This window comes from Poeciliopsis prolifica, unplaced genomic scaffold (genome assembly GCF_027474105.1).
Source record: "Poeciliopsis prolifica strain line A6 unplaced genomic scaffold, Auburn_PproV2 SCAFFOLD036, whole genome shotgun sequence".
NCBI classification, from domain to species: domain Eukaryota; kingdom Metazoa; phylum Chordata; class Actinopteri; order Cyprinodontiformes; family Poeciliidae; genus Poeciliopsis; species Poeciliopsis prolifica.
The window spans coordinates 4,433,071-4,500,238 of NW_026562411.1; the positions used below are offsets into that span (position 1 = coordinate 4,433,071).

General features: G+C 34.9%; 2 protein-coding genes and 3 pseudogenes across 2 annotated transcripts; 2 read left to right on the plus strand and 3 right to left on the minus strand.

The window, feature by feature from the left end:
• Window positions 1-4,761: 4,761 nt before the first annotated feature.
• Window positions 4,762-12,149, minus strand: LOC129374468 (probable DNA double-strand break repair Rad50 ATPase). The gene is made up of 20 exons (XM_055052915.1): window positions 12,109-12,149; window positions 11,973-12,008; window positions 11,392-11,436; window positions 11,115-11,159; window positions 10,979-11,014; window positions 10,843-10,890; window positions 10,234-10,269; window positions 9,881-9,928; window positions 9,079-9,117; window positions 8,745-8,789; window positions 8,610-8,645; window positions 8,479-8,526; window positions 7,732-7,779; window positions 7,180-7,227; window positions 6,639-6,674; window positions 6,319-6,366; window positions 6,015-6,192; window positions 5,795-5,893; window positions 5,649-5,726; window positions 4,762-5,565 (listed from the first exon to the last, which is right to left on the minus strand). Exons 3-20 carry the CDS (start codon window positions 11,394-11,396, stop codon window positions 5,371-5,373), a joined length of 1,116 nt encoding a protein of 371 aa, XP_054908890.1. The 5' UTR covers window positions 11,397-11,436; window positions 11,973-12,008; window positions 12,109-12,149; the 3' UTR covers window positions 4,762-5,370.
• Window positions 12,150-12,555: 406 nt separating this feature from the next.
• LOC129374467 (trichohyalin-like) lies at window positions 12,556-26,624 on the minus strand. The gene is made up of 25 exons (XM_055052914.1): window positions 26,573-26,624; window positions 26,395-26,440; window positions 26,220-26,267; window positions 25,901-25,948; window positions 24,884-24,931; window positions 21,297-21,344; window positions 21,075-21,122; window positions 20,894-20,941; window positions 20,735-20,773; window positions 19,967-20,071; window positions 19,454-19,498; window positions 19,206-19,253; window positions 18,409-18,456; window positions 18,199-18,240; window positions 17,034-17,075; window positions 16,852-16,893; window positions 16,711-16,752; window positions 16,117-16,164; window positions 15,297-15,344; window positions 14,652-14,693; window positions 14,071-14,118; window positions 13,944-13,979; window positions 13,827-13,874; window positions 12,727-12,762; window positions 12,556-12,642 (listed from the first exon to the last, which is right to left on the minus strand). Exons 2-25 carry the CDS (start codon window positions 26,430-26,432, stop codon window positions 12,588-12,590), a joined length of 1,140 nt encoding a protein of 379 aa, XP_054908889.1. The 5' UTR covers window positions 26,433-26,440; window positions 26,573-26,624; the 3' UTR covers window positions 12,556-12,587.
• A 174-nt stretch (window positions 26,625-26,798) lies between these two features.
• On the plus strand, window positions 26,799-39,284 carry LOC129374466 (heat shock 70 kDa protein 12A-like; annotated as a pseudogene).
• A 400-nt stretch (window positions 39,285-39,684) lies between these two features.
• Window positions 39,685-45,507, plus strand: LOC129374422 (heat shock 70 kDa protein 12A-like; annotated as a pseudogene).
• Window positions 45,508-48,660: 3,153 nt separating this feature from the next.
• On the minus strand, window positions 48,661-59,414 carry LOC129374463 (heat shock 70 kDa protein 12A-like; annotated as a pseudogene).
• Between the last annotated feature and the right edge of the window lie 7,754 nt (window positions 59,415-67,168).

A 67,168-nucleotide genomic window follows, 5' to 3' on the forward strand; every position in this document is an offset into this window, starting at 1 on the left:
CTGACATTTTGATGTGTAGTAATGTCACTTAGGAGAATTTAATGTTTCAATTGTTGATTTTTTGCTATTTTTATGAAATAGCAAATAAACTTAATTGATAGATTTAATTGAACTGCAGAAATAAAATGATCCCTGTCTCCCTGTTCAAACTGTATAACTGCAATTATCACAAGGTTAACTAAAAGGAAGCCATGAAAATTTTTTAAACTGAAACTAAATCATTTCTAAGAAATCCTCTTGTTTGTCATTAAACATTCTTGTCATGCCTTTAATGTTAGAATGCTGTATGGAAGTACATTCTCAGAATTACTTTTAATAAAGGATTCAGGGGTCACCAACCCGGTCGCCCTTCAGGGACCTTTTCAGCCGCGGAGCCACTTCTAAAAATAGCCATTATCATTAGGGAGCACTAACAAAAAATTATTTAATTAAATGTTTCTATATTGAAGCAATGACGTTTGTTTATATTTAGAGTTCAAAAGAGGGAAATGATAAAAACGTTTAAAATAAATTGCTTTACGTATAAAACTCTTTCCGGCTGTTAAAGTTCAGAAACTATCGGAGCGCAGCAGCGCCTGCAGCTGCCCTCTTCATACCTTGACATTTTCCTTTAAGTAAAGGAAGAAAAGAATAACTTCTGGATTTTTTATTATTTAACCCTATTTACTATTAACAAAATTGTGAAGAAAAAATAAATAAATTGTGCCAAAACATCTTATTCGTAGCGCAAATCTGGGAATCAACACCGTCCTCTTTCCTTGAACCACATGAGGAGGCTTCGCTTCCATGTCTTTATTATTTAGCATCGTCTGGAAAAAAAGTCCACTGCTCTTGGTTTAGGTTTGTGCTTGTGCTCTTGCAGGTCAGGTGCAGTAATAGTTTTGTGTCGGACCTTTATTTTTACGACATCTGCTGGTGTCAGCCAGCGGGTGACCCGTCAGCTAATAAACCGGCGACCCGCCAGAACCGCGCAGACTGTCAGAAGCTCAGGCTGATCTTACAACAACGGGAGGTTCAAACCCAACTCGTTCATTTTTAGCTTATAGAAAAACGCAAAGCCGTGAAATAAACAAAAGTAAACTGATCAATAAGACTGAGGCTTTGGCGTGCCCCACCTCAACCCTCACACTGACAGCTGTGTGTGTATAATATGTTTTTACACAAAAGATATTTTATTTTCCACAATTTTGCTAATAGAACAGATGGTTAGATAATAAAACAATAACTTTTCTTTTTCATTTAAAGGAAAATTTTAAGGTCTCAATTCAATTAACTGCATTTATAAAGTTGGATACTATCAGGCCATTTTGTCATGTTTTTTCTTCTTCTTTTGATTCAGTTGCTAGAAAAGCTGCAATTGGGTTCTGAAAATTCTTATTTATGTGTTCTGATTTCATATGTTTATTTAGAGTTAGTAAAAGTAATAATGTCTAAGTCTTTTGTTTATTGCTTTTGCTTATTTAAGTCACTTGTGGCCAGTTTAGAATCACAGAGAAAAACTCCAAAAGGGAATCAAACTTAAAACTCTGTGAGCTAAAAACTTCTGATCACATAATAGCAATTAACCATAGCTGCCATGGTAAATTATTACTGATAACTATTGTGAGTGGTCCTGATTTAATATGATCAGGCAGTATTATCATATATATAAAGACTGTATCAAACAAGTAGCCCTTCGTGTTGCTCTGTACCCGTGAAGTAGCTCCCAGTCTCAAAAAGGTTGGTGACCCCTGGATTAGAGGGTGTGACTCTCTAGATAATTAACCCTAACCCAATGAACATGTCAAAAAGTATTTGACATGTTTTTGGCTACATGTCAAATAGTAAAAAGTTCTGTATATTTAAAGTGTTTTTTTTCTGGAATATATCTGGATCTGTATTTCTTTCCATTGAGATTTATTTGAAATTGACCAGATCTTTTATCTAATGGTGTTTCAGTCCAGAGGAAGAGGAATGTATTTTTCTGTGACTTCAATATGAAAAGATTTGAGTTTCAGGTAAGATAATTTAGGTAGATTATTACTGATAACTATTGTTTTGATGTTGCGAATCAAGCTAGTCAGGATTAGCAAATCAAAGTGGCTCAAAATATTAATATGGATGTTTTTATTAATGTCATTGTGTGCTTTGAAATAAAGATCTCTCTTGGTATAACTCCGGTGACACACAATGAAAAAAAAAATACTGTAGTTACAGAACATAACTTTACTAAGTGAATGAATGAAACTGCAAGTTTGAGCCATGAACCCATAAAAGCTACAAAAGATGTGGAGATTTTTCTGTAAATAAATAAATGTTATGGCAAACTGGACAAATGAATTAACATTCAGCATTATAATGAATACTGACATTATTACCATGTGCAACACTGAAAAATCAATAAAATATAGCCAGAATGCATCACTCATGAAAACATTTGGCTTGGCAGCGTGAAATGAATTTAGATACATAATAAACACTCCATCTGGTGGCACATTAAAAGGTTGTTTTTATCTTTTTAGGAGTATTTGATCAATGAGATAAAATTTATTTATTTGAGTGAATAATAATAAATTAAGAATGAATTAAATTGATGTAATAGTATCAGAAAATAAAATTTAAAAAATAAGGTGACATATGTGTCATATTTACTGATGGTCTGTAAACATCCCAAATGTAGAAATGACCATATTTCACGTAAAAAATCAAATAAATAATAATAATAAAAAATCTTATCACTAATCTTTGCATTTTCTTTTCAGTAATCATTTACAATTTCTAGTAAGTAATTAACTGACTGAATCACTTTCTCTGTGATGCCTGACCTCAGTCAGTTTCCTGTAGAAACTGAAATTCAATTAACTGCATTATAAAGTTGGATACTATCAGGCTATTTTGTCATGTTTTTTCTTCTTCTTTTGATTCAGTTGCTAGAAAAGCTGCAATTGGGTTCTGAAAATTCTTATTTATGTGTTCTGATTTTATATGTTTACTTAGAGTTAGTAAAAGTAATAATGTCTAAGTCTACTAAAGTTAAAAATATATCAAGCTATGTTTACTGTTTGGTCAAATTGTTTTATGTTAATAGACAATCTTCAGAAACATGCCAAAAAAGAATAATAGATTAGTTTTCTCTGCTTTTTGTTATTAAAGATGGCGTAGCTGTGATTAACATAACTGCTCTATGGTGAGTAGAATTGGAGTCAATCCACAAAGTCTTTAAAGGTTCCACCTGCTGCTGCTTTAGCACCATCTGCACGTTTAGTAAACACTAGCAAGTGTCTAATAGTCGCCATCTAGCGTCCAAATGTATAACACATAAACACCTCTGGTGTCGTTTATCAAACCAAAAGTATTTTATTCCTGAAAGTTCGCAACAAATTCAGACAAAGATGAAATACACATAGACAAAAAATAATTTAAAAAATAATATCTATTATAGACCCGCCCCCCTTTAAATTCCTGAAAGATGATCCTTACTTGAAGCTTCTGGGGTGAAGAAGTTGGCCTGGAAACCCCGAAGACTCCGAGCTGCATCCTTTTTGATAAACAAGAGTTTGTGAGCTTTGGTTACGTAGCAAAGAAAGATTACCTTTCAAAAAAGGGCCAAGAAGCGAGACACATGTTGTTCTTTGACTGCTTCAAGATGGCGCTCTATGGCAATGTGAGTAAAATTCTACTAATCATTAGAGGTAAATGAGTTCAAATAAAATTATTCAGGGAATATTGTCATTTATTTCCTGAATATATGACTATAGGCAGAATTTGTGGTTGATTTACATTTTATTTTTATAACCTTGACAAGTATATATATATATATATATATATATATATATATATATATATATATATATATATATTCTCTTGAAGAAGAATCACTCAATTCCTGTCATCTTTCCTTGGAGTGTTGTCAACCTTCAGATCCCAGCAGGCAGGCCAAGCCCAGCCCTTTAACAGGTTCTTTTGGCTTGCCATTCCATAACTGCCGGAATCCTTTCGGTGTATTGACCTCTGACTCGAAGGACCAAAAATATGTCAGATTTATCACCTACTAAACACAGATTAAACAAACACAGGGAAGACAAGAGGGTTAGATTCTTTCTTACGTGCGAGGAGAACAGACAGTGATGTGCTTTCAGTTACAATCTCCTTCCGCTCTAAAACCACATTTGCCTGCTCCTCTCTTTTTATTGTTTTTAGGATCCCTAATCACAAAGAACGTTGAAACTCTAAAGGGAAGGGAAAACACTTCATCACATAGCTATAGCGCCAGTGACAATCAGTACGACACAGGGTTAAACAGAGCAAGTTGTACATCTTCACTGTCATAGTTTTATAGCAATCCAGCCGGTCATAGAGGCCTTGCTTCCTGCTGAGAGATAAACCTGCAGAAACCTGCTGTCACTGCTTTCCTTCAGTGAGGCCTTCTGAGAAAGGAATCAGACTAATTCAACCATACAGAAACATTCTTAATTCTAAGATGAAATTAAACAATAAAAGCATATAAGAAAAGATGCATTACAAAGATGAATGAGAATAACAAATATTTAATTAATAATATCACAATTTATCCAACAGCAACCATTCTGAGGGAACTAAATAATACAATATAATCACATAAAATCGTAGAAACATGAGAAAGAACTGTAATACATTTTCTTTAAATTATTTGCTCTTTATTTGAAATCTAGTTACTGCTGGTTATAATTAGATAGATAGATAGATAGATAGAAAAACACTGGTGAAATTTGTAGATAAACACAATAAATAGCAAAAATGAAACCCATTGAAATAAGTTTTTATTTTCATCAAAAGTCAAATCAAACTTTTGTTTCGCCTTTGTTGTTCAGAATTCAACATTTTGCAAACATAGAAAGTATCTAATCATGTTTAATTTCTAGAATTTACACCGTTCTATAGACAATAAACCAGATTAATAGAAGCTAACTAGATGTTTTCAAAATACCCCTAAAAATAAACCTGTTAACTACTGGCCTGTTTATAATTCAGCAGTAGCACAGATTTATATAAAACAGTCATTCAATTAAATTAAAGTCAAACTGCAGTACAAGATGCTGCACAATGGAGGCAAACCAAGAGTAACAGAGAAAAACATGTTCAGGTTCACAGGAAACTCAGATGAATACATAAAATAAATATAATAGCCAAACTGTTTTAAATTTATGATGTTTAAAAAAGGTTTGAAAATAAAAAATTGCAACTAAGCAAACTTATTAGGCTTTATTGAGCTTTTAAAAACAATAATCACAAACATCTATTTTCAACTAAATTAAAAGCTGCAGCTTTACGATCTATTAAAGCTGTCACACTTTCATTTTTTCACAGATTCAAAGATGTAGAAAGCGATATTGTTTCTTGATTCATTTAATTTCACTCATAGTCAGAAGCAGTTCTGATATTTCGAGGGAAAACGTCCCATCTATCCATCGATGGAGGATGATTCTCCCAGTCAGGCTGAAGAGGCGGGTTGTTTAACGCCATCAGGCAACCAAGCCAGTAACATTCAGAACCCAAATACTTCAACACATCCTGAGGATTTGCTGCTTCATTTTCAAGAAAGGGTTTCTGTTGACAGTAAATAAATAAAAGTGTTAGTTTGCTGTGTTAATTTTATGTATGGTAAGTATTTTTGGATAAGTCAAACCCACCTGTGAACCAGCATCTTGTTTCTGGCTGTAGAGAGTCATCTGCAGGTTCTGAACTGTTAGCTGTCGGTACTGATCAACCTGAAGGAACAAACCTGAGTTCAGACACACAACTGGACCACAAGACATGACTTTAAAGAACATATTACCTTTTGTGGCATTCCTCCATCATTCTTCCCTTTTTCAAACACTTTATCTATCATCTTTCTTCTGTTTCTCATGTCAATCTTTGCGTCCTGAAACTCTTTCTGGCATTATAGGTAAAAAATAGAGACAAACAGGAACAGTGAGGGGAGAAAAAGTAATATTAGTTTGTTTCAGATGTTCAAGAAGGAAGTCCAAAGTTGAATTTTGTGTCAACATAACTACCAGAATCAGTTCTTTCACAGAATCTGGATGTTTCTTGTTTGACTTTAAGTTTTTTTTTATTTTTGGCCAGTCACACCTCAGGTCTTCATACATTTCCTTCAGTCTGTTCTTATTAACAGGATATTTGAGGCTCATTGTTTTTCCTGTTTTGATTGACACAGCAACTTCTCCTGCCACTCTGTAAAAACCACACATATTCATTACAGAAAACTATTTTTCTACATTTATTCTTTGCAGTATTGGTGAAAAAAACATTTTAACTGACAGTCCCACTGTGAAAAACAAAATAAAACCCATCCAGTACCTGTCTTTGAAAGATTTCAGTTGTTCATCTTTTTCTTGTAGAGCAGATCTGTGCAATATAAAAATCCACTTTTAAAACATTCCAAGTCTCATTTATTGTTTCAAGAACCAAATCAAATACATAAAAACTTTCTGACAGAATTATATATAAATGTTTTTAACTGTTGATGTTATTTGGACTAGAAATGAAAACAAGAAAAGATGTCCAGGTGTTTTTTAACTACTGCTGTGTTATTTCTAGTGGTTATTGATTAGTTTCAATGATCAATAGATAACTTAATCAACCACCTGACATGTGACAACTCCATTGTGCATTGTTACCTTGATTGTTGAAGTTGTGCTTCCATCTCTTTTACTCTGTAAAATCAGTGAACATGTTTATCAGAATGGATTCAATAAGTTCACACAATATTCTAAGAAAACAGGAAGAAAGGAAAAATAGTAAGTTCTTAAAATGTCTAGTTTTAAAATTCTTTGCCAGACAATTTTAAAGACATGTTCATTATTTACTCAACATTAATAACAATGACTCGTTGAGTAAAGCTCAACAGAATCAATTAATGTTAGCACGTTGTTGTGGCAACATGATTTCCTTTCCACTTTAATCCTATCTGTCATTTTTCTACTTTTTCTGTGTGATACATCGTGTTTGCTTCCATTGTGAAATACTAATGCATTTCTTTACTGTCACATTGGAATAAATGTGAATTGTTTAATTGGTACAGAAGTCTTCATTTAATGCTACATATTTTAAAAATATTAAAGATAATGTTTTATATTTAGCTGTTTGAATCAGCTGAAAGTTTCACAATAATATTTAGAAAGATTTCATTTCATGTGAAAATCTGGAAAATCGAATGACCTTTGCAGCAAGGTTTCAGTTTCCTTTTGCTTTTCTTTACATGTAGATCTGTGAAGTAAAATACAGAATAAAACCAGCCCACAGTGGATGAATGAATGAATGAATTCACTTCATCAATTGAAGCTGTTATTTATCTTAAGGTGTTTCATCAGCTCACAGTCATTGAAAATGAAAAGAATATTTTCTGTTTTAAATCAATGGATGTAACATTCGTTTGAAAGCTTCAATAACACCAGAATGCTTTTTTGCAGGCTTCAGTTCTGCATTCAATAATGACATCCACTTTCAGTTAATCACCACACTTATAAAGCCTCAATCAGTAGTTTTATGACTTTTTGACCAGCAGGTTTCATCATATTTAGTTCGACCATCATAGCTTCTTCAATTATTAATACTGGTGTACCACAAGGCTGTGTAACGAGTCACTGTAAATGTGATTTATTGCTGTGAATCAACACAATTTGTAGCTCGACTGAGGTAAACAAATTGAGCTGACAAAAAAAATTGAACGTAGATGTATTTTTAAGTTTCAGATGTTTTTTTTAACTCTACCTTTGATTCAGTTTCTCATGTTCATCTTCCTTTTTTATCAGAGCAGATCTGTCGATGAACAAAGACAGCAGAAGAAGTTTGCACTCTTTAAAAAATCACAAGTTGAGCAAGACACTGGATCTTCTGGATTAATATTGTAGAATATTTTACAGATAATTTACATTGCATATTATTGATATACTACTACTACAATATATGGAAACACCATGTTATTAAACTTCTGGACTCTTCAGGGTTTTCCAGCTACATAGACCATGTTGAACCAACAAGTAACTCCGATGCCCTGAACAAGCTGTTTACTTATGTTTACTCAGTGTGAAGGTCACTTTGTCAACCACCTGAAGCTCCATTTGGGCTTTATTACCTTGACTGCTGAAGTGATCAATAAGTTCACACAATGATTAAAGAAAATAGGAAGAATAGATGAATGGCAAACTCTAGAAAAGTTCTTTTTTACAATTCTTTTTTAAGGTAGAGACCATTCAATTTTAACGACAAATTGTTCAGTTAACATTCATAACAACTCATGTTTTCAGCATGCAAGACAGTAGAGCTCAACAGAATTGTATTTTCTTGTGTTTTGTTGTTTTTTTCACTCCCTGTTCTTTTAGACAGTAGAACAGAGACATACATAAATCATCATCAACTCTGTGTGATGGTCATTTATTTACCATCACATTGATGGTAAATAAGACTTTCCTACTGGTGTTAGGAAGATCTCATAGTAACAAAGTTTCAAAAAACTACCTTTGCAGCAAAGCTTCAGTCTCCATTTGCTTTTCTTTAGATGCAGATCTGTGAAATAAAATACAAAGAATGAAACCAGCACACAGAGAATGAATGAATAAATGAATGAATAAAAGAATTAATGTATTTACTTCATCAACTGAAGCTGTTCATCCTTCTCATTTATTCTGTTTAAAAGCAACAGAGTTATTTATCTTAAGGTGTTTCATCAGCTCATAGTCATTGAAAATAACACTTCATGTTTTAAATCACTGGATGTAACATACATTCTTTTGAGAGCTTCAGTTTCCTTTTCTTTGTCTTTCAGAAATCTGTGGAGCAACATAAGCAGCTTATTCAGATTTATTGAAACACTTATAGACTAAAATTGTCTGTTATCTCTTAGATAACAGACAATTTCATTGATTAGTTTATAATGTATTATTAGTCCATTCCCTTAATCATAATTTTATCACTTAAAGCACTTTGAACTGCCATTTTGCTAAAAGGTGCTACAAATAAACATGACTTGACTTAAAGTGCATCAGACTGGAAACGGATCATTGATAGATTCAGATATTGCAGTGGGAAATTGAAAAATGTAGACACATAATTGCTCACCTTGCATTATGATTCTGTTGTTGGTGAAAGGCTTGAAAACTGTAGAAGTTAAAATGTTTGTATAAATCACATCACATTAATAATTTGTCATAAGAAACATAAAATGTTCTCAATTAAACAAACAAAACACTGCAGAACATTATGACATTCCTGGACAAGTTTCTACTGGATAGTTAGTGGAGATCCTGACAGACTGTCATCCTGACAGACTGTCATCCTGACCCCGCAATGTTGTTATGATGGACTGCTTCAAACCACCTCATTGTACAGGTATCAAACACTCATCACTGTGACCAATTAGTGGTCACACTAATTGCCTGGTTCTGGTACATCTTATCCTCTGTTTAACCCCAATCCTGAACGTCCATCAAGTTGCCCACTACAAAATGGAGGATCTGAACATCCAGCATCTATAATGCAGTGTGTTTGCTCACATCTGGACAATAACACTAGAATGCTGTTTGTAGGCTTCAGTTCTATTTTTAATAATTAATCTCTTTAAACTAATTGCTAAATTGATGGAGCTCCAATCTGTAGCTGACTATTGGACTTTCTGACCAGCAGGTTCCATCATATTTCATTAAACATCACAGCTTCTTAACCACAATTATAATTACTGGTGTACCACAAGGCTGTGTAACAAGTCACTGTTGCTGTGAATGTGATTTATTTATTTATTTTTTTACCTTTGGTGGATCAAGAAAATTTGTAGTTAGACTGAGGTGAACAAATTGAGCTGAACAGAAGAAAAAAAATAATGTAGACATATTTTAAAAAGTTTCAGATGATTTTTTAACTCTACCTTTGATTCAGTTTCTCATGTTCATCTTCCTTTTTTATCAGAGCAGATCTGTCAGTGAACAAAGACAGGAGAAAAAGTTTGCACTGTTTAAAATAGTTGAGCAAGACACTGAGTCTTCTAATCTTATAAAATATATTACAGATCACTTGCATTGCATATTATTGATATACTACTACTACAATATATGGAAACACCATGTTATTAAACTTCTGGACTCTTCAGGGTTTCCCAGCTACATAGACCATGTTGAACCAACAAGTAACTCAGATGCCCTGAACAAGCTGTTTACTTATGTTTACTCAGTGTCAAGGTCACTTTATCAACCACCTGAAGCTCCATTTGGGCTTTATTACCTTGATTGTTGAAGTTGTGCTTCCATCTGATAAACTCTGTAAAAGCAGTGGACATTTTCATCAGAACGTGATCAATAAGTTCACACAATGATTAAAGAAAATAGGAAGAATAGACTAATGGAAAACTCTTGAAAAGTCCTGTTTTACAATTCTTTTTTATCGTAGAGGCCATTCAATTTTAACGACAAATTATTTAGTTAGAAATCATAACTCATTTTTTTAGCGTGCAAGACAGTAGAGCTCAACAGAATTTTAGTTTTCCTGCATTTTCTTGTTTTTGTCACTGCTCTGTTATTAGGCTTCTGGACTCATCAGGGGCGTCCAGCTTTCTAGACCATCTTGAAACAAGTAACTCAAATAACCTGATTATGTTTGATTTGATTATGTTATTGATTAGTTTCAATGACCACTAGATAACTTAATCAACCAACTGACATGTGAGAACTCCATATGTACATTGTTACTTCTTTTAGACAGTAGAACAGAGACGTAAATAAATGATCATCAACTCCATGTGATGGTCATTTATTTACCATCACATTGATGGTAAATAAGACTTTCCTACTGGTGTTAGGAAGATCTCATAGTAACAAAGTTTCAAAAATCTACCTTTGCAGCAAAGCTTCAGTCTCCATTTGCTTTTCTATAAATGCAGATCTGTGAAGTAAAATACAAAGAATGTAAACCAGCTCACAGTGGATGAATGAATTAATGAATGAATTCATGAATGAATTAATGTATTTACTTCATCAATTGAAGCTGTTCGTCCTTCTCATTTATTCTGTTTAAAAGCAACAGAGTTATTTATCTTAAGGTTTTTCATAAATTCAGAAAAAAAAGAAAAATAAATTTCATATTTTAAACCACTGGATGTAACATACGTTCGTCTGAGAGCTTCAGTTTCCTTTTCTTTGTCTTTCAGAAATCTGTGGAGCAACATGAACAGTTCACCCTGAATCAATGCAAAACCATCAACTGAACAAACACTGGCTGCAGTCTGATGAGATAATCAATCTCATTGATTATTTCTGCTGAATTAATCAGATAGCAGCCACATTGTTTGGCTGCTATCTGATATCTGAGCCGTTTGGCCTTCATTTATAGTTGATAGTAACTATAAAATACATTGTTTTAACATTTAAAAAAGCAAATACTTACTTCATATTATGTTGCTTTTGTTGAGCAGCTTCCTTCTCTTGGATCCTGACAAAAATTATAAATTTTTTTTAGTTTTTACAAACCAAAACATTTTTTACTCTGGCTGGTTGTTCTGTCAAAATTTAGAGTTAATTAAAGTGTGAATCTGTTTTTTCATCAGTAATGCCATTTACTAATGAAAAAACAATAGATTCATTGGATGAGGCATTTAGTAAATACCACATCTTTACAAAAAATATAATAAATAAGATGTTGCATGTAGAAAAGAAATATGATTAGTGATTCTGCCATTGCAATAAAATCAATGGGTTATCAATAGTTATTGAAACTATTCTGGCAATGTTAGAGAAGCCTCCTTTGAAAATTTTAAACATTTCATTTAGCATTTTTAATTACTTGACCTATCAGACTCCCATAGTTTAGAAACTGTTTACTTATTGTTAAAAACTTGGAACAAGAAGTACTTATGTACTTAGACCTCAGTTTTCCTTTTGCTTTTCTTTAAGCACAGATATGTTGAGTGAAACACCCAGAATGAAAACCAGCTCACAGTGAATGAATGAATGTTGAAAAATATTTACCTTATCAGTTCAAGTTGTTCATCCTTCTCCTTTATTCTGTTTAAAACCAACACATATTTATCTTGATGTCCCATATCAGCTCACAGTCATTGACAAAAAACAAATTCCATGTTTTAAATAATTTACTGTGACATACATTCGTTTGAGATCTTCATTTTTCTTATGAGATGATCTGTAGAGCAACTTACTAAATTAATCCAAACATACTGGCTAAACAAATCTTGGCCTCAGTTAGATAAATCAATAAACTTTTTAAGTGTTTTTTCTACTGAATTTAATGTAAGTCAAATATTTAAATCCAGTGATGTTGCTTCTGTTCGTTATTTTTCATGTCTTCAAACCTTTTAACAAATAAATGATTTCATGAATGTTTGTTCACACAAATCTCTTTTTTAAACTAATAATTCTTTACAATAAATCCCCATAAATAATTAGCAACTTAGCAAATCAGATAAGAAACTGAGTTATTGTGTTTTCACAGTTAAGACTGTAAAGTGAATATCTTTTGATTAGAGCCGAAATCAAGATTCGGTGAACAAAATATTGTCTGTTTTTTAAGTCACTAAACTTTTCTTATTGTCCCCCCCAAAATACAGTGTTTCACATTAAAACATTTTAATACCTTTCTTTCAAGTCTTGAATTTCCACATCCTTTTCTTTTAGAGCTGATCTAAGAAATCAAACAAACAGATTAAAAACCAGCTCAAGAGAGACAAGAATAAAGAAATAGACATTAAAATGAAAAGATATTTACCTTGTGTTTTGATGTTGCATTTCTTCATAATTTAATCTGTGTAAAAACAACAGTCATGATTATCTTCATGTTTCCTGTCAGGTTTTACAGCCATCATATGAAAACAGGGAGAATAAAAAATTTAGCACATTTGAAAAGTCAGATTATGAAATCCACTACAAAATATCTGACCACTCTGTTTTAAGATATATTATTTATTTTACTGTAATGGTAACTTTTAATAAATAATAATCTGTAAGGATGTGAAGGAGAAGAGCTCCAGTTAGTTTTTGCTGTCTTCACTTTGAGACAGCAGCTTTGTTACCAGAGAAAGAAACAATCTATAGGATGAACAGACATGAATAAATTAATGATGCAGGAATCAAACTAGATGACCAGAGGAGGGATAAAATAACGCTCACACATTGTTTATATTTTGTTTTGTGTCAATATTGTGGGGAAATATTTTTGTTGATGGTGAAGTTTGAATCATGAAGTGAGTGATGATGATGTTCCAGGTCACTTTTACCTGAAAAGGATGTTTTTATTTTTCATGGCAGGTCATTCTGATAAGGAAGGTAAAGAGGGAGTTCAAGCTTGGAAAGACAAATAACTCTAAAAAGAGTTTTAAGCTGTCATGTTTTTGGTTTTAATATATCTCAGTGGTGGAGAATATCAGGAAAAACTCCTAGAGCTCCAGGATGAAACGAGACAAGAGAAGCTGCCTTTTCTAATGATGTGCATTTGATTGGTTACAACAATCAAATCCACAACAATAGTTATGAAATCATATCAAAGGTCTTATAACCATTAAGAAGTCAGAGGTTTTCTGGAATTTTTAATCTGTATTCAGATGTGCTGAATAAATCTCCTGGTTGGTCTGATTGGAGCAAAGAGGTTTGAATCCTGTGTGATGATTTTTCTTAACTTTGCCCTCAAAAATCTCAGCTTCTTCTATTATAAAAATAGATGGGAAAATCACTTTCTTTAACTTATTTTTGATCATCATGTATGATTCAGAGAAGTAAACATTTTGTATCCAAATCATTGAGTCAAACTGGACGTGCTGACAGAGTTTAGAAATTGTTAATTCATTGTCAACGTCTGGCAACATGAAGTACCTTCGCTGCAAGTCTTCAATTTCACGTTGCTGTTCTTTAAGTTTAGATCTGTGGAGTGAAATAAACAGAATAAATACCAGCTCACTGTGAATGAATGAATGTTGCTAAAATATTTACCTTATCTCTTTAAGTTCTTCATTTTTCTCCTTTTGTCTGTTGAAAAGACAAATTTATCTTTTCAATTGCAGCTCATGCAGTAATTAAAAAAGAAAGAAAATCTAATTCCATCTTTCAAACCATTTACATTTGTTTGAAAACTTCAGCTTCCCTTTCCTTTTTCTTACAAGAAGATCTGTGGAGTACAATGAGGGTCTCATTCATTTAATGGAAAATGTATCAGCTAAAAAACCTGTTTCCAGGGAAACAGAAAGAAAAGATCTGAGCAGTCATACAAAATAAGAAGAGAAGGAACAAATTGATGGAGGAGTCAAACTCTTGCTGGTCACAGGAGTGAAATCAAATAATAAAAAATACGATCTAACAGCAGCCATCTTGTTTAGCTCAGCACTTCTCGCTTCACAAAAGAGGGATGTGTTTTTTTACAGTGCATGCAATGTGCAGAACCTCATCAACAAATATAACGACTGGACAAAAGTTGGAATCTCAACAGAGTTCACGCCTCTAGGAATCAATAGTTTCTCAAGAGGTGAAAGGTCAGATGTTCTGTATGAAGCAAAGTGTAGAAAAATAATATGGTTTTAAGCATGTTACATGAATTATTCAAAAACAATGAAAGATTTGCAGCATTGAAAAAAATGCATTACCTTTTTTGAGCTCAACGTTATATTCTCATTTTATATTAATAAATTAGTTAATTCTACATACCTTTGCAGGAGTGAGTCTGTTTCCTTTACTTCTGCAGATGCTCTGTGGAGTAAAACATCCAGCATGAAAAACGACTCATTCAGAAGTTTTCTAAGACTTGTTGAGAAACAAACACTAAACTTGGGATGAATCTCCAAAAATAATCCTGCTGCATTTTCTACTGAATATTTACTTTGCACTGGTTTGAGAACATGGAAACTGGAATGTATGTATGTATATACATCTGTTGATTCTGGTAAACAATTTATTGGTTTTGCATTTCCATTCCAATTACTTTTTAATCAAAGCTGTAATGGCCAACATGAAATGATTAATATATTTAAACAAATATATTACTCATATATGAGTGATATATGGGTAATATTATAACTAAGGTATTGTGTATAGATCAACATGGGGAAAATTAATGATTTAGTACTTAAACTGAAGCTTAAGTACTAAAATATTCTAATTCAATTAGGAATACAAAATACAGACAATGAGAGTCTGTAATTCAGACTTCCACTGAGTTTCAATTCTTTCTGCCTGCAATTTTAATTTTCCCATTTGGCTGGTTGATGTTGGTTTTTCAGAATCTGTTCAAAGTCTCTAAACTGCAGAACACAACTGTGGTTTGTTATTCTCAAATTAAAGTCAGATATTTACCTTCTCTCAGAATGTGTCTGCTGCTGAACTTCATCAACATGCTGGAAGCTTAATCAAAACATCCACAAAAAATATTACAATAATTAGGTTAGCACCACCTGTTGTTCAAATGCAAATATTTATTAATTATTGCTTTTTTACTTTATATGCAACATTCCTTTGATTCAGTCATAATGTATCCCAGAATTGATATGATTTCCCATCATAATGCCCACATTGAGCAGGTACAGAATCTGATAATCATTAATAAAGAAAATAAACCTATTAGGAAGCATTTTGTCACAATGTGTTTCATCACCTCCTACCTCTGTTTCATTGTCTTTATTTCCTCATAGAGAAACTGGTTGCCTCCATCTGCCAGGGCAGATTTACTCAGCAAAAATTACATCTGAAGATGATTTTCTAATTGCATGATTGAGTTAAATAAATGAAAACTGCATCAAGAGTCAAAGTTAGTAATTTTTGTCAACTTTAAATGTTCCAAATTTCTAAACACTTTATGAATCTTTCTGAGCATAATCATAAAGATAAACCAAAACATGATTAAAATTTTATAGTATTGTGCTCAATCCATAACCCTACTGAAGGAAATGTTTTAGGTTTTATCACATGAAACCAAATTTCATTCACACAGAGATGCATAAACCTACACAGTTTTTCATAATTTTTGTTTTTAATACCATTATTTATCACTAAATCATTAAATACAATTCTTGAAAACACCCATCCTAGCTCTGTTGTGGAAAAAAAAATGATCCAGTTGTTTTATGGGAAAGAGGTTAAAGTTAATCAAAAAAATGAAAAATCAGAGAACTCTTACCTGACCTCTTCATGTTGCCGTTGGAAGAAGTTTTTAATCTGGTCAAGCCTTCAGAAAGTAATTTATACAGATGTTAGTTCATATGAATCACACAAGATCACTTGTTTATTATGATGCTAGTTGATACATAGAAGATCACATGATGGTGAACCAAGACATTCTGCTGAGAAGTGAACATATAAATCAAACTATTATGAAGAAAGGGAACTTCCAGAGAGTTTTAAATCCAGCAGCCAAACTAAAGACTTTCCTGATGACAGACATAAGAAGCTTTGAAATTCAGACTTTTGAATCTGACAGAAAAACTAGATTGTACTAAATGCATGCAGAGTAAAATATGCATTATGTGCATTAATGGGGACTTTTTGTATTTACATTTATGTCACTGCTGTCCTCTTCTAGTGACAACAGATGCACAGAGACTAAAGGTGCAGAAGAAAAATTATTATTCCTGACCAGATAAATAAGTGATGTGTCACCTCACAGTTCTGGTCGAGGTCTACAAGATGAACTGGAACTGACCAGTTGAATGGGAGAATTTTTTATGTTCACATACTAAACCTTTTTTATTGTATGCGATTTAAAATTAATTACCTTTTTAGCAGAAGTTTCATTTTTTCTTCTTTTTCTGAAAATCTGCAAATTAACATGCACAACATAACAACAGGCTCACACTGAATTGTATTGGATTTAAAATCTATAATACATTCTTAGTAAATGCTAGAAGATATTTACCTTATGTTAAGACCTGTTTGAAAATCTTCCAATATTTGGATTCTTAAAAATTATCACAGAATATTAGTTTTGACAAAAAATAAATAATAAATGAATTAAAAAATAAATATATATGCATATATACTTGTTTTATTAATTGTTCTTTCTTCAATGAAAATTGAACAAACATTGGTTGACAGTACCTTTCCTGAAGGGAAAGCATGTTTGCTGTTTTGATATCTTCTCTGTAAAAATAAAAAAAAAAAAAAACAAATTATGTTACCAACAAATTCTTAAATTTGTTGGCAACAAAAATGATTACAACTGTAACTCATATTATTTTAAAGTGTCTTCCTAAAGAGTAAAGAAGAGCAGGACTCATTCTAAAGCCGTCCAAACTGAGCGACTGGGGAAGAATATAATAATAATTCCTTAGTGAGGGAGATGACAGAATCTGATGGTTACTCTGTTAGAGCTCTGAGAAGATGTGAAAACCATCCAGAAGGACAAACTATTTCTGCATTAATCCACCAACCTGATCACTGTGGTAGAGTGACCAGACACAAGCTAATCCCTTATAAAAGACACATTGGCAGCCCAGCTGGAGTTTACCAAAAGTCACCTGAGGGACTGTCTGATCTGACGAGACAAAGGTTGAACTCTTTGGTGTGAATGTCAGGCATCATGTTTGGAGGAAAATCTAAAGCCCATGCAGTGAAGCATGGTGGTGGCAGCATCATTCTGTGGTGGTGTTTTGCAGCAGCAAGATCTGGGAGACTAGTAGGGAAAACCTGCTGCATGATGCCAGATTGCTGTCCCCCCAATGGTTCTTTAGAACATCGACCCAAAGCACATGGCCAAGATCTGAAAGGTTTCTCCATAGAAATGTGAAAGTGGCTGCACATGTCCACCAGCCAACCTGATGAACCTGGAGAAGATCAGTGGGCTAAACTGACTAAAGGTTGGTGACATAAGATGGTGCCTTTATATTTAAAAAGTCTTGAGGCTGTAATTGCTGCCAAAGGTGGATCAACAATGAAGCAAAGATCGTGATCACTTGCATAAATCTTGTTTTCATTTTTAAGAAATTAGCAAAAAAAATAAACACTCAAAATCTTTTATTCCCCATATTTTCATAATGAAGTATTTGTGCATAAGATATTAGGAAACATATTACAACTTCAAATAAGACTGTGACCTAACAAAATATTGAGAAACTGAAGACAAGGGAAATCACTAATGTGGATGAGCAATTACAGGATTTAGCATTTTAAGGTAAAACGTTGGTTTCTAAAAGCTCTGATCACTTACTGACAGCATTAAAAGTAAGTAGTAATTTTATTATTATGCTCATTGCACCATCAGTACCTTTGTAACTGAGATTCCTTCTCATCTAGTTGAAGAGCAGATCTGTGGAGTGAAAAATCATAAAAATGCTATAAACTAATCAAACAACTGCATTCAGAGAAAACAAATTAAATCTGGTAAATTTACAACACAAAATTAGTGATGAACAATTGTTTTTCCAAAAGGTAAAAATTTTCTAAATTCAGAGTCAACATCAGTCCAGATACTTACGTAAATTGGTGATCTTCTTGTCTCTGGATTTCTTCAATCTGTTCAATACTTTTGAATAAAAATCAAATTAGTTATTTTTGAAAAAGAAAAATTAGAGGTTTGCTGGGGAAAATATAGAAATATTTAAAACATTTTCAGCCTGTATACAGATATTATTGTGTGGCAGTTTGGAGAACTTTATGGTTTTTGAATGAGCTTCACAAATAAACTGAACTTGAACCTAAAATAATTTTTGAGCTGCATAATATCACAGTTTACTACCGTAGAAAATCTTCCTCAACCTTCCATCATCCTCATCTGTCACAGCAATGTTAACAACTGTGACTGTGAGGAGAAAACTAGTTTAACGTGATTTATTTCTTATTAGACCGATCAATAAAACCGTGACAAAAAAACAGTAAATGACTCCAAACCTTTAGAACTGACTTGTTTATATTCTCTGCCTCAGTTTCTCTCTATGCTTGAATTCAATTCAATTCAAAAATACTTTATTTATCCCAAATGTTGTTAAAACTCATTGATTCAGGTTCTTCAAAGCGTTATTGTAGAAGCTAATGACTGTTGGCAGGAAAGATCTTTTCTAACAGTCTGTATTACAGTGAATTTGAAGAAGCTTCTGACTGAAGATCCTCTGTTTTTCCAAGACAATGTCATGAAGAGGATGCTCAGGGTTGAACATAATTTTCTTGATTGTTTCTGTATTTTTTCACTTTTCTTTTCTATGCCCCAAATCTGGTTTGCTGTTAATCTAAACCAACATCTCTAACATATTTTAGCGTCTATGAATAGAACATTACCTTTTTTGGAGTGAGTCTAGCTTTTCCTTTTCCTGTTCCAAAGCAGATCTGTAAAATTAGTGAGACAGTTATAAAAATACAAATAAACAAAATATACACTTTTAATAAAAGGATTTAACCCAAACACAATAGTCGGAGGATCTTCTGGATTAATCTTGACAAATTTACCAGCTTGGAACTTTACATTAATTGAGTTAAGTGACTTTTTTTCAGCCTTTATATTTCCTTTAAATCAGACTGAAGTTTACCTTATCGCATGATGCTGGTCTTCATGGTCAGATTCAATTTTATTGCTTGAAAAACAACAAAAATGTCAGTTTGGTCAAATAAATGTGTAGTTTGTCAGAACTTTTTTTTTTCAATTCAATTAAAATGCCCAAATGGAGATTTTTTTCTTCAAAACATACTGAATAACACTGATGGAAGGAAAGAAAACAATTTAAAGCCTGACACTATGGCTCCTACTTCTGGAGGAGAAATGCTTTTTCACATGGAGCCATGTAAGTTTGGATGTTTTTCTCCTTTAATAATAATCAGCACCTTAATTTTAAAGTGCATTTTGGGTTTACTTGTGTTGCTTTGGACTAATATTTGAATTGGTTTGATGTTCTGAAACATGTATAAAAAAGATAACAATAAATCATGTCTACTGTATTTATAGCAGCCATTAACTGAAAAAAAAAAGAAACAACAAAAATAAAAATAAAAAAACAAAAACAAATGAATAATTTTTAGATGCACCATGTGCCAGCATATATTACCTGGGGTTCTGGTTTCCAGTCCAATTCAAGTCATTATTGGAACTCCTGAACACCCTTCTCAGTGGCCTCATCACTGTCTGGAAACGTGATGAGCTGTTCACGATCCTAAAATACAGAATAAAACATTAAAATAATGACAGAAACAATTGGAGCAATCTAAAAACCTTCTTGTTTAAAGAAGGGTTATTTTCTAAATTTAATATTATGCTAAGAAAAGTAAATATGGAATCCAGTACAGATGTACCACTTCAAATATTTCAGGCCTGCTATTTCTGAGGAAATTAATTTTTAAATTTAAGGTTTAAAATCCATGGATTTCATCTTTTGTTGTCGTAGTAACAGATTATATGAATAGGATGTCTCCACGTGGCTACAAATCTAATCACTTTAAACTTGTGTAACTACTATTGTGCATTATGACACATTATGAATTTTAGAAGATTTGTTTTGAAAACTGGTTAATTTTCCAGTTCCATCTCAAAAGTTTATTTGAAGATGTGGTAAAAATAGCATGTAGCTCAACTTAGAGAATAATATTTTGTTACTCATCCAACTTTATTTTGACTCGTCACATTGAACATAAATGTGTAAACATTAGTTTATGATATAAGATTAAATATTCATCATTAAGCCTAGTTGTTCTGTGAAAAGTATTAAGTTGCTTTTTCTAATAGGTTCGCTGAATCCACTGGCAATTTTCTTTAATCAGCAAAACATGCTTTAAATTTTTATCAAAATAATATTTTCTATCTATTCTTTAATTCATACCTTGATCTTAGACGCTCTTCTTCTTCATGCAGATTAGATCTTTGAAGTAAAATATACATTATTGACAAACATTCACAGGTTGTCAAAAAATCTCCTACTGAATTTACTGCACTTCAAAATGTGTCATACTCAACTAATAAATAAAAAAAAAAGCTTTACCTTATTGAATCATGTTTTTGTTTCTGAAGATTTGTAATCTGTTTGAAACTTTTGACAAATTTCACAAAATGTTAGTTCAGTGGAAAAACAACTAATTCTTGTGCTTCTTGATATGAGAAAATTCAAAGTTCAAACACAAAATCTTATATTTTATTATATCAGAGGAGTAAATCTGCAGTACCTTTCTTTAACTAATGATAGATGTTTTTCTTCTCGGCCCAAAGCAGATCTGTGAAAAACAGATAAAACTGTTTAATAACAGAGTTATGGATTGAATGTTTACTGACCTCAATCAGATAATACAGTGACCACTTGGTTGATTCCCATTGAGTTTACTGAATATTCACAGTGTTGGATAAATGAATAACTTAGAAAGTGTATAACACTTTCCATAAATCAGTACCTTAACTGGCGATTTTGCTCATGTTGATTTTCCTCAATCTGTTGAAGCCTTTAAGAACACATTGAAAAGGAAATTATATGCAATTATTGTTTTTATGCAATTTATTCAAAAATGAGGAATTAAGTTGGAAATTTTGTCACTTAGAATAAATAATTTGAAGGACTAATAAAGTGGATTAAACTGTCCATATTTTCTCCAATAAAGACAGTTTTCATAAGCTATAGTTTAACATGCAGCACCGGTTTGCAAGATAATAATTATCTAATTCTTTTTTTTATGGTTCAAACCATGTTTCCAAGATAAGTAGAGAAGAACCTGTTTACACAACAATGTTTCTGAAAAAGTTTCCCACTTTGCTTTAGCTAATATAAAAGCTAATGCAAAACAGTGTCATGAAGAGGCTTGACATTCAGATTAAAATGCAAATGAACTCTGGAAACAACATGGTGTTCAGATCAGAAGGGGTCTCACTCCCACAAGGAACAATAGCACACATAGAGGACAGTTACAAGTACCTAGGTACAGTTAGGGCCAGAAATATTTGGACAGTGACACAGGTTTTGTTATTTTAGCTGTTGACAAAAATATGTTCAGAAATACAATTTATATATAATATGGGCTGAAAGTGCACACTCCCAGCTGCAATATGAGAGTTTCCACATCCAAATCGGAGAAAGGGTTTAGGAATCATAGCTCTGTAATGCAGAGCCTCCTCTTTTTCAAGGGACCAAAAGTAATTGGACAATGGACTCCAAAGGCTGCAAGTAACTCAAAAGGCCTTTCCCTCGTTAACCTGTAATCAAGTAAGTAGTTAAAAGGTCTGGGGTTGTTTCCAGGTGTGTGGTTTTGCATTTGGAAGCTGTTGCTGTGACCAGACAACATGCGGTCAAAGGAGCTCTCAATTGAGGTGAAGCAGAAATCCTGAGGCTGAAAAAAAAGAAAAAAATCCATCAGAGAGATAGCAGACATGCTTGGAGTAGCAAAATCAACAGTCGGGTACATTCTGAGGAAAAAGGAATTGACTGGTGAGCTTGGGAACTCAAAAAGGCCTGGGCGTCCACGGAAGACAACGGTGGTGGATGATCGCCGCATACTTTCTTTGGTGAAGAAGAACCCGTTCACAACATCAACTGAGGTCCAGAACACTCTCAGGGAAGTAGGTGTATCTGTCTCTAAGTCAACAGTAAAGAGAAGACTCCATGAAAGCAAATACAAAGGGTTCACATGTAGATGCAAACCATTCATCAATTCCAAAAATAGACAGGCCAGAGTTAAATTTGCCCCAAAACACCTCAAGAAGCCAGCCCAGTTCTGGAAAAGTATTCTATGGACAGATGAGACAAAGATCAACCTGTACCAGAATGATGGGAAGAAAAAAGTTTGGAGAAGAAAGGGAACGGCACATGATCCAAGGCACACCACATCCTCTGTAAAACATGGTGGAGGCAACGTGATGGCATGGGCATGCATGGCTTTCAATGGCACTGGGTCACTTGTGTTTATTGATTACATAACAGCAGACAAGAGTAGCCGGATGAATTCTGAAGTGTACCGGGATATACTGTCAGCCCAGATTCAGCCAAATGCTGCAAAGTTGATCGGACGGCACTTCACAGTACAGATGGATAATGACCCCAAGCATAAAGCCAAAGCTACCCAGGAGTTTATGAGAGCAAAAAGGTGGAATATTCTGCAATGGCCAAGTCAATCACCAGATCTTAACCCAACTGAGCATGCATTTCACTTGCTCAAATCCAGACTTCAGACGGAAAGACCCACTAACAAGCAAGACCTGAAGGCTGCGGCTGTAAAGGCCTGGCAAAGCATTAAGAAGGAGGAAACCCAGCGTTTGGTGATGTCCATGGGTTCCAGACTTAAGGCAGTGATTGCCTCCAAAGGATTCGCAACAAAATATTGAGAAAAAACTTTTTTGTTTGGGTTATGTTTATATGTCCAATTACTTTTGAGCTCCTAAAATGTGGAGTGTTTGTAAACAAATGTGTACAATTCCTACATTTCTATCACATATTTTTGTTCAACCCTTTAAATTAAACGTTACAATCTGCACTTGAATTTTGTTGTAGCGGTTTCATTTCAAATCCAATGCGGTGGCATGCAGAGCCCAACTCACGAAAATTGTGTTACTGTCCAAATATTTCTGGCCCTAACTGTATACCACAAGCAAAGCCACAGATATTAAGACTAGAAAGCTACTAACCATGCATGGAGGGTTCCATCCCAAATCCAGCACCCTGAGACTGTACACGAGCCGCAAGGAAGTGAGTGTGAGGACGAAACAACTAAGATCCATAAATACATCAGCAAATAACCCAAGTGGCTGATATCAGTAAATCCTATCAATGGAAAAAGCACAGAGGCCCTCATCCTGGCCGCCCAGGAACAGGCCCTAAACACCAGAGCAATAGAGGCCCAGATCTACCACACCAGACAAGACCCAAGGTGTAGGTTGTGCAAGATACTGGCAGGGAAAGCGTACATGGAGCGCCATAACCAAGTGGCAGGCATAGTGTACAGAAACATCTGTGCAGAATATGGACTGGAAACCCCGAGATCAAAGTGGGAAACACCCCCAAAGGTGGTGGAGAACGCCAGAGCTAAGATCCTGTGGGACTTCCAGATCCAGACAGACAAAATGGTAATGGCGAACCAACCAGACATTGTCGTAGTGAATAAACAACAGAGGAAAGCCGTTGTGGTTGATGTAGCAATACCAAGTGATTGCAACATCAGGAAAAAGGAGCACAAGAAACTGGAGAAATACCAGGCCTCAGGGAAGAACTGGAGAGGGCCTGGAAGGTGAAGACCACAGTGGTGCCTGTGGTCATCGGGGCCCTCGGGGCAGTAACCCCCAAACTGGAGCAGTGGCTACAAACAGATCCCAGGAACAACATCAGACATCTCAGTCCAGAAATGTGCAGTCCTTGGCACAGCCAAGATACTGCGCAGAACCCTCAAGCTCCCAGGCCTCTGGTAGAGGACCCGAGCTCAGAGGATAAGAACCACCCGCGGTGGGTGAGAAGGGAATTTAAATTATATTATATATATAGTAATCGCAGTAAGTGGGCATGTTGCACAAGATCTACAAAGATTAAATATGGTCTTAATTACAGGTATTACTGTGGTTAAGACGGCTTTGTTTAAATGAGGACTTTGCGTGAGACACCAGCTGTCATCATGGAGGCTGCTGGAGAGCAGTGGCCATAAAAGAAAAATCAAGTAGAAAGTCATTATGCTGGAGTAATATTAAAAATTCATTTAATTTAAATTAGTATGCAAAGTGGCAAACAGTAAAACTATTTAAAGATAAATAAACTAAAGATCTAAACCATAGTATTGTTTCCATATATCAGTGGATGCAGATGGCTTCCATTTATTTTAGTATCATTTGTCAGGGGATGACAACGTAGGAATGTGTTCATTATTAAATGGATTTAGAGACAATGCCTGAACCATTTCTGAAATGAGATTTCTACAGATTGTTGTATAGGTGGCTCTTTAATGTGCCAGAATTTACAGACTTTTTAAATAGTGAAAGTTTGTGTTTCTCATCAATAAATGTAAATTACCTTTCATTGATTGCTTCAGTTTCCTTTTCTTTGTCGTTTAGAGCAGCTCTGTGGAGTAAAACATGAAACATGTAAAACATGAATTTATACAAGGCTGAAGAAACAGAGGAGTCAGTCAGTTGAAATGAATCACATGGATTATTTCTGCTGAATTTACTTCTGATTTTTCATAATGTATTGGTTTGATAAACCTGGTTTGCCTGTGAGTCTGCACTGAATTTTAAGTATATTAAGTTCATATTTATTAGTGGTGGAACATTTTAATCAAATGCAGGGAGTGTAATTAATTAATAACAATTAATTTGAAAACTATATTGACAGAATAAGAAACATTTTCAACGCAAAAGCCTGCTGTTAAAGTATTGAATAAACAGGCCTGTGACATATTTTAGGCTTGAATAACTCCTTTATTTACAAAGGAATTATTTACAGTGTCCCATTAGATTGTGTTTTGAAGGAATCTTGGTCATTTTCCAGTGGGCCAAGAGAAGCAGCTTTTTCATCCATGGTTGTTGTTTACAGAAATCGCTTGTAGATTAGATTTATGGGTACACCAAAACTCACAAATAGGATTAATTATGTTTTAACACTTCAAAATCTGTGTAACCACTTCATTAGACAGTTTATCTCACCATGGTTTTGAGTTATTATTGGCAACTGAAACAAAGTCCTAATTTAAATTGGTCTGGTTTCTGGTTGGAAACCTGTCGCAAGTATACGCAACGGCAAACCTAACAAAATAAATAGCCCTTGAACAATGTCATCACTGAGGGATCAGTTCATCCCATCACCATCAGAATTTACTATGAAAACATTTCTCACCTACAATCTGCCCAGAGGTTTATATCAACCCTCCAGGAAAAACAAGAAAATTCACTCCTCTACATACCAATGTACCACAAATTCCTTTGTTTCATTTATCAACTTAACCTATTGGTAAACTTTTGTCTTTTGCGGTAAGATGTTAAAAACAGCATATCTTTGTTTGGTTCTAGTTTAATTTGTCTAAAAAGTCACCTTATCTTCTTATGTTCCTGTTGTTGTTCGCCTTCCATAGTTTCAATTCTTCATGCAAACATGAGACATGTGTTGGTAATGTTAATCAGGATGTACATGTAACATAGAAACAAAAAACACAAAACTGTCAGACAGTTGCAATGAGTTCAATGAATCCAATGTCAAGAACATAATCCAGAAAATGTCCTCTGAAAGCCTGGTCTGTAGTGATAAAAATCTACTGTTGTTATTATTATTTTGGGTGCAGGGAGTAAAACTATGAAGAGCAAATGCTCTGAAATTTTCTTCAGTTTTATTCTTATTTGCTGAGATACAGTACCTTTTGTTGATGGAGCTCACTCTTTCTTCTGCTTCTTTTAATAAACATCTGTACATAAAATTCATGGAATAAAAAAGGGACAAAAAAGGATTTACTAAAGAACACTTTGCTTACATAATATTTACATTTCTTGAAATTATTTGCACACTTTTTCAAAGAAAAATCACATATTTACCTTATCTCAGGATGAGACTGAAGAGAATCGTCAGCCATTTGTTCAACTTTTAGAAGGAACAAGAATTAATTATGATACCATCCATGAGACAACATATTTAATTAATCCAGCAATTGTAGAATCTTGTTGATGAATTAATGATTTCCTTCTATAACTTAGTTTAAACTAAGGCACTTACTTGGAGTCACAGTCGTATGACTTTCCTGTTGCTCTGCTTCGTTTTGTTCAAACTGAATGTGTCAGACAGATTACATTCATAATAGTCAAGATGTCTCTTCATGGAAGGGTTGGACTTCCAGTAAATCCTGCCCAATAAAAGTGTACATATAAATATCTACCTGAAACACCTGCCTCTCAGTTTCTGATTCTTTTCCTCTGCACAGCCTGCAGGATCTCTTCCAGCAATGGAGGAATCTTACATCATAAGCATCGACTTTGGAACAACATACAGTGGATATGCCTTCAGTTTGACACCCAGAGAGAAAGAAGTTGACCCACATGTGAAGTTTTGGGGTGAAGAAGTTGGACTAGAAACCCCAAAGACTCCAACCTGCATCCTGTTTGATGAAGATCAACAATTTGTCAGCTTTGGATATGAAGCCAAACAGACTTATTTAAATAACTCAGGCAAAGAATCCAGAGCAAAACTCTTCTTTGATTGTTTTAAGATGTCACTCTATGGCAAAGTGAGTAATAAATATTTATCAACAATATATTTGAGCTACTTAGTCTAATATAAAGAGCTCAGCATTATTACTGCAGTATGTCACTTTAATAAAAAATATATTCTTTTTTGCATGTGTGTTGACACCATGACATATAGTGAAACAGTAAAGAAATTGATCTCCTCTGCCTTTTCCCAGTGCTAGTTAGAAAACCAATCAGTGTTGATGCTGTCAATGCCCTCTATTTAAGCTGCAGTTTCCTCCTGACATCAGAGCCTGTTGTGAGTACCAGGCTAGTTAGCATGATTGATTGACAGCACTAAGACCCTCCCCTTGACTCTGACTGATTTTTGATCAGGAGTGGTTCATTTCTTCAAATGATAATAAAAGCTCAGGGAAGGATGTGGAGGTGATTAATCTTTTCACAGAACTGTTTCATAACATACTGTCACAAGATAGTGAGAATTTTAACAGATACTTGAAGAAGATATATATTTTTTAAAAGTCACCTGTTGAAACTTTAAAGTAAATTTTTATTCTTACACTGCTGATGTTATTGGAATATTATGTTTGCAACAATATTCTGGTTTTAATATCTGAATGATCTAAGAATTAATTATGATACCATCCATGAGACAACATATTTAATTAATATTTAATTAATCAGTTCAGTCAACACAAGTTGACTGAACTGATATAACTGTCAAACAGCATTTTAAGGTAACAAACAAAAACACAATTCTGACAGTGGATTTATATCTGAATTTCTTTTCAGTTGTTTTGTGAGTTTTTTTAATGATTTTTGAACTAACTATTAAACTACATTATAATATCTTACAGTTTTTTGTACGATATTACAACAAAATGTTTCTACTACAAAGTTCAGGCAGTGCATGGGTTTTCTCTTCAGAATAATGATCTCTTTATGCTTCTATTAATTGAACTAATATAATTATCAAATATCTCTAAAAAGTCACCAGAGATCTGACAATCAAAGCAGCCAATGGGAGGGAAATGAAGGCTCTGAAGGTTTTTGCAGAAGCTTTAAGATTCCTGAAAGAAGACGCTTTGAAGACGATTCAACAAAACATTGAAGGAACTTCGTTCACAGCCTCTGACTTCACCTGGGTCCTGACGGTTCCTGCCATCTGGGATCATTCAGCCAAACAGTTCATGAGAGAAGCTGCAACTCAGGTAAAACCCACAAACTGTTAGACACCTCAGTGGTAACATTATTACTGTTATTACTGTTTCAAAATATGAATTTTCTCATTGCTTTCAGGCAGGAATTGTGACAGAGGGAACTGAAAACAGTCTGGTGTTTGCTCTGGAGCCAGAAGCAGCTTCAGTTTACTGTAAGCTGCTTACAGTAAACTGTAACTACAGTTGTATAATGTAGTTACAGTTTACTGTAACTACATTATAAGCTGCTTACAGTGAACTGTAAGCAGCTTACACCATGGATAACATCAGCTACTAATAAACATGGTTATTTTATTTGAAAGGTTTCACAATGGTTTGTATCTATATTTTCATGATTAAACATCTAGTATTTTTTTTGTTGTTTTGTCAATCATAGATGGATGCTGAATAATTTATTTTGCTCTCATTGTCTGATACTTTCTATGAATAAAATACATTGCCTAAAAAGTGGACGTCTTACCTTTTTATTGCTTTTACTGGAAGGTTTGCAAAGGTAGAAGGTAAAATGGATGCAGTAAAATATAAGGAAATTCTAAGAAATTCTAAGGTCTTTAAGCTTTTATAAATAAAGCTTATAAAAGTTTTATAAGCTAATACAACTTAAGCTTAGAAAAGCTCTAAGGAAAGCTCTATAAGTGCTTTACTTTTAGAGCACTTGTTATACACAAAGGCAGCACATTGAATGCACATAGAACTGCAACGACCTGTGGTATTCTTGTATGGATGGTGATGTCTCTTGGATTTTCCAGGCTGTCAACAGAGGGTGCAGATGATCACTGCAGGATGGACCTGAGAGATGGCTTCATCCTGGACAGGTCGCCAGTCCATCACAGAGCAACGCAGGACAAACAATCATGCACACACACACACACGCACACCTAAGGAAAATTTAAAGAAAGCATCGATGGAATGTGGGAGGAAGAACCTCACTGTTTGTTGAGGCACAGTAACATTTGGGAGGGTGACAAATATTTCTTGTTTGTTCTAAAGTAATAAATGAAATGACATCAGACTCATGTGGTGCTTTATTAGGACACTCAAATAAGTTCACTATACTTAAAAAAAGTTAGGAAACCAATTGCCTCAAACTCTCCAAGTAGCTAATTCATTTTAAGGTGTTATAGCTATAAAAAACTGTTTAGATCACTCAGATAATGGCAGTAAACCTGAGTGCCGTTAACTCAAAATCATTAGTAAGGTTGACTATAAAATGTCAATTATGACTACTTCAATTTGTGAGTTATGTCAATTAAGCAGTACTCATAAAAATAAGTTATGCTTACACGTTTAAGCATTCACATTATTTGCAAAATATCAGGAAACCGATTGCCTTGATTTATTCAAATAAGAAGAACCAAAAGTGTTAAGTTATTGAAACAAAGAGCCAGCAGACAACAGTTTGAATGGAAAAAAAATGTTTAATAATTAAACAAGTTTATCTTAAATAGAGGGTTCTCAAGTGTGGTTACAGACACACTAACCTGGAAACAAAGTTTTCCATAGATTTTTTCAGAAAAAAAAATGACATGACTTTTGTTCTAAGGCAGCCTTTAGTCTAATATTGAATCCTTCAAATGGCCCTCAGTCTTTAAAACTTTGAGAATCCTTGCTTAAATGTCTTTGTTGACTGGTGTGAAACAAAAACTCAATTCTCAATAATAGAGCCTAACATTTATTATGACATCAATAAAATGAATAGTGAAGTAATGTTTCTCCTCATTAGCATAAAACAATTTAGTAGTCTGCAAGTGCAATGAGGCTCCCTCCAACAAAAAAGAATCCAACAAGAAAGAGAAATCACTTTCCCAATAAGGGTAAAGGTATCTACAGTTAGGGCCAGAAATATTTGGACAGTAACACAATATTTGAGTTGCTCTGCATGCCCACCGCATTGGATTTGAAATGAAACCTCTACAGAATTCAAGTGCAGATTGTAACGTTTAATTTAAAGGGTTGAACAAAAATGTGATAGAAAATGTAGGAATTGTACACATTTGTTTACAACACTCCACATTTTAGGAGCTCAAAAGTAATTGGACATATAAACATAACCCAAACAAAAAAGTTTTTTCTCAATATTTGTTGCGAATCCTTTGGAGGCAATCACTGCCTTAAGTCTGGAACCCATGGACATCACCAAACGCTGGGTTTCCTCCTTCTTAATGCTTTGCCAGGCCTTTACAGCCGCAGCCTTCAGGTCTTGCTTGTTAGTGGGTCTTTCCGTCTGAAGTCTGGATTTGAGCAAGTGAAATGCATGCTCAATTGGGTTAAGATCTGGTGATTGACTTGGCCATTGCAGAATATTCCACCTTTTTGCTCTCATGAACTCCTGGTTAGCTTTGGCTGTATGCTTGGGGTCATTATCCATCTGTACTGTGAAGCGCCGTCCGATCAACTTTGCAGCATTTGGCTGAATCTGGGCTGACAGTATATCCCGGTACACTTCAGAATTCATCCGGCTACTCTTGTCTGCTGTTATGTCATCAATAAACACAAGTGACCCAGTGCCATTGAAAGCCATGCATGCCCATGCCATCACGTTGCCTCCACCATGTTTTACAGAGGATGTGGTGTGCCTTGGATCATGTGCCGTTCCCTTTCTTCTCCAAACTTTTTTCTTCCCATCATTCTGGTACAGGTTGATCTTTGTCTCATCTGTCCATAGAATACTTTTCCAGAACTGGGCTGGCTTCTTGAGGTGTTTTTGGGCAAATTTAACTCTGGCCTGTCTATTTTTGGAATTGATGAATGGTTTGCATCTACATGTGAACCCTTTGTATTTGCTTTCATGGAGTCTTCTCTTTACTGTTGACTTAGAGACAGATACACCTACTTCTCTGAGAGTGTTCTGGACCTCAGTTGATGTTGTGAATGGGTTCTTCTTCACCAAAGAAAGTATGCGGCGATCATCCACCACTGTTGTCCGTGGACGCCCAGGCCTTTTGAGTTCCCAAGCTCACCAGTCAATTCCTTTTTCCTCAGAATGTACCAGACTGTTGATTTTGCTACTCCAAGCATGTCTGCTATCTCTCTGATGGATTTTTTCCTTTTTTCAGCCTCAGGATGTTCTGCTTCACCTCAATTGAGAGCTCCTTTGACCGCATGTTGTCTGGTCACAGCAACAGCTTCCAAATGCAAAACCACACACCTGGAAACAACCCCAGACCTTTTAACTACTTACTTGATTACAGGTTAACGAGGGAAAGGCCTTTTGAGTTACTTGCAGCCTTTGGAGTCCATTGTCCAATTACTTTTGGTCCCTTGAAAAAGAGGAGGCTCTGCATTACAGAGCTATGATTCCTGAACCCTTTCTCCGATTTGGATGTGGAAACTCTCATATTGCAGCTGGGAGTGTGCACTTTCAGCCCATACTATATATAAATTGTATTTCTGAACATATTTTTGTCAACAGCTAAAATAACAAAACCTGTGTCACTGTCCAAATATTTCTGGCCCTAACTGTACATTAGGCCTGTCACGATAACATATTTTGCAGGGCGATAAATAATACATGTAATTTCCTGCCAAAGATAGATACACTTTACTTTCAAGAGACACTTAAAACTGGGACTGATACACAAAATAAATAAAACCAAAAATAAAATAGATTCTTAGTCTCCATTAACAATAAATGTACTAAACAACATGAACCCAAAGTGGAAATAAATACTGCATTCAACCAAAAGAGTGCAGATTATGAAGTCTGTATAGTACAGTCATATGAAAAAGTTTGGGCACCCCCATTAATCTTTATTATTTTTATTTCTAAATATTTGGGTGTTTGCAACAGCTATCTCAGTTTGATATATCTAATAACTGATGCACACAGATATATTTCAGTACTGAAATGAGGTTTATTGTACTAATAGAAAATGGGCAATATGCATAAAAACAAAATTTGACAGGTGCAAAAATTTGGGTACCCTTATCATTTAATTGATTTGAATACTCCTAACTACTTTTCACTGATTTATTGAAACACAAAATTACCTCATTAAGCTTTGAACTTCATAGTCAGGTGTATCCAATCATGAGAAAAGGTATTTAAGGTGGCCGATTGCAAGTTGTTCTCCAGTCTGGATCTCCTATGAAGAGTGGCATCATGGGCACATCAAAACAACTCTCAAATGATCTGAAAATAAAGATTGTTCAACACAGTTGTTTAGGGGAAGGATACAAAAAGTTATCTCAGAGATTTAAACTGTCAGTTTCCACTGTGAGGAACATAGTAAGGAAATGGAAGACCACAGGGACAGTACATGTTAAACCCAGAAGTGGCAGGCCAAGAAAAATATCAGAGAGGCAGAGAAGAAGAATGGTGAGAACTGTGAAGGACAACCCACAGACCACCTCCCAAGACCTGCAGCATCATCTTGCTGCAGATGGTGTCACTGTGCATCGTTCAACAATTCAGCGCACTTTGCACAAAGAGAAGCTGTATGGGAGAGTGATGCGACGGAAGCCTTTTCTGCAAGCACGCCACAAACGGAGTCGCTTGAGGTCTACAAAAGCACATTTGGACAAGCCAGCTTCATTTAGGAATAAGGTCCTGTGGACTATGCCAATCGGCGACATAAGATCGTGCAGTGCGCGCTGAGCATTACACTAAGGAAATAAGGAAGGGAGGGTCAGTGGAGAGCACCGGAGTTGAGCCTTTTTTCATTCAGTGTCAGTGTGAGAGAAAAAGGCATGAAGAAACGATATGGCCGATAATTAAAATGAGGTCGATAGTTTTAATTTATCGTGCGATTAATTGACTTATCGTTTATCGCGACAGGCCTAATCAACATTGATCCGTAATGTCACATCACATTCACTATAATTTCCTGAGGGAGTCTTCCCAAGGGATCAATAAAGTCAAGTCTAAGTCTCTAAGTCTCATTTCACCAGAAGATTTTTGAGTGATTGTATTTTTGGCTTTAGAGATTTATGTCCAAGTGAGAGAAGCACACTTCAAAGGTGTACTTCAGTTGTTGAGGGTACTCCAAATTCAGAGCATAAATAAGTCCAAAGAGCAAAAATAAGTCCAAAGAGCATAAATAAGTCCAAAGAGCAAGCACGTGGCATGTGGAAGATTTCCAGTCATTCATGACAAGACTTCCTTCCAAAATGATGGCAGTACGTGAAGACTCAAGGTGCAAGGAGTCAGGGGAGGCCCGCCTGTCCTCAGGAATGATGGTCAGGATCCCAATGGGGGTGTGAGACACATCTGGGTCTTCGCAGTCCTAACAACAATAGAAGCAACACCACAATTACATATCAACGTAACACTTTACAGCTGTCCCACCTATGGCAGTCCACTCATCATCAGCCTTCTGACAGTACAGCGAGCGCATTTCCCAAGAGTGTCAGTGATAAATAAATGTTGATGATGTTGGAAGGGAAAGTTCACAACATTTTTACATGTTGCACTTCATCAGCTTAGTGAAATTCATTGCACTTTTTTGTTCTTGATGACATTTGGGTTTCACATGGTGTGACACAAGAGAACTGCAACTGAAACCTTTGAAAGACAGCAGAGAACCACTAAAAGTGTTTTAATTGGGGATATTTCATCAATGCATCATGTAAGACGTAAAGTCGCACTGATTCAGGCTGAGTGAAAGAACAGTAACTAAAACTAAAGCTATCAAAGTCACATAAGTAGCAGAATTAAGTGGGACATAAAAAATTATAAAAATGGAATAAAGACGACCTACAAAGCATGTCTTGAAGTCTGTGTTCTCATCTCCATGGATCACAGGAGGGCCACAGAGCACTGCTGTTCGCTTCACAGTAATATCCTTACTCTGAAAATTCATATCAAACACACATCACTCCTGTGGTAAAGAAGAATCGATTAACAATAATAGAAGCAACACCTGTGGCAGTGGGGTTGTCTATTTTGTTCCCAACATGATAATAAAATAATGACTTTGGATCTGAGAAACTCACCTAGGGTCTGACTTGTCGCGGATAAATCTGAAGTTTCTGGCCAACACTTCCCCCTTTGCTCTTGAAAATCTCAAAGAGGTGAGGGGTGTATTTGTCAAGTTCTGTGAAAAGTTCTGAATCCAGGGTTTTGCTCAACAAGCAACAGAACCCTGTCAGAATCTGAAAGAAAAGTATGACACATTAATATTTAACATACAGAGATGTTGGAACGCTCATGACTAATTTTCACTAGCAGGACACTGAAACTAATTCTGTAAGTTAACAAGAGACAAGAGATATTTCAACGTTGATTTTAAATATTAAGACTACCACTTGTAGTGAACTTGATAAGAAGAAAGAAAAAAGCCTTTCAGTGTGGTTGAAAGTTAGTAGGCCAGCTCACGTTAGCTTGCCTACTAACTTTCAACCACACTGAAAGGCTTTTTTTTATCCCGCCAACAACTTTATCCTTATCCCTTTTCCTTTTTTTGTTTTGCACCCCGGACAGCTGTTTTCTCTGCCGCTCCATCTTGTTGCTACTAAATAAACATGATATTTTCGATTAACGTTAGTTCCAGGCATCGCTAAATCATTACACATAAAGTTAATCTCATAACCTGTACTTACAGCTGAATTATACGGCCGAGATTATGAATATAACTTCGCGAAAAACCAGTGGAACTTACCGTGACAAAACTTAGCTGCTACAACCGCCATATTGTTGACAGTTTGGTGCTTCTTTCAAACACATCGTCACTCGTCAGTGGCCAACTGCGCATGTGCGTTCAAAGAGAGCTGCCGAATGATGCCGAGTTTTCTGCTGGTTATGCAGATGCGTCTTGCTCACTCATAACTCCACGTTCGGGTTACTTGCTGCTGATGAGTTTGATTACTTGCCTCAGTAGAAAGTTGTCTTTGCTAAGTTTAAGTTAGTATAGTCAACAGAGTAAGCTGGAATGAGTTAAGGTCACTTTTCTTTTAGAGTAAGATATACTATTACATTTTACAGTGTAGACTAAGTGCATACATAACTACTCCAGTTATTATTCCACAAGCACAAACATACATGGCTAGTGGTGTTTATTTTTCGTTTCAAGAACACCACTGAGCTCAGTAACACAAATGTACTTTAAGTAGTTGTGGATGTCCCTCTGCAGCTATCCAGGTGTACATGTGTAATATGTGATAAACAAAGGTGCTGTGATATCAAATCTGGCCAATTTAAATAATATAAATAACCAAATAACCAAAACTAATGCTATTTTTGGAGGATTCATGTTTAACATCACCTTTAGTTCCTCTTATGCAATGTGCTGACCTCTGAGCACTTTATAACTTGCATATAATTTAGCTCTCTTGTTTATTGGATTGAAAAGTAAAAATGCCTTTAGTCTAAATACAAACTACACCTAGTCTATAAAACAACTTAATTTTATTACTCTGCTTGAACTAATGCATTTACCTGAAGTTACAGCTGTATGACTTTCCTGCTGCTCTGTTTTGTTTTGTTCAAACTGAATGTGTCACAGATGACATTCATAATAGTCAAGACGCCATTTTGTTGAAGGGTTGGACTTTCTGTCAGTCCTGCCCAGTAAGAGAAGATATAAATATCTACCTGAAACACCTGCCTCTCAGTTCCTGATTCTTTTCCTCTGCATAACCTGCAGGATCTCTTCCAGCAATGGGGGAATCTTACATTATAAGCATCGACTTTGGAACAACATACAGTGGATATGCCTTCAGTTTGACATCCAGAGAAGAAGAAGTAGACCCACATGTGAAGTTTTGGGGTGAAGAAGTTGGACTAGAAACCCCAAAGACTCCAACCTGCATCCTGTTTGATGAACATCAACAATTTGTCAGCTTTGGATATGAAGCTAAAAACTCTTATTTAAAACAATCAGGCAAAGATGGCAGAGCAATGTTCTTCTTTGATTGCTTTAAGATGTCGCTCTACGACAAAGTGAGTAATAAATATTATCAACAATTATATATTTGAGTTTTGTAATCTATTATAAATCACTGTAACACATTTTCTATCTTACATTATCATTAGAATGTTATGCCTGCAAAATATATTTTTAAAATTTAATTCAAACCATTAAACTACATTTTAATATCTTACAATACTTTTAAAATATTGAAACAATATGTAAATAAAATTCAGGCAGTGCATGAGTTTTCTCTTCAGAACGATGGTCTCTTTATGCTTCTATTAATTGAACTAATATAATTATCAAATATCTCTAGAAAGTCACCACAGATCTGACAATCAAAGCAGCCAATGGAAGGGAAATGAAGGCGCTGAAGGTTTTTGCAGAAGCTTTAAGGTTCCTGAAAGAAGACGCTCTGAAGACGATCCAACAAAACACTGAAGGAGTCACCTTCACAGCCTCTGACTTCACCTGGGTCCGGTTCCTGCCATCTGGGATCATTCAGCTAAACAGTTCATGAGAGAAGCTGCAACTCAGGTAAAACCCAGAGACTGTTAGACACCTCAGTGGTAACATTATTACTGTTATTACTGTTTCAAAATATGAATTTTCTCATTGCTTTCAGGCAGGAATTGTAACAGAGGGAACTCAAAACAATCTGGTGTTTGCTCTGGAGCCAGAAGCAGCTTCAGTTTACTGTAAGAAACTACCATCTGAGGGTTTCATAGCAGAAAACCGGGGTGAAAGCAAACTGGACCAATCTCCAGGAACTCAGTACATCGTTGTTGATTGTGGAGGTATGACATTGGTGGCTGTTTTAAATAAATATAATGATTTAAAAAAAAAAAAATAAACTGGTTGAAGTGGCATGCACAGCATTCCAATATTTTATTTCTGCAAGGTAACAGTGTGACCAACTGTATCACCAGTTTGAATCTCCGTCACCTGGACCTTTCTACATGGAGTTTGCATGTTCTCCATGTGCATGTGGAGATTCTCTCCAGAGTCCAAAAGCACGACTGCTAGGTTTACTGGTCTCTCTAAAGTGTCTCTGAGTGCATGTTTGATCATTCTGTCTCTGTTTCCCTGATAAACTGTGACTGATGGAATAGGCACCAGCTCCCATTTCAACTCTGAAAGAACAAGAGTGTTCAGATAATGGATGGATAAATGGAGAGAAAGTCGGGATAATTATTTATGACAGTAGAAATGTATTCTGGAAAAGCAGTTACTCAACATTTTGGTGGTTAGAATAAGTGTCACTTACTTTGCTTATTATAGTTCTTTGGGTCACGTTTTCTGAGGAAACAGTTTAACATTCACCAAAAATATTGACATTTTTTTATGATTGAATGAAAAGTCCTTTTGCACCTCTTACTTTCCTCTAATCCCCAGGAAGTTTGACTATTGAATTTAAGAGAGAGACTCCTCTAAAAGTTGCAGACTCTTGCAATCGTTTGAATATAGTTTGAGATTATTAATGTGAAAACTTCCATTTTATGTGTTTCAGGAGGAACCATTGACATCACGTTCATGAAATCCTTGAAGGAGGATTTCTGAAGGAGCTGCACAAAGCCTGTGGGAACGACATGGGAGGACAAACTGTAGACAGGAAATTTAAAGAGTTCCTCAGAGAGACATTCTCTCCTGAAATCTGGGACGAGTATGAAGTAAAGTATCCCAGTGAGGTTAGAAGAATTATGTATGACTTCACAGTATTCAAGAGAAAAGAGGAAGATATGGAAATAACCTGTCCATATAATCTAGGAATGATGGCACAGAACAAACAGGACATGGAAGAATACTTTAATCGAGTTCAAGGAGCATCTTATGATGAGGGAGTAATCAAAATATCCAAACACAAACTGAGATCTTTCTTTGAAAAGAGTCTGTGGAGCATCACTAAGAGTCTCAGAGAAATCTTTTCCAAAACCCGAAGCATTAAATACATTTTGCTAGTGGGAGGTTTTGCTGAAAGTCAGATTCTACGGAGGTACATTATTGATGAGTTTATTGACAACTGCAAAGTGTTGTGTCCTTTTAGGCCCAAGAAGCCATTGTAAAGGGAGCCGTAGAGTTTGGAAGAAACCAAGGGGCAGTGGCATCAAGAAAAAGTGCCTATACTTATGGAGTAGATCTGTCAGAGCCCTTTAATGAGTCGCAGCACAGGGAGGACAAGAAATACACAAACAAAGATGGGATCATCTTGTGTGCTGACCTTTTTCACAAACTGGTTGAAATTGATGAGGATGTTGGTTGGAATGAAACCAGAAAGTACTCCTTTAGTCCTTCAGAAAGCGACCAAACACAAGTGAGTCTTGTATTTTATCAAACAAAGAAAGAAAATCCCATGTATGTGGATGAACCAAAAGTGGAAAAAATTGGCTCATTTGTTGTCGAGTCTCCTGACACGTCACTTGGAATGGACCGTGTGATCGATCTAGAAATAAAGTTTGGCTTCACAGAAATGACAGCAACAGCCACTGATATGGAGTCTGGATCAGTTCACACAGTCAAGCTAAACTTCATGACAAATTAATTATGATATACAAACAAGAACAAAAACTAAGATAAAATAATAAGATGCACAGTACAAAATTGTAGCCAGTGTGCCTTGACCACATTTTAATATTTAAGAAAAGTAAAAATGTGCTTCAAATAAATCCCTGTAGTTTCCTCCACCCTAAAATGGCAAAGCGATAACAGTTCAGACAAAAAAAGTGAGAAATTTTACAATAGCTAACAAACCAAGGTGGTGTTTCAGAATATTAAGAGTAAAGTTAGCAATTCAATAAGAAAAATTATTCAGGCTACAATATCTTCCAGAGATGTTACATTGGTTTTCTTTGTTCTGCTTTATGAATGAATACACTTGAATATCATCAGCATATACATGCTGGAGACTGTAAAGAAAGAAGCAACATGCAAACTAATGTAAAGAATGTTATAACATTTAATCCATGGTGTCTTTTTGATTTTTATTTATATTTCTCTTCATGTATTTAATGAAATGTAAAATAATTCAGCAGCCATATAATTTATACTTTCTGCCACTTTTCTCCTTTTTAAAAAACTGAACAGTATCTTTGAATATTCTCCTGGAAGGTTGCTGGTTATTGTACTTCAGAAATATAACATTGCTTTGATCTTCTTTTCATATCAAGCAAAAATAAAAACCTAAATATATGTTTTCCCAATCGTGTATTTTTTTCTGTCTTTGAATAAAAACAAAGTCACAGTTTGGAGTTTATGATCCCATCACCTTGGAGTTCCATTGTCACATTTAGTTTGGGTTTTTTTATTCTTGTATCTTTTTTTTTTTGCCTGGTAATTTCCTGTGTTCCTTGAAGTGAATTCCTGTTGAGTCATTTTCTATAAGCTCCTCAACTCATGCAGTCATTCTCATTCTGATGTTAAGAAACAACAAAGGTCAGCCACTTCTCATTACTTTTTGATGAGAAGTGGATAACATGAACAAGAAAGACGTTACATACAGAGACTGTGGGAGCTAAGAAGAGCTAATTAGCACAATGTTGATCACTGAAATTACTAGTGGGTAATTTATAGGAAACATGACAGTCAACAGCTGGTGAGAGAGATGTTGCAGGGATCTTTCTTTGTGGAAATTTCTATAAATACCTCTAAATTTGAATATGATGTGAAGTAGGATCTTTGAAGGATCCTATTTCAAAGATCCTACTCTTTATGATGTAAAGCACTTTGAACTGCATTGTGCTGAAATGTGTCATGCAAATACATTTTCTTCAACCAACTCAGTCTCTTATCTCTTACATTAGGTAAGCTTTAATAATGACTGGATGAGCGAGAACATAAACACTCTCTTTCAGTTTCAGATTGCAATGTGTTTGCTTTATGTATCACAAGTTTACCGAAACCTTAAACTGCATGTTTGACCAGAGACACAAGTTATCAGTTTTATACTTCCAGCAAAAGGCATTCCTGTCATCTAAAAAATCTTCCATTGTTGCCAGAAAATCTTTACTGCTCATCCACCAGTGGCAAAATTGTCATGTTCCGTGTTTTTCTGTTGTGTTTATTGTGTTTCTCTGTGTCCTGAGTCTCCTCGTTGTCCTGTCTTCCCCTTGATTGTTCCCAGGTGTGTCTTGTTGCCTTGATTGCCCTCAGTGTATTTAGTTCCTCCTGTGTCCTTTGTTCCTAATGTCACTTAGGAGAATTTAATGTTTCAACTAAATACACTGAGGGCAATCAAACCTTGTCAGTTGTTATCAGTGTTTGTTGTCATAGTTTTGTCTCCTGTTTGTGTTTTCCGCCTGCTAGACCAGTTGCTACCGGTGTGAGCCCTGGCTTCCGCTCAGCCGTGCTGCCTGGCCGTGGACTGTTTGTTGACTGTTTGTTCTGGACTGCTTTTTCTTAAAACCTACACTACTCACCTTACCTGGGCCTCCAGCCTTTGCCTCACCATCACATGACAAAAATGAATGTCATGGAAAACAATACTGGCTTAAACCAGAATGAGGAAACAAATAGGCTCTAAATCAGAACAGATATTTGTACCTACCATGTTGTATAAGATTTTTTCTGTAAGTAATGTGAAGAGCTGCTTTTGTACCATGATAAATGAAACTAACTGACATTTTGATGTGTAGTAATGTCACTTAGGAGAATTTAATGTTTCAATTGTTGATTTTTGCTATTTTTATGAAATAGCAAATAAACTTAATTGATAGATTTAATTGAACTGCAGAAATAAATGATCCCTGTCTCCCTGTTCAAACTGTATAACTGCAATTATCACAAGGTTAACTAAAAGGAAGCCATGAAAATTTTTTAAACTGAAACTAAATCATTTCTAAGAAATCCTCTTGTTTGTCATTAAACATTCTTGTCATGCCTTTAATGTTAGAATGCTGTATGGAAGTACATTCTCAGAATTACTTTTAATAAAGGATTCAGGGGTCACCAACCCGGTCGCCCTTCAGGGACCTTTTCAGCCGCGGAGCCACTTCTAAAAATAGCCATTATCATTAGGGAGCACTAACAAAAAATTATTTAATTAAATGTTTCTATATTGAAGCAATGACGTTTGTTTATATTTAGAGTTCAAAAGAGGGAAATGATAAAAACGTTTAAAATAAATTGCTTTACGTATAAAACTCTTTCCGGCTGTTAAAGTTCAGAAACTATCGGAGCGCAGCAGCGCCTGCAGCTGCCCTCTTCATACCTTGACATTTTCCTTTAAGTAAAGGAAGAAAAGAATAACTTCTGGATTTTTTATTATTTAACCCTATTTACTATTAACAAAATTGTGAAGAAAAAATAAATAAATTGTGCCAAAACATCTTATTCGTAGCGCAAATCTGGGAATCAACACCGTCCTCTTTCCTTGAACCCATGAGGAGGCTTCGCTTCCATGTCTTTATTATTTAGCATCGTCTGGAAAAAAAGTCCACTGCTCTTGGTTTAGGTTTGTGCTTGTGCTCTTGCAGGTCAGGTGCAGTAATAGTTTTGTGTCGGACCTTTTGTGTCGGACATCTGCTGGTGTCAGCCAGCGGGTGACCCGTCAGCTAATAAACCGGCGACCCGCCAGAACCGCGCAGACTGTCAGAAGCTCAGGCTGATCTTACAACAACGGGAGGTTCAAACCCAACTCGTTCATTTTTAGCTTATAGAAAAACGCAAAGCCGTGAAATAAACAAAAGTAAACTGACCAATAAGACCTTTGGCGTTCCCCACCTCAACCCTCACACTGACACAGCTGTGTGTATATGTTTTTACACAAAAGATATTTTATTTTCCACAATTTTGCTAATAGAACAGATGGTTAGATAATAAAACAATAACTTTTCTTTTTCATTTAAAGGAAAATTTTAAGGTCTCAATTCAATTAACTGCATTTATAAAGTTGGATACTATCAGGCCATTTTGTCATGTTTTTTTTTCTTCTTTGATTCAGTTGCTAGAAAAGCTGCAATTGGGTTCTGAAAATTCTTATTTATGTGTTCTGATTTCATATGTTTATTTAGAGTTAGTAAAAGTAATAATGTCTAAGTCTTTTGTTTATTGCTTTTGCTTATTTAAGTCACTTGTGGCCAGTTTAGAATCACAGAGAAAAACTCCAAAAGGGAATCAAACTTAAAACTCTGTGAGCTAAAAACTTCTGATCACATAATAGCAATTAACCATAGCTGCCATGGTAAATTATTACTGATAACTATTGTGAGTGGTCCTGACATTAATATGATCAGGCAGTATTATCATATATATAAAGACTGTATCAAACAAGTAGCCCTTCGTGTTGCTCTGTACCCGTGAAGTAGCTCCCAGTCTCAAAAAGGTTGGTGACCCCTGGATTAGAGGGTGTGACTCTCTAGATAATTAACCCTAACCCAATGAACATGTCAAAAAGTATTTGACATGTTTTTGGCTACATGTCAAATAGTAAAAAGTTCTGTATATTTAAAGTGTTTTTTTCTAGAATATATCTGGATCTGTATTTCTTTCCATTGAGATTTATTTGAAATTGACCAGATCTTTTATCTAATGGTGTTTCAGTCCAGAGGAAGAGGAATGTATTTTTCTGTGACTTCAATATGAAAAGATTTGAGTTTCAGGTAAGATAATTTAGGTAGATTATTACTGATAACTATTGTTTTGATGTTGCGAATCAAGCTAGTCAGGATTAACAAATCAAAGTGGCTCAAAATATTATTATGGATGTTTTTATAAAAGCCATTGTGTGCTTTGAAATAAAGATCTCTCTTGGTATAACTCTGATGACACACAATGAAAAAAAAAATACTGTAGTTACAGAACATAACTTTACTAAGTGAATGAATGAAACTGCAAGTTTGAGCCATGAACCCATAAAAGCTACAAAAGATGTGGAGATTGTTTTGTAAATAAATAAATGTTATGGCAAACTGGACAAATGAATTAACATTCAGCATTATAATGAATACTGACATTATTACCATGTGCAACACTGAAAAATCAATAAAATATAGCCAGAATGCATCACTCATGAAAACATTTGGCTTGGCAGCGTGAAATGAATTTAGATACATAATAAACACTCCATCTGGTGGCACATTAAAAGGTTGTTTTTATCTTTTTAGGAGTATTTGATCAATGAGATAAAATTTATTTATTTGAGTGAATAATAATAAATTAAGAATGAAATAAATTGATGTAATAGTATCAGAAAATAAAATTTTAAAAAATTTTCTTTTCAGTAATCATTTACAATTTCTAGTAAGTAATTAACTGACTGAATCACTTTCTCTGTGATGCCTGACCTCAGTCAGTTTCCTGTAGAAACTGAAATTCAATTAACTGCATTATAAAGTTGGATACTATCAGGCTATTTTGTCATGTTTTTTCTTCTTCTTTTGATTCAGTTGCTAGAAAAGCTGCAATTGGGTTCTGAAAATTCTTATTTATGTGTTCTGATTTCATATGTTTACTTAGAGTTAGTAAAAGTAATAATGTCTAAGTCTACTAAAATTAAAAATATATCAAGCTATGTTTACTGTTTGGTCAAATTGTTTTATGTTAATAGACAATCTTCAGAAACATGCCAAAAAAGAATAATAGATTAGTTTTCTCTGCTTTTTGTTATTAAACATGGCGTAGCTGTGATTAACATAACTGCTCTATGGTGAGTAGAATTGGAGTCAATCCACAAAGTCTTTAAAGGTTCCACCTGCTGCTGCTTTAGCACCATCTGCACGTTTAGTAAACACTAGCAAGTGTCTAATAGTCGCCATCTAGCGTCCAAAATGTATAACACATAAACACCTCTGGTGTCGTTTATCAAACCAAAAGTATTTTATTCCTGAAAGTTCGCAACAAATTCAGACAAAGATGAAATACACATAGACAAAAAATAATTTTAAAAATAATATCTATTATAGACCCGCCCCCCTTTAAATTCCTGAAAGATGATGCTCTGAAGACGATTCAACAAAGCACTGGAAGAATTCCGTTCACAGCCTCTGACTTCATCTGGGTTCTGACGGTTCCCGACTCCTGGAATCCTTCAATTAAACCCTTTATGAGAGAAGCTGCAACTCGGGTAACTTTATGTTAACAAGCTCAAGTGGCAATAAATAAACATACTTACACACTTTTAGATAATTTTTTTCTCTCTCAGGCAGGTATCGTAACAGATGGAAACAAAGATGACCTGGTACTCGCTCTTGAATCAGAAGCAGCTTTATCATATTGCATGAAGCTTTCAGCTGAAGGTTTCATTAAAGAAACTGGGAAAAAACTCCAGGATCTCCAATCTCCAGGAAAGCAACACATTGTAGTAGTTGCTGAAGGTAGTTTGTTTTTTGACAGTTTTTTTATTTTAAAACTTTTCCTTTTTTTACACCTAAATTTTTTTTTATTTGATTCAAATGAATTGGTTTGTTAAAACAAAAACCCTCCAGAGATGGAGGTCTAAACTTAATTCAGCTCTTTTTACTGACTATAGTTAAATATCTGCCAGTAAGTGATCCAAAATATGGGTGTGATGAAGAGATCAGATACCCTTCTCTTCATGTCAACTGCAGATCATTGACCTTCTCTTATACCTGAACTGATGTGATTTTTTTCTGTCTTAACTGAAAGTGTTGATCTTGTGTTGATCACTTTCTATGTATGTTACAGATGAAATCATTGACTTCGCTGTTTATGAAGTCCTAAAAGGAGGAAGACTGAAGGAGCTGTACAGATCCTCTGTGAATGATCTGGGAGAAAAAACTGTGGACAGAAAATGTAAAGAATTCCTCAGGGAAATATTCACAGATAAAGTCTGGGATGAATATGAAAGGGCATATCCCAGTGAGGTAAAGATTATATTGTATGACTTTTCCATGTTTGAACATGTGGATGACAATATTGAGATCAACTGTCCATTTAATCTGGGAATTTTAGCTCAGAAACACCAAGACATAGAAAAGTTCTTTGAAGGAGTACAAGGAGCCTCCTGGGATGAATGCTCAATCATAATATCTAAATGTAAACTGAGATCTTTTTTTGCTCAAAGTCTGCAGGGAATCACTCATAATGTCAGACAAATCTTCAACAAAAGTTTCAACATTGACTGCAATTCGTTAGTGGGGAAATATGCTGCGTGTGAACTTTTAAGGACACACATTACTGAGGAGTTTATAGATGTTTGTTAACTTTTTTGTCCATTTAGGCCTGAAGGTTCAGTACTGATGGGAGCTGTAGAGCTAGGAAAACAGCCCAGAGCGATACAATTTCAGAAAAGTGCCTTCACTTATGGAATTGGTGTCTCTGACAGGTTTGATGAATTAAGGCACATCAAAGAAAGGAAATTCACCAACAAAGATGGTGAATGGTGTGGAGGCCTTATATCTAAGATTAGATATCTTATATTTAAGATTATTTTTGAAGATTAATAAAGTTTCAAACATGCAGCTGAGTCTGTTCTTGCTTGTTTTCCAGATTATACAAAACAAAGCATCTTAGTTGATTAAAGCCGTTAGTGTTTTACACTAAAATTCAGTAGAAAAGCGTTAAAATGTTCCTGTTAGAAACTGGAACCTGCAGAAAGAAGAGACTTTTAGAGACTAAAGAAAACGATATCTATCATTTTGAGCATTCATGACTTATTTCATTTAGATTGTTTCAGCCATTGTGTTGTGTAATTCATACAACATTTTTTGTTAAGCTCCTTATTCATGCATTTATTTAATGACCAGAAACATGGGGATATTGATATATTAGACATTTCTTCATGCTGGCTCAATATTAAGAATTCGAACAAACAATACATAGTGACATTGTAAGGTGACAATACATGGCTGGAACAAGAGTAGAGGTTGTTACTCTTACAAACTTTGTTCCTATTTGTGGAGACTAAATCTTTAAAGTAAGAAACTTGGACAAACAGAATTCAACATGTATTGTAGCTTTGCATAGCAAAGTGGCTAAATTCTGACATCAGATCTCTACAGCCCAGAGGTATAAACATTATTATAATCTGCTGACAGGAAATGGTTCATCAGGTTTCATTAACAGACAGCACACTGTACTTTTGAAAGTCTATTAATCACTCAGTGGCTTTGCACCATAATACATAAAACATTTGCTGTAGTCAACCTTCAAAACCTCTCAGCTCTTCTGGTTCTGGTCTGCTCTGCATCCAGAATCAGAACCAAACAGGAAGAAGCAGCTTTCAGCATCTGTGCACCACAAATCTTGGAACAAACTTCCAGAAACTTGTAAAACAGCTGAAACATCGAGTTCCTTTGAATCCAGCCTAAAACCCCACTTGTTACACTTACCTTTGATTAATAACTAGAGCATAGTTTAAGATGTTTGATGTATATTTCATAATTATTCTTTCTCTTTCTTGTATTGAAATTTGATGAAAAGCAATGTATATTTGTTTCACAATTGTGTTTGTTTTTTATTGTGCAAAGCACTTCAACTCAACATTAATGATTGCTGTGTTACTGTCTTGAGGTCATCAAGCAAGTTTTTATTCAAAACTGTACAAACAAGCTTGGGCAGGTTTTCCTCATTCCCATATTTGTTATGTAACTACATAGCTGGAGATTCTGAATCTTAGTTTAGTTTTTTCTTGCTTTGTGTTTGTTCAATCTCTCAGTGAGGTTGGATGGGAAGTGCATGTGAAAAGCAGTCTTCAGCTCTTTCCACAGATTCTCGATTGTATTCAGGTCTGGACTTTGACTTGGCCATTCCAACACCTGAACACATTTATTTGTGAACCATTCCATTGTAGATTTTGCTTTATGTTTGGGATCATTATCTTGTTGGAAGATAAATCTCTGTCACAGACTCCAGCAGGTTTTCTTCCAGAATATCCTGTATTTGGCTCCAAGCATCTTCCCATCAGTTTTAACCATCTTCCCTGTCCCTGCTGAAGAAAAGCAGGCCCAAACCATGATGCTGCCACCACCATGTCTGACAGTGGGGATGGTGTGTTCAGTGTGATGAGCTGTGTTGCTTTTACTCCAAACATATTGTTTTGCATTGTGGCCAAAATGTTCGATTTTGGTTTCATCTGACCAGAGCCCCTTTTTCCATATGCTTGGTGTTTCTCCCAGGTAGCTTGTGGCAAATTTTAAACAAGACATTTTATGGATATCTTTGCGAAATGTGTTTCTTCTTGCCACTCTTCCATAAAGGCCAGATTTGTGGCGTGTACAACTGATTGTTGTCCTATAGACAGATTCTCCCACCTCAGATGTAGATCTCTACAGTTCATCCAAAGTGATCATGGGCCTCTTGGCTTCCTCTCTGATCAGTCTCCTTCTTCGAGATGAAAGTTTGGAGGGACAGCTGGGTCTTGGTAGATTTGGATCAACAGTCATTTAGGGCAACATGGGATCAGAGATCCTCACTGAACTTCTGGAGTGAGTTTGGTGCACTGAAAGTGAAGTGGCCAAATTATATTGTAAGCTCCAATTTGCAGTCTTTTATTTGTTAAAAAAGTTTAAAGTATCCAATCAGCTTTGTTCCTCCTCACAATTGTGTCCCAGTTGTTCACAAAATCCTAAAAAAATGTACATCTTTATGTTTGAAGCCTCAAAAGTGGCAAAAGGTTGAAAAGTTCAAAAGGGCAAATACTTTCACAAGGCACTCCCAAGTCTTGCATAGCTAAAGAGTTGATATGACTTCAAATAAATATTTAGAGCATCTGGAATTTAAGTAAAGTTGAAACGGTCAAAAAGATTTGATTAGATACTGGTAAGTATTTGTTTATATAATATATGCTATTACATATATCACACATTCAGTGTTTTTCCTAAACATAACCAGCTGGACATGTTCCTACACTGGGAACAATTCACCATAACTATACAGTTTGATTCTGCTTGTTCTGCTTGATATGCATATTCTATAACATCCAGAGAAACAATAGATTCTATCATGAAGAGTCGGTGTAAACCGAATGGATGGGAGGGAAACACCAAAGACTCCTGCCTGCATCCTGTTTGATGAACATGAAGAATTAATCAGCTTTGGTCATAAAGCAAATCATTATTTCTGTAAAAAATGACTCAAAAAGGCACAAAGGTCTTCTGTGATTACTTCCAGATGTTCCTCAGACACTCATTGAGAAAATAATTTTGGATGAGTAAATGTGTCAAGCCAATGTGTTTAGGTACAGTCAGAGTTTTGCCAAAGAGCAAAAGCCCCGGTAACCATCACTGTGACAGATGTTCAAGAAAGAGTCTCAGGTATGAAAAACTGGACAGCACCAGGGCCTGACATGATCCAAGCCTACTGGCTAAAGAAACTCACTGCTCTCCATGAGCGACTGGCAGCCCAAATGAACCAGCTGCTGCAATGTGGGACTCACCCTGAATGGTTAACTGAAGGGCGGACAATCCTAATCCAGAAGGATCCATCAAAGGGTCCGGTCCCACCCAACTACCGACCAATAACCTGCCTCTCCACAACCTGGAAGCTCAGGTCAGGCATCATAGCGGCCAAGATAAGCAAACACATGGATAAACACATGAGCATGGCACAGAAAGGTATCGGTGTAAATATAATATTTAAACACATGAACATTGAGGTTTAGATGTAGAGACACGATTAGTTTATTGGAAAACTTGCAGACATACAGTGATCAAAAGTCAGTATCACAGATGATTTTTACATTTATTTGTTTTAAAGTATAATTAATGTTACAATTCATTGTTTCTCTATTACACCGTTTTACAGTTTGTTCCCTGTTTGGACAAACAGCAGTGAATTACCATGAAAGCCACCAGATGTTCTTGTGACTTTATGAGGAGGTCAAAGCCTTTCACCGCCTCATAAAGTCGAGTTTGATAGATTTAGTTGAACCTGAATCGAGGTCTGTGGCCGTTGCTTTCATTTCTGTGAAGCCAAACTTGATATTCAGTTTGGATTCACGGTTCATGCCACGTTCAGTGTTTGGTGAGTCAAGTAAAAACCCACCAATTTTCTCTATTCCCTCCTCATCCACATACTTTGGACTTTCATGTTGTGTGTGATAAAAATTATAGCTCCTGGTTGTTTGATTTGCTTTTGATTTGCTTCCAGTCAACATCCTCTTCTTTTTCTATAAGTTTCATGAAAATATCGTCACACCACTCACCATCTTGGTTTGTGAACTTCTTGTCTGCCATGTGTTCTTGTCTGCCCATCAAAACTTTCTCTTCCTCTAAGCCCATAAGTGAAGGCACTTTTTCTGGATGTGATAATTGCTGGGTTTCTCCCAAACATCACAGCTCCTTTCAGGATCACTTCCTGTGGCCTAAATGGACACAGAACTTCACATTCATCAATGTACTCTTCAGTAATGTGTCTCTGTAGAATCTGGCTGTCAGCGTAACCCCCGACTAACAGAATGTACCCAATTCTGTAACCTCTTCTTAAAATATCGTCTAAACTCTTTACGATCCCCTGCAGACTCTCGTCAAAGAACGATCTTAGTTTTTCTTTGGAGATTCTGATCGATCCTTCATCCCAGGAAGCTCCTTGAACTCCTTCAAGGAACTTTTCAATATCCTTTTTATCCTGAGCCAATCTTGCCAAGTTAAGTGAGCAGGTGATTTCTACATCTTTATCCCCCTTTTTGAAAAGTGTGAAGTCATACATTATTTTCTGAACTTCACCAGGGTAATCTTGTTCATATTTGTCCCAGACTCCATCACAGAATATTTCTCTCAGGAACTGTTTAAATTTTCTGTCCACATTTTGTCCTCCCAGGTCGTTTCCAGAGGCCTTGTGCAGCTCCTTTAGGGCTCCTCCTTCCAGGACTTCATGAACAGTTATGTCAATGGTTCCACCTGCATTAAAACGGGGAAATTTTACAATTTTAATGTAAATTCTGTATTTATACAAACATTCAGTCATAAAACCAGAGGTAAGAGCATAACCTTCACAATTGACGACAATGTACTGAGTTCCTGGAGACTGGTCCAGGGTGTTTCTGCTGGTGTTCTGTGTGATGAAACCTTCAGCTGGAAGCTTTTGACACCAAGCTATAGCAGCTTCTGGTTCCAGTGCAAAGACCAGTTTATCTTCATTTCCCTCTGACACAATGCCTGCCTGCAATCAATAACATGACCGTCTCTTTTAGAATAAGCAAAGCCAAAATATTCAAATTCATATAATCAAATTTTGATTTTGTGTTGAATGAAATACTTTAATGTACCTGCATTGCAGCTTCTCTCATGAACTGTTTAGATGAAGGATCCCAGATGGCAGGAACCGTCAGGACCCAGGTGAAGCCAAAGGCTGTGAACTTTTTACCTTTTGCATTGGAGTTGATGGTTTCCAAAGCATCATCCTTCATGAATCTCAGAGATTCTGCAAAAACCTTCAGTGCCTTCATTGACTTCCCATTGGCTGCTTTGATCATCAGATCTCTGTTGATTTTCTACAGCATTGTGATTATAATGAGTGTTTGTGTTTCAAACTCAACATTTTTTAAGGTTATGAAAATAAAATGTTAATCCACTATAGTTATATATTCAGAGAATTAATGACAATATTCCCTGAATAATTTTATTTGAACTCATTTACCTCTAATGATTAGTTGAATTTTACTCACTTTGCCATAGAGCGCCATCTTGAAGCAGTCAAAGAACAACATGTCTCTCGCTTCTTGGCCCTTTTTTGAAAGGTAATCTTTCTTGGCTACGTAACCAAAGCTCACAAACTCTTGTTGTTTATCAAAAAGGATGCAGGTCGGAGTCTTCGGGATTTTCAGGCCAACTTCTTTACCCCAGACCTTCAAATGAGGATCAATTTCTTCGCCTCTGGAGGTTATACTGAAGGCATACCCGCTGTATGTAGTCCCAAAGTCTATAGCTATGATGAAAGAGTCTCCCATTGTAGTAACAGCTTCAGTTGGTTTTGTTGAGGGTCCAACTAAAACACTGAGAGGCAGATCCAGAGTAGAGGATGTGGTATCTAAATGTGAAGAGGTGAAGATAGAAACTCTACCCACCCTCAAATCCCCAGCATTGAGACATTTACTTTAAGACAAATGTGACTCCTGCACAGCACATTCACTTTAAGAAAAACAGGACAGTGAGAAGACTGAAAGGCAACGACAGGTAAAGTAATTAATGAACAATATAAGCAGCTGGTTCTGGCTGTGTAACGAGTCATTATTGCTGACTCGTTACAAAGTCAGCAATAGTGACAAAGGTATTTTTTTCACCTTTGTTGGATCAAGAAAATTTGTAGGTAAACAAATTGAGTTGAAAAAAATACATAGTTTTTTTTAACTCTACCTTTGATTAAGTTTCTCATGTTCATCTTCCTTTTTTGTCAGAGCAGATCTGTCGGTGAACAAAGACAGCAGAAAAAGTTAGCACTAAGTAAAACATTTGAGGGTGAGCAAGACACTGGATCTTCTGGATTAATCTTGTAGAATATTTTACAGATCATTTGCATTGCATGTTATTGATATACTACCACTACAATATATGGAAACACCATGTTATTAAACTTCTGGGCTCTTCAGGGTTTCCCAGCTACATAGACCATGTTGAAACAACAAGTAACTCAGATGCCCTGAACAAGCTGTTTACTTATGTTTACTCAGTGTGAAGGTCACTTTATCAACCACCTGAAGCTCCATTTGGGCTTTATTACCTTGATTGTTGAAGTTGTGCTTCCATCTCATGAACTCTGTAAAAGCAGTGGACATGTTCATCAGAACGTGATCAATAAGTTCACACAATGTTTCAAGAAAATAGGAAGAATAGACAAATGGAAAACAAACAACTGAACAAACACTGGCTGCAGTCTGATGAGACAATCAATCTCATTGATTATTTCTGCCGAATTAATCATGTGGATGTTCAATTTGCTATTGATCATCCACATTGTTTTGGCCACCTGATATCTGAGTCATTTGGCCTTCATTTATAGTTGATAGTAACTATAAAAGACATTGTTTTAACATTTAAAAAAGCAAATACTTACTTCATTTGATGTTTCTTTTGTTGAGCTTCTTCCTTCTTTTTGATCCTTACAAAAATTAAGTGTTTTTAGTTTCAACAAAGTAAAAAATGTTTTACTCTGGCTGGTTTTGAGTTAATTAAAGGGTGAATCATTTTTTTTTCATTTTAGTAAATGCCACATCTTTACAAATGATAGAATAAACGAGATACTGTGAGTAGAAAAGACCAGAGAATAAATATGATTAGTGATTCTTCCATTGCCATAAAATCAATGGGTCAAAATGATTTCAACACCATGGGTCCATTTTGTTTTATGACCCTTTCATGCTTGAATTTTGATCCTTTATGTCAGGATCTTTTTCCAAAGTGTTTTTGAATTTCTTAAGGCAACATTAAAATTTTTTTAATAAAGATTTTTAGTGGCTTTTAGATAGTCATTCACTGCTGCGACCGCTATGCATGAAAGGGATAGGCATTGACTCACTACGTCGTCCTAATATTACTTTGAGCCTCAATTTAATTTCAGTTTTGTTATGGGCTTCATGGTGGATATTTCAGTCCCTTGTCTGTGTAAATTTAACTTTTACTAAGTTATTGGAAACACAAGTAAGTTCAGGGTAAATCATTTAACTGCGTTTGTAAATCATTAATGTCAGCTATGATGTTTTATGAATAGTTATTAAAACTATTTTGGCAATGGAAGAGAAGTTTCCTTTGAAAATTTTAAAAGTTTCAGTTAACATTTTTAATTACATGACCTATCAGACTCCCAGAGTTTAGAAACTGTTTACTTATTGTTAAAAACTTGGAACAAGAAGTACTTATGTACTTAGACCTCAGTTTTCCTTTTGCTTTTCTTTAAGCACAGATATGTTGAGTGAAACACCCAGCAGAATGAAAACCAGCTCACAGTGAATGAATGAATGTTGAAAAATATTTACCATATCAGTTCAAGTTGTTCATCCTTCTCCTTTATTCTGTTTAAAACCAACACATATTTATCTTGATGTCTTACATCAGCTCACAGTCATTAACAAAAAAAAAAAAAAATTCATGTTTCAAATTGTTTACTGTGACATACATTCGTTTGAGATCTTCAATTTCCTTTTCCTTATGAGATGATCTGTAGAGCAAAATGAGCAACTTAATTAATACAAACATACTGGCTAAACAAACACTGGCCTAAATAAACCTTTTAAGTGTTTTTTCTACTGAATTTAAGTCAAATATTCACCTCAAGTGATGCTGCTTCTGTTCGTTAATTTCACATCTCTTCAACTATTCAAACAAGTAAATGATTTCATGAATTTTTGTTTACATTACTCTCTAAAGGAGTGATTTGAGTGTTTGCAGAAAATGAAAAAGCGGTCTGCTGAGGAGTAAAAAGGAGGGTACCATGAAGGAGGGTACCATGAACAAGTAGTTTCAAGCTCATTATCCAGAGGAACTGATTTCTTATCTTATGAAATATGCTTTTGAAGGTTGTATAATTAAGTTTTGTGCATTTGAGTGTGCATCTGTGCTCTTTTACCCCTACGTTTAGGGTTGCTCATTGTGTATGTAACAAGTAGGGTGTTCTGGATTTTAATAAAAGCAGGAAGGGGGCTCAGTTGCATCTTCAGAACATAGGCTCTAATCTGTAACTGAGATTCAGCTGTTCTCCCTCCAGGTAAAACTACAATTTTGACTCCTGTCTCTCTTTTTATGTCTGTGTTCAGGTATTTAGACCTAACATGTGTAAACTTTATAATTCTTAAATAACAATTCAATTTTATAGTAAATCCCCATAAATAATTAGCATCTTAGCAAATCAGATAAGAAACTGAGTTATTGTGTTTTCACAGTTAAGACCTTAAAACTGAATAACATCTGATTAGAGCTGAAATCAAGATTAGGTGAACAAAATATTATTTGTTTTTTTAAATCACTAAACTTATCTAATTGGCCAAATAACCCCCCCCCCACAATGTTTCACATTAAAACATTTAACCCTCTCAGGCTCAAATTACTTGCAAAGACAAGGAAAGTAGCATTAAGCTTTTGCAAATCTGCAACATCTGCCTGGAGAGGGTTAAATACCTTTCCTGTAAATCTTGAATTTTGACATCATTTTCTTTTAGAGCTGATCTAAGAAGTCAAACAACCAGAATGAAAACCAGCTCAAGAGAGACTAGGATAAAGAAATAGAAATATAATAATATAATAATATTTACCTTGTGTTTTGATGTTGCATTTCTTCATAATTTAAATCATATGTGTAAAAACAACAGATTCATGATTATCTTCATGTTTCCTGTCAGGTTTTACAGCCATCATAAGAAAACAGCGAGAATAAAAAATTTAGCACATTTGAAAAGTCAGATTATGAAATCCACTACAAAATATCTGACCACTCTGTTTTAAGATATATTATTTATTTTACTGTAATGATAACTTTTAATAAATACTAATCTGTAAGGATGTGAAGGAGAAGAGCTCCAGTTAGTTTTTGCTGTCTTCACTTTGAGACAGCAGCTTTGTTACCAGAGAAAGAAACAATCTATAGGATGAACAGACATGAATAAATTAATGATGCGGGAATCAAACTAGATGACCAGAGGAGGGATAAAATAATGCTCACACATTGTTTATATTTTGTTTTGTGTCAATATTGAAGGGAAATATTTTTGTTTTTTGTGATGTTTAAATCATGAAGTGAGTGATGGTGATGTTCCAGGTCACTTTTACCTGAAAAGGATGTTTTTATTTTTCATAGTAGATCATCCTGATTGGGAAAGTAAAGAGGGAGTTCAAGCTTGGAAAGATAAAAAAAATAACTAAAAAGTGCTTTAAGATTTCACGTATTCAGTTTTGAAATATCCCAACTGTGGACAATATCAGGAAAAACTCCTAGAACTCCAGGATGAAACGAGGCAAGAAACCTGCACTAGTTGAAGGAAAGGACATATCTAATGATTGCTTTAGCATGCTGTTCTTTATAAAAATATCTATATATTTTTAATTCTTCAAGACCACTTTTTTGACTAAATAAAGAAATGAGGCATAGAGAAACAACTCTAGAAATTTTGATTTATAAGGAAGCAGTTATTTACACAAATAACCATGTTTTTAGTTCATTTTTATTATTTATCTGTATTGTTATGATTGTCTTTCATGTTGTAACACTTCCTGTGGGTCAGAGAGAAACTAAATTTTCATTTTCTTCTGTTTTTGCATATTTGGCAGAATTAATAAATCTGGCTTGACCCATTCAAAGCTCCTCAGACCTCTATGTGTCAGTTAAGGTCAAAGGTCATAATCAACTCTAAGAGAGAGAAAATGGCCTCCAGTGGGGAGAGTTCCCCACTGCTGACCCAAAAGAACATAAAGAACCCGCTCAGATTGACCCAAAAAAACATTTCTGATGATCTTTCAGGGTTTTGGGAAATATTTTGTGGATTGCAGAGAAACAAGTGGAACATTTATGAATGTTTATAGGTTTTTACATCTGAACTAAATCTAATCAGAAACTGACCATCAGACCAGCAGACAAACAGTGTGATGGTGTGGGGCAGATTTGCTTCTTCAGAGCCTGAATGACTTTCTGTGACTGATGGAATCATAAATTCTGCTCTTCAGCAGATATTTCTGAAAAAGAATAGCCATCACTTCACGACCTATTGTGCAATATTTTCAAAATATTAAATGAATAATATGTTGTATTTACATATAATACAGTAGAAAACATATAGGGAAAAATATCACAGACTATATTCCAATATATTTTCAGTAATATATTGGTAAATATAATTTCCTTTCCAAAGTGTTACCAGAGATAAAAGAAGGTTTGAGCTTTAAGAAATTCTGACATCTAGTGAAGTGAAATCTGATATGAAAAAATAGGATTCTCAAAGAAACTTGAAGGTTATTTTAAGTAATATTTTACCTTTTTAATGAATGAGTCGTTCCACAGTTCAAATGTTGTTCATCACCCACAGCATTTATCTTCCGCTGGGCCTCCTGGTTCTGAACTGACTGCTGGCGTATTAAATCTTCCCGCTGGCGTATTGCCTCCTGTTGGCGTATTAAATCTTCCCGCTGACGTAATAAATCTTCCTTCTGGCGTAGCACCTCCTTTTGGCTTTGTATGAGCTTCTCATATAAATTTCTAAAACTCCTATGTTTAAAATTTGCAGTGAAAAACAGAATTCAGATTTTCAGAGGAAAAATTAGTCTGAATTTATATGAACTGTAATTCATATTAAGCTATTTCTAAAGTAATCTGTTAATCCTAAAATCAGAACAGGTTCAGGTTTCTATATATGTATAATATAGTGTAGGTTTCAGTGTCTGGTGGTAACTTACTCAGGGTGACTTTTAAAGTCATGGTCAGCGTCTTTAGACCTTTTGCTCCCAACAGTCACATCGCTAAACTCAGATGAAGAACATTCTGATCCTAGAGGGCTCCTAAATATGAAAGCATGTTATTTACATTCATATTGTTTTCTTATATGAAATGATTGGGTTTTTTTTTATTTAATTTTTTTATTATTATTTAAGCATTTAAAACAAGATGAGATCAAAACCTCTTTTACAAAGGAGACAGATGAAAAACAATCACAAAACAAACATTTGAAAGAAATAAAGTGCAATCAATTTGACAATAATTAGTTTCAAATGTGGAACTAATTATTACAGAAAAGATAAAAACAGAAATAGTTGTACATTTAAATCATGGGACAATTTGAAGCATTTTCATCTTCAGTTCTCACTTTCAGTTCCACAAAGAAAAGAGCATCAATAAGTAGGAACCAAGTCAATGAGACACTTTTAAACCAGGCTGATTTATCGGCCAGCCGATTTATTGATGCTAATTTCCTTATTTTCTAAAACTTCTATGTGCTTAAAATTTGCAGGAGATCGTTCATCGGCCAATACTCACATACTCACAAGGTAAATATATTATATATCTACCTTGGCAGAGGTCTAAAAATCAGCCACTGTCTTCTTCTGCTCTGCACTGAGAGCAGAAGAAGACAGTGATTGATAGAGAGGCCCAGCAGGTCGTGTCTGCATATTAGCGATTAATAATAGTCACCCTACTGTTATCAGCTCAGCTACTATCTTGCTATATGTAGCAACATTTCAGACAAAAAAATGGTATCGGCCAAAATTGGAATTGGCAGGTCAGGATTTTTAAAGATCAGTGCAGCTCTAATTTAAACTTTAAAATTACTTTAAAATTACAGAATCATCTGTATAAATATGGTAGAAAACATTTGACAAGTTTGTGATCAGATTGGAAATGTTGTTTATTATGACTGGTGTTAACTTACTCTCTGACTAGACGATCACCAGGAAGGTTCCAGCTGTTTTCTTTGTGTCTCATGAACCTGTTACTCTTGAACAAATTGCTGAGTTCAGATTTGGAAGAGTCTGATTCTTCTGAGAGCCTAAACATGGAAACAAGATGTTATTTACAGTCATTTTCTTTTCTTACATATATAGTTCAAAAACTATTTACAAAGAACTTGCTCTGTTAAAAAAATGTTCTGCATATTCTGCAATATATTTTTTTAAATATGGTGGTTGTGACCTCATAAAAAAAGCTTCTGCATATAGATCTGTAACCCTTAGATCTACCTGCAGGTCAGACAGAGAAAGACTGAGCTGACTGACCACATTTTTCTGAGAAACATCCATTTTCAATCAAAAAACGAGGCAGTCATTTGTAAACAGTCATTTGTTTCAAAAAAACAAATGACTTGTTTTTTTGAAACAAAACCAAACTTAAATTCACAAATATAAAGCAGAACAAGATAGAAGAGGAAGAAAATGATTAAGAGTTGATAAAGAAACTCTGTTAAACTCTGTTCTCTTACTCGTCATCATTTCACCATTTTGAAAGATTTTTTTAGATTTGTTAAATGTCATAGACTAGATCTATCCTGTCATTTAGTCTACTTTCAAAAAACACAAGTTTGTATTTGCTGCCATTTCACTAGAACCAATGTACCTACTCATCTACCTCATTTTTATACAAAATATATTTTTTTAACTTCTCAAGACCACTAAATAAAAAAATGAGGCATACAACTCCTGAAATTTTAATTTAATTTATAAATTAAAGCAGTTATAGACTATTTACACAAATAACCATGTTTTTAGTTCATTTTTATTATTCATCTGTATTGTTGTGATTGTCTTTCATTTTGAAAGACAATCACAAGAATATTTTGTTTCTCCCTGTAGAGAAACCAAATTTCTCCACAGAGAGAAGCTACATTTTCATTTTCTTCTGTTTTTGTATATTTGGCAGAATTAATAAATCTGGCTTGACCCAGGATGTACCAGAAGAGCCCAGAACAACATTCAAAGCTCTGCAGACTTCTCTGTGTCAGTTAAGGTCAAAGGTCATAATCAACTCTATGAGAGAGAAAATGGCCTCCAGTGGGGAGAGTTCCCCACTGCTGACCCAAAAGAACATAAAGACCTGACCCAGATTGACCCAAAAAACATTTCTGATGATCTTTCAGGGTTTTGGGAAATATTTTGTGGACTGAAGAGAAACAAGTGGAACATTTTAGGAATATTTATAGGTTTTTACATCTGAACTAAATCTAATCAGAAACTGACCATTGGACCAGCATTGGACCACAGTATGATGGTGTGGAGCTGCTTTGCTGCTTCAGAGCCTGAATGACTTTCTGTGACTGATGAAATCATTACTTTTGCTATTTAGCAGATATTTCTGAAAAAGAATAGCCATCACTTCATGACCGTCAGATCAAGGTCACTTGATTCTGCATAAAGACAACAATCCTAAACACTCCAAGTTTAGGCTCTAATCAGGGCATAAACGTTTATTTCTTTGAATCTCCACTCAACACATGTTGAATAAAACATTACAAACTGACTCAGTCACAGGATTTAGATCCAACTCACCTCTCAGCAGCTGACGGTCGGTCTGATCTAAAGTCAACCTCAAGATCCTTTGACTTGTTGCTCCGGAAGGACAGACTGCTGTAGCCAGATTCTGCATCAGATTCTGGTGTTGGTTTTGAATATTCCCTATGAGTAAAGATGTGATTTAGTGATTTCAGTGTTGAGTTCTGACAACACTAACATCCTGGACAGTTAGAGATGCTGATCTGACCTCTGATAGCTGAAGTTCATATCAGTTGGATGAACGGCAGCTTTTCTGCCTCTGCCCCTCTCCATGCTGCTCAGTTCACAACATCTGACCCACAAGTTCTACCTTCATCTGAGGAAGAAACATTCATTATTATCTAAATGTTTATCATTATTAACATTGGCACTGTGTTAACATCAGGTGATGATCTGATTGGTTTTTCTTTGCTTCATATCAGTTAAATATGTAAACAAGCAGCTGCACCTCTACTAATAGTCCACTAGATGGAGCCATGCGGCTGAACGCAACATCAGAAATCAATATTATACAAATTCTAAAAAACATGTAACATAAGTTTTGTTCAATAAACGAATTGAACCCGAACAAAGTTAGCCAATTTTTAAAAATGTTTCTAAAGCCATTTTAAGATGATCTAACATTGATTCAAATTAAATCTATTATCGTCTTTGAAGACATAAACAAAAAGATTTATTCATAGAATTACAATTTATTAAACTGTTGATGATTCTGATGGCTTTTGACTAAATGTAATATTTATTGCTTGTTGCATAACTGATGACTAAATTATATTTTTATGATGTAAAGAGCTTTGAACATCATAATTATTTTTTTAAAATTATTTTATATTTAAACACTTTGTGAAAAAAACAGAGTGATGGAGTTTTTATGCAATTTGTACAGAAGAAATATTAAAAAACAAAAAACAAAGTGTAAATCAAGGAACAACAGTTCAAAAACAAAATGCAAGATTTACAGTTAAAGTTTAAACTTTATGAGGTAATGAAAGAACATTTTTAATCAAGATAAAGGGAGATAAATTGATTTATAACCACTCCAATTATACCAAGAAAATGCAGAAAAAAACAATATGGAGTAAAAATATGTGATCTGTTTGTAGAATTCAATTAGAAAATTCTGTTTTGATAAAAAAAAAATATATATAAATAAATGAATAAATCACGTTCGGAGTTTGCAAATTGTTTGTGAATAAAAAAAACTATAAAAATGAGAATGTTCAACATGTTCAACATATTCACAATTTTTTTCTATCAAAAAATATGATTGAGATTAACGACTAAGAGTTTTAGCAGCACAGAAAAATAGACTCATCATTCCAAACCTCTCTGGATATTTCACAACTAAAAAATAAGCGTGAAGTCAATTCTTGGATGTTTTGTTGTTGTTGTTTTCTTTTTGTTACAAAACAAAAGGAACTGATGTTTGTGTTTGTTAAATTTTTTGTTTGTTTTATTTCTTGCATGTGAGTGTGGATAGAGGTTTTCAATATTTATTTTAACTCAAATTACTTTTTTTACAAGTTGAATTAACTCTTTGGGGACAGTCTTGTGATCTTGTTAAATTATCTGGAACAAGCAGAAAAACTAAAACAAACCCACATAACATAAGATAGAAATGATTAACAATGTGGTTATGTTTCTCTCAAACCAATTATTGAATAATGCAAATTAGTTTAATCTAAATATTCCAGTTATTCCAGAGAAGAGAAAATCTGTGGATAGAAGCTAACATCCAAACAAAGAGGTTTTCTGATTGAATCTGGATGATTTGATTACAGTATCCATGTTATTTATACATTTATGTACTGTAAAGTATACCATGATGTAATTGGTTCTACACAGTTCAAGTAGTACTTTGAATAAAAGCTCTGAAGTGAACACTTTAACAAGATACTATTTTTTTTTTAATTATGACTTTTAACCGTATCTTAACTTGTGAAGGAAGAAATGTCTCATGTTTGGGCCTATATGTTATGTGCAGCATATTATAGATCTGTAAAGTCACAGATTTTCTTTTCAGAGATTGTTAAAATGATCTACAATAATATTTTTTTTAAAAGAGTCAGTAAATACAACAAAAACTGGGTCAAAAGATTGAATAAAAATGGAACACATTACCTTCAAATGAAGCTCACTTGGTAAAAACCTTCCTGCTTCACAACCAGGAAGAAGAAAAGTTGGGCAGAATAAGGAAACTCAACACCAGTGAAGGTTTGTTTAGCTCCGCCTCTAAATGCATAAACATGTTTAGAAGAAGAACCTCAGTAACAAATAGAACAGTTAGAAAACAGCTATTGATACCATTTAAAAATGTTTTAAAATGATGAGACATCTTTAATAAATACTAACTGGGGAGTTGTAGGCAAAATGTGGAAATGTTCAACGTAAAATGATTGTAAAAATGTTTGGGTTGTGTAGATAAATTTGCTGTTAGTAATTACTTCAAGTCAACCTATTGCACTATACCTCTATTAAGGTGTCCATGTAATGTTAAATTAGCCTGTATGTATGGATGGCAAACATATTGTCAGTAAAGTATTAGGGACTATGACCTCTGCATAAAATACTAAAACTCTACCAACTGAGCTATTCAGCACCCAGCTGTCCTATGTTTATGTTTGTGAGTGTAGAATAAACAAAAAGAGGCGAAGATTTGGCACCTAACTTGAAGAATAACTAAAGTACCTCAAGAAAAAAAAACATTTGGGAACTTGAATTCATTAAAATATGCTGCTATACAGTCTGAATCTTAAATGACCAACATATCTCTGATATGGGTTGATTAGGACTGATGTGCAAAATAATTATATCATAAGCTTAAAAAATTGGTTTGACTCAACATGTTAAGTAATAAATACACAAATTAAGACATTCTGTGATCAATAGTTAATTTCTCCAAGGTCTCTGTAACTGATGTTGACCTTTCTGAACTTTTTTCTGTTATCTTTAAAAGCTCCAGTTTCATTGATTCACTTAACTAAAGAGATATGAGAGTTCACATAGTTACCAGTAACTTTAACCAGTTATACATGTTCTGTTCCACTTTATCATGTAACTCAGTAAATTAGGTGGTATCTAATTGTTGTTCTAACCTTTCAAATGTCATTGATTCCATCCTTTAATATAGATGAATTTGTGTCTGGTAGGAAAAAATGTCTACTTAGGAAGATGAGATAAGTAGGGATTGTCGAAAACCTGACCAGAGATGGACAAAGTCTGAACAAATTCCCTGTGACATCTGTAAAAGATACTGAAAAAAACAAGAGAATCCTTCATTTTTGAAATCATTAAAAAAACAAATAATAATCCTTGTGCTTCATTTGCAAAACTCCATCCAACCAGGACCTGCAATGAACTTGTTAGTTTTTTCCTACAAATTCTGTAAATTAGAAAGTTAGTCCTATTAGAACTCTAGAACTGTGTCAGATTTTATAGAACCATACTTGACTGGTTTTAGTCTTACTGGAAGGTTAGATTTTAATAAGCCTTATTGTCTTTCTTTAGTTAAATAATATCTAAAGGCAATCTAAAATACTTCCTTGCAGAAATTTCCCTACACAAAAACTAGAGCAACTGTTCCTTCAAATCATAAAGTGATTTCTTATGGTTTTTCCTGGTTTGCCCTTTGTACAACGAAAGTGTCACGTAACTGCAATGAAGTTTTCATATCAGATGGCAATAAGAGATTAAAACAGAAAAGACTCATTTCTCAGAACATAAATCTTTGACACAGAGCGCTGAAACACTGATAAGGATGACTAAAGTACTTTCAAACTCTGGATACTTTTCAGAACTGCATTCTCTCCATTGTTTTTAAGGGTGAGGTTTACAGAAACTTTGTCTCTTGTCACGTAAGAATGAGAAAACAATCTCAGGGAAACATTTTCATAAAGTTTCCAGTTTTATCTGATGAGCGACTTAGACACAGAGCAAAGCACAAATTAAACTAGTCTACTGTCCTCAAATCAATAGAGGCCTTTCATAACAGCTTGAATTTTAATACAGACCTCACCATACATAAATGGATTATATATTGAGAACTTGTAAAAATTATTTGATGGCTTCAGTGCAGATGTATTACAATTTTGTAAATATTTTAAATTTTACATGCAAATGAACTGACAATTAAACTTTGTGAAATGTCAACAAATAATCTTTATTGTTTGATTGTTGTGTTTGTAATGTTTTGAGCTTGTTCTTTTATAAATACATCTCAGTAAACAATATTCGTTATCTGTGATTAACTCTAGACTCATCCAACAAAATTTGGCACTTTCTGACAGATAAGTGAGTCTTGAAACATTGTTAGTGGTGGTGATGTTCCTAACATAATGCAAACTTGATTACACATCTATGTTTAACATCCCATGCAGGCTTGGGCCAACCCTGGTGCTACTAAAAGACCAAAGAAATACGTGTGTATATTGTCAAGATTGTCATTTTCATTTTTGTTTAGAGATTTTCAACAATTTAGCACAGTGCACTACAGTGTCATTTACATTTTTTAATAAAAATATTGTAATAAAATTACCTTTTTTATTAACGTACATTCTTTAAAGGGGCAAGTTTTGAAAAACATTTAAATTCACCTTCCAAGAAGATTTTGAAGGCATTTGTTGCACTGGTCCAACACCAAGTGAATAGCTTGTATAACCAATACCAATACAGCTACATCTGTTTTTTTTTTTTTTTCTGTAAGTAAAAAGCCAAAGGGACATCTAAAGCGTTTTTATATTCAGCCACATTCATATCTCAGCTTTGTCATTTTCATTTTTGGGTTGTTTGGGTTGTTTTGGGGCTTTATTTACTGATTTTGCTTTCATTAATATTTTGTATTTACTTTTCTTATTTTGAATAGATCTGAATGCCACGCTAATAATAAAACATTTTATTTTCAGGCGCCCAGTACACAGTACAAAATATAATCAATTAAAAGCCACAACAATAATATGATAAAATCTGTTTATTTGAAAGGCATCCCATAAAGAAAACAGTTTTAAACTAATGTGTTTTGACTTGTGATTTGAAACTAGAGTTAATCGATATTTCACGACTAGAAGTGAAACGGTTAATTGGACGCATCTAGACACTGACTATCTGTTTCAGATATTAACGTCATTGTTGTTAATCATACATAAAACAAACCTGTTTGAGCAGCAAAACAAGTCATGAGTTTTGTGCTTCCAGCAGCAGGTGTCTGTTTTCTGTCTTCACAAAATGTTCACAAGAGGCAAGATAAAATCTGTTGTTCAACTAAGCATTGACTGAAACAGTTTCAATTTCACTTTACTGGATCAAGATTGTTATATGAAGAAAAACAGACACTTAGATGTCTTGAATGAGAATGGAAAAGTTAAACATGTCCTAATGATCAACACCCTGTTAATCAAGTATGTTGTGTAACATTTAATTAACAAAAAAGAATTATTTTTGGCATCCTAATCATGAGGTGAAATTATTCTCTTTTCTCTGTTCACACTGCAACTGTAGATTCACTACAAGGCTGAATAAATGTTAAGATAAAGGTCACAAGACAAAAAGAAGAATTTCAAGGTTTCACTGTTCTTATCGCTAAACATCATTAGAACGCCTTCAATGTCAGGGTACATTCTGATCTGCATTGTTTCCATTGTGTTTTAAGGGTGAGGTTTCTCGAAACTCTGACTTGTCATGTAAGAATGAGGAAACAATCTTAGGAAGACATTTTCATAAAGTTTCCACCACTAAGACTCAGTCCAAAGCACAAGTTAAACCAGTCTCTTTTGAGAGGCCTCCACTAAGGGCTTTCATTTTGACACAGAGCTTACATAATTGATTTGTTTAATAAGAAACAGAACACTATTCAAGATGATTTCATGTCTTCCGGATATCCATCCATCAACTCACACACTTGTTCCTAGTTTGGACCAGGAGTGGAACAATTGACCGCTGCTGACCGCTGCCTATTTCCAGCGATCAACACGTGCATGGTGGGGTACACCTTAGACAAGTTGCCAGTCCATTACAAGGTAGAATATATTTATTACAATGTTTCAATAAACACTTAAAAATGATATATGTAAATCAAATGAAGCCTAGGCACAAATTCAAACTGGAGGACTCTTTCTAGCCCCACCTGCATCATCCAACCAGTGCATCCTGCTCATCACCGTTGATTAATCAACTCTGGTCCAAGACACGTCACGTCCAATCACCGTCAAAGTCCCAGCTGGTAAGGACCACCATCCATGGCGTCTTCAGCTTTCCAGCAGAGCTCAAACCACCACCACCCCTTCACCTCCACTCGCCCGGCCATTTGGCCGCATTCTTCACCAAACCTCCACCACCAGTACCAGGCCCCTGGGGGATGGTGCCAGAGCATCAAAGACTGACTATTCTTTGTTGTTTGATTGTTGTACCATTATTACAATTTTTCAGGCTTGGTTTTCTCATAAACAAGCCTCAGTAAGTAATACTCAGCTTTCTGTGATTAATTCTAGACTGGCCCTTTTGACCACTTCCATTTTATATGTATTGAAATGTTGTTAGTGGTGGTGATGTTTTTAACAGTAAGAAGGATACATAATCAAATTTGCAAAAATATTCCATCCAACCTTGGGCCAATAAGAACTTATGCTACTAAAAATATGACATGGCCAGTCAGAAATATGTCAATATTTTTATCTTGTTGATTTTTCTTTGAAGAGTTGATCAACAGTGTTATTTACATTTTTATATGAACATTTTATAATATGGCAACCTTTTCTGAAAAAAGCTATAAAAGTTTAAAGCAAGTTCTGAAAAACTTTATAAAATGATCTTCAAGACAGATTCTATGGGTATGTGATAGTGGGAATTCTGGCATTGATCCCTTACCAAGTAAATACAGGGCTAGCATCATACCAATACAGATACAGGCTGGTCTCCAACCTTCCATTTGTCAGCGAAATTATCAGAAAATCTGCTTCAAACAATCAATATTTTTGTAACAATAACCAAACATTTCAGTCTGGTTTCTATTTTCACCACAGTACTGAGACTGTCCTAGTCAAAGTCTTTACTTTTACTAGGGCATTTTTATTATATTCAGCTGAACACTTTGACTGGGGTGTGATTAATTCTAGGCTGTGCCAATAACAACCACAGCTTGAAGATTCAATGTATATGACAGAGGCCTGTCTATGTGTTGTCTATAACCCTTAAAGGAACACAGTGACTATAACTTTTAGTAAAACTCTTGATTGCCTTGAACTTCCTCATCTTGTGTAGCATGAATGGACAGGATGGTGCATTCAGGGGCTTACTTATAAAACCTGTAAAACCTGCTGTAGCACATTCTTTTTGTGTATTTATTTGTTTCAAAAAGACAGAAATAATAAATGTAAAAAAAGAACAAACTTTTCATTGGTTACCATTTACATTTTTACCAAAATCAGCAAAGAAGACAAAAATGTATATCTAATTGTTGCACTTTGAATTTAAATAGAATAGACTTTATCTTTTGTTCTGTAAGTGAAGAATTGACATAATGTTCTGTTTCACCCTGATAGATGAAGTAGGCTTACAGAGTTGAAAGAATTCCAATTGACACATATTTTGGTTCCTGGAAAAAATTCCTGCAGTGCAAACATTCCTTTATACATTTAATCATCAAGAACTGAGTTGTGTTTGAAAATGTATTTTTGTTTTGTAATGAATGTAATTGGCCAGCAGAGAGCAGACCAGTATTGTTGGAAAATTGTAACTGCAGAACAATAAATTATTGACTTATTCAGTGGGTTATCAGTTAGGCACAAGGCCGGCCCAAGCCTCCTTGGGGCCCAAAGCAAAATTTGGTTTTAGGGCCCTCTATTTCTGCTAACAATGTGAACTTGCTGGAATCAACATTTAGAATATTAGAACATTCACACACCTGCTATAAACTTATTGCATCTCTGATGTTGTTTACATTATGTCCTATGTAAGTATAATATAGAATCCATTTATCGGATTTCTGGAAGGCAATTTTCTTAATTTTGGGGTATTGTGATTGGTCGATACCATCTTATCCCCTGATCTTATTTTTGTCAGCAAAGGTTTAAAAATCAGTCTCTGTGCTATTATGCTCTGCAGTGAGAGGTGTGACTGAAAAACTGACAGACCCACCAGGTGGGCTGGTCTCATCTGTCATCGGTGCAGTCCTACACATATTTATAATTATTAAAGCATTTAAAAAAAAAACTAAAAT

What these genes read in the sequence shown, in the direction of transcription:
- LOC129374467 (XM_055052914.1), bottom strand. Translation starts at nt 26,432, where the DNA reads ATGGCTGACGATTCTCTTCAGTCTCATCCTGAGATAAG. An exon ending in GTGAGCTCCATCAACAAAAG is followed by an intron (nt 25,949 to 26,219) that starts GTACTGTATCTC and finishes GTTTGCATGAAG; the next exon opens with AATTGAAACTATGGAAGGCG. An exon ending in CAAGAAGATCACCAATTTAC is followed by an intron (nt 18,241 to 18,408) that starts GTAAGTATCTGG and finishes TTCACTCCACAG; the next exon opens with ATCTGCTCTTCAACTAGATG.
- LOC129374468 (XM_055052915.1), bottom strand. An exon ending in ACTGAAGCTTTGCTGCAAAG is followed by an intron (nt 10,270 to 10,842) that starts GTAGATTTTTGA and finishes CTGCTTTTACAG; the next exon opens with AGTTTATCAGATGGAAGCAC. An exon ending in GAACAGCTTCAGTTGATGAA is followed by an intron (nt 8,527 to 8,609) that starts GTAAATACATTA and finishes TTTATTTCACAG; the next exon opens with ATCTGCATCTAAAGAAAAGC.